The sequence below is a fragment of the Terrapene carolina genome, unplaced genomic scaffold (genome assembly GCF_002925995.2).
Source record: "Terrapene carolina triunguis isolate 2854851 unplaced genomic scaffold, T_m_triunguis-2.0 Scaffold238, whole genome shotgun sequence".
Classification (NCBI taxonomy): Eukaryota; Metazoa; Chordata; order Testudines; family Emydidae; genus Terrapene; species Terrapene triunguis.
The window spans coordinates 16,623,892-16,695,980 of NW_020664589.1; the positions used below are offsets into that span (position 1 = coordinate 16,623,892).

A 72,089-nucleotide genomic window follows, 5' to 3' on the forward strand; every position below is an offset into this window, starting at 1 on the left:
TCCCCTGCAGTTTGCAACCATCTTGGACATTTTCTCCTGTCAACACATCAGTATTCTCTCACCAGTTTGCCCTGACAGACTGACAACGCTAATGATTATAATCCATGCAGTCACAGCATCTGACCTGATGTAACTCAGGGTGTCTTCATACAGATTTGCAATAGCTCAGAACAGGCAACGTGGATCTGAAGGAAATTGTTACTTGTTGTTACTGACTGTACACAAGCCACTGATGTAAAAACTCCCCACAAACAAAACCAGATTTTTCTTCCTAAAATCCAGATGTGGAGATGCTTACTCAGATCATAATGGGCTTCCAAACAGGCCATGAAAGAAGCTACTGTTGCAACATCAAGATTAGGGTTTCAGTGGGTCACATTTAAATACATATCCCTGAGCTTCTGTGCACGTCGCAAGCAACGCACTGAGAACCCAAAGAAACGCCACAGCTTGACGCTGACATCTTATGTATTGTCATCTTTGATTTACACATCATCTAAAACTTACAAATTAGCTTCATACTTAAACTACTTCCCCAAGTTCCCCCCTTCTCCTGCCTTTTATGTGGCAGGGATGATTGCCGCTTCTTATCCTGAGAAATATAGAAATAACATCATCACAGACACCGAGCTTCATAGCTTCAAACCAAAACCAAGGAAGAAGAACCAATGGTGATAGCACATTCACAGGAGGGATTTTTGTTGTTGTTTTCCTTTTAAAAAGTATTAAAGATAAAAGAAATTCAAGTTTTTAAAAAAAAGATTGGTTTGAAGGACTGGACTTTTAAAACCAATAAGCAGAAATGACTTCATCACTGCTTTGTGCTGAAGTCTGAAGAGTTTGTTCATACCAGCACACAGATCCTGTAATGCAGCAACATAACGGAGTATGGGACATACAGGGCAGACAACAAGCAAGACTTGAGCAGTCTCCAATCTTCCTACTCAGGAGAAGGAAAAATCCCCTTTGTTGTGAACCTTCTCATTTATGTTAGCAGGTTCTCTGGGTCAGCCCAGTGCTCAGGCACACATATTCAGTAGGGACACAGGAACAGATCAGGCAGAGTTAGCCCCCGCAGCCCTTTGCCCACTTCTTGACCTGAGCCTCTCTGAGGGGTTACCTCCAACCTCCTATACCTCAATTTTGCAGTCGTGTTTGCACTTTTGGCCTCCAACAAGAAGCAAAAGCACCACAACATTGGGAAGAGGCTCCCCTGGGGCACTGAGCTGGCTGGAAGCAGGAAGTGAATCTTGCTGGAGTCCAGCCCAATTTTGCAGATTCAAGAGTGGCCAATAAATATCTGAACTGACAAACCTGACACAGTAGGGCCATTTTCATGTCAGTGATGAGGGTATTCAGTACTCAGCTTGTAAACTGTCATATACACACAGCAACACTGAGCATTTAACCCACAAGAGCTGCATCTGGAAAAGACCTTTTAATTGATAAGTTTTCAAAATGTGTGGTCTGCTCTTTGGTCTTTATGCCTATGCAACTGTGGATAAGAAAGTTCAGTAACTGAAGACATGGAAAAGTGGACAGCTACACTAGCCATTGAAAAGCACGCGTTATTGTCTAAAGGCTTTAGGAGTGAGATGGAAAGGGTTAAAGCAGCCCAGATATTAACATTCAAAGAGTGGTAACTGTGCATGTGAAATTAATATTTGTAATAAAGACTTCAGCTTCTTCCTAACACATGGTACCTACTCGGTGTTCACAGTTCATCCATTCAGGCGGTTGGGCACAGCTTAGGAAGAGACATTTCATTTCTTCACACAGTGTGTGCACTGTTGGGGCTGCACAGGTAGCTTCCCTGAATGTACTGTGGTTTGTAATGGCCCATGGAAGGTTCTTGTCTTCCCCACAGACAATTCAATACACGAACCTGACAAGCAGCAGGAAACGAGAGCAGAAAATGCTGTGCTTTGTGGCCTATGCCCCAACCTGAGAAACGAGACTTTTTGATGCACAGACAGTTCTAGGTGTCAGTGGTGCTAAAGGAATGTTTAGTGTCACACGGACAGACAACAAAGAACTGAATGTGTTATACATGGTTGTAAGCAGAGGTGAGACAGGGGGAGGGTCATGCAGGGTCACGTGCACCCCCCCCCCCGATTTGCTGCTTGGCTTGTACTGAGCATGCTCACACGGACTGAGCATGCTCAGTAACACTGCTGAAGCTGCTGCCCTCACTCTGGCCCCCCATTATCGGCAGCCATAGGGTCATCTCTGGTTGTAAGTTTCCCTCCTTGTATTGGTGCTGCTGAGTGTAAACCTGATTGGGTTCTCACCAAGGGAGAGGGGCCTAAGTCCACGGTGTTTATGAAACTAACAATTTATAGAGACAACTGGCTTTGAGCTTCTTGCTGGCATGACACACTTGGCTTGTGAGTTATGTCCCCTTCTAGTTGCTGGTCCCCACAGAGGATAAAAGCCTACTACTGCTAAAGCTAATAGAGTAAAAATTTACTCTTTCAGCTCAAGTTGTGCTTCTATGGCCTTATTCACAGCCCTGAGGGCCAATGGAAAGATTCCAACTGACTTCAGCGGGCTTTTAATCATGGCCTGTGGTGCCAGGTCATTGGCATTTAAGTCCAGTACCTTCAGCACTGAAAGCAGTGGCTTTGCCACTTGAGCTAACGGAGTAACGCCATTCGCTGGTAGTAGCAGTTTCTTGGCAATGCAGTAATTAGCAAGAGATGATACTCAAAACCTAGAGATTACAAGTTTAAATGTGTTCATTTGTGAACTGAGTCCCCTCTGAATATGTGAGCATATGCACTTCAAATTTATATCCAAAAATCTCTGTTTGGATTAAAAAAAAAAAAACTCTTCAGATTTACATCTGCACAAATACTATGACGGAAAGGATGGGGTCAATTGAGTTATCTTTCAAACCGGAGATAAATATTGACTTGTCTTGGCAGAAAATTCCACCAAAAATGATTATTGTTGATTGAGTCTTCTATGACAGAAGGCCAGATAAGCAACAGCAGATACCAAAGATAATCCCCACCCAACTAGCATTAAGCACAAATAAAATATGGTTCCCTGTAAACCGAATGTTATGTGAAGATTGGGACAAAATTCCAACTTTTGTAGGATGTCCTTCAAACCAAATTCACAAATACATCTAGTGACTGACCTAATGTCGCTACATTTCTAGCTACATTCCTATCTTCTCATCATAATACCTGAGTTTGCAATGCAACACATTCACTTTACCCTGTTTAAAAAACACAAGTCATTAGAGGACTTGGTGCAGAAGACATTAATGACTGTCCAGCGAGTTAGGTCCTGGTTCGGTATGTTAGTCTCGTTCTTGCTTGTGAATTTAACACAGCTTTTATGCTCACTGCGATACAAGGGGGTTTGTTAACAGATACTGCTGCCAATCAACATTTATCAAAATGGTTTACACAGTTGCAAGTAGTAGCACATCCTCTCCCTCCACCCCCATCAAGTTTATTAAATATTTGCTTGCGCAGCATTTTCCTGGGGAGTCAATTAATTTTGGACAGAGTACAAAATAGATGTTTTTGTCAGGTGTTTGGCAAAAACAAGTTTTCTAATTTTAGCATAGAGATCTTCTAATTAAAACAAACCCTTATTCATCAATAATTAATCATCTAATAACTGTGGAATAAGATTAATTCTGTGCAGTTAAACTATTCCTGAAATGTGTAAGCAAGCCAGAAAATAACCCGTAATACAAGTATCATGTGGAATTATTTGAAAATGAAAGTTAAAGCTGGCAATACTTCCTAACTTAGAAATAAACAGATACACTAAAATCTTCCCATGTATACTTGAGGTATATACTGTATGCAGAAGGCTTTCCTGAGAAATATGTGCTTGTCTCATTTTATAAACAGAAAGCAAATGAGATTCATGAAACTAATTTTGGATTCGTCAAGCGATATAAAAGTGGAATTCTGCTGATCCCAGCAGCTGTTACCCGTAACATCTTATTTTAGGAAAGTGTATATCAGCAGCTAGTGGACTACCTAAAGCAAGGAAAAAAATCAAGTGGGAAGATTCACAAAGCAGAATTAAAGAGAGCAACACTGCCTTTGGTCTACATGGTTAGTCAACAGTTTGTCTCTGCTGAGATGGTTTTGGATGGAGTAGTCTTCATCTCTTGCAGGCAGGACCCATTTGCACTTATTGTACAGAGTAACTGTTGACTAACCTAGAGATGTGCCAAGCTAGCAAGTTCCAATGGCTGTTGGGCTGCTATTACACTAGTCTGTAGGTAGCATTTGGGGTTGGACTGAATGATATGCTTCTGCTGTTCACTCAATTCATTTCTACCCACTAGCAGGTACAGTACTTCAGTGGCGAGCAGGTGCTTGTTCAGAAGAAAAGACTGCTTCTCCTGACCACATATTTAATTTGTGCCATACACTATGATGGGTCATGACTGGACAGAGGATGGCAAGGATGTAAGGATGGTTTCTCCCACCCCAGAAGAGCAGAAGTTGTTTCCTGAAGACCTCAAGGTAGTTTAAAAATAGCAGGTTCTTTAACATTCAAAAATGTCTCAATCAGCCTAATGTAACCACTCAAAACAGATTCACAACTAAGGGTCCCAGCAGAAAATTCAGCAAAGGAAACATGGCTGCCTGTTAGAATGAGTGAGATTTCATAAATATATGAATGATGGAAACAGGGAAAGAAACTCGTCCCCAGCTAGCAATCATGTGGATACAGGAAGCCATGGAGGACACTGAGGCTTAATGGACAGTAATACATGTTGTTAATCAAACAGCTGAACAGCAGCAATTAAAGTATTTTTGATGTAATGCAAGTGACTGAAGTTACTGGGTGGAACATCTAAATTCTGGGAGATTTAGAACTAAGTAATATACATGAATTGTACTAAGAGCCAAGTTTTCCTACTACACTCCCCTCCAAGCAGTAAAATGGTACATGCAGGACTTGGTTAATACCCATATGTTCTCCAAGGTTCAACAGACACCCAATAGCAGAGGATACTGAAATCTCTTCTCAGAAGTCATATTTATTTTATCCACAGGAGGGATAGAAGCTGCTAGGTTTGAAGTGTTCGCTGATGTGAATTGCTTGTAACTACTGTAGTAGGAAATCCTCTTCACTGGAGTAATTTAAAAACTAGGCCAGATCTAGCCATGGAGAACATATATTGCCCTGGCTTCTCAGAATGCTTTTCCAGTTTGTGATTCTAAGAGATAGCATTTAGCCAATAATTAAATGATTTGCAGTCTGCCTGGTTTATTTCTGCCACCCCATTCAAAGCCTGTTATTAATTACAATGACAATTCCAGTTTGGTAGGAGAGTCGTGAGGGAATAATCATGCATCAGTTGGAGAGAGAGAGAGAGAGAGAGAACAATTCTGCATTGCCCAGGGAAGGGGAATATGGGCTAGGGGCCTGTCTCAGCCTTGGAATGCTGCAATTCTCTTGTGACAGAATTTCAGGGGGACCCAATTTACACCATGAGAGCTTCATTTGAAAACTGATGAAGACTTTTTTTTTGGTCAACTAGTAAACTTCATTTCTCCCTCTGATTCCAGAGAAACTCCATTTTGAAATCTCTAGATTCCTGGCTTCCATTTTGAATAAGCAAGAGTCACTCCACCACTGGCTGACAGCTGCAGGTCACGTAGCACTAGGAATTGGCAGGAAAAAGAAGGTGGTAAACAACAAATGACAGATCATAACACTGAGGTAAATAACGGTCAAATGGAATGACTGACATGTGACCGTTAGCAAAGTAGGGTATAAAAGTCAGCAGCAGCTGACAGTTGAGAGGTTGAGAAGGCAGCTGAGCAGAGAAGGCAGAGGAAGGCGCAAAAGACGTGAGGGTGAGACGAAGGAGAAGCAGCAGTAAGCAGTGGGAGAAGAGAAGGATGCAGCAGAGGAGTGGGAGAAAGAAAACAGGAAAAGATACTGTGCCGTCAGCTGAGTAAGTTTGTCAGACAGAGTAACAGGTATAGTTATAGCATAGCATAGTATAGTGTTTGCATATATGTGTGTGTGTGTGTGTGTGGGGGGGTTAATACAGATGTATGCATGTGTGTTGACTGTGAAAGGGATTTATACGTGTAAAAACTAATGGACATCTAAAAATGGCTGTTAGCTATCTGTGACAGACTGACCATCTGAAGCAGGGAGCATCCACTCAGTATCGTTTCAAGCTATAAGGCAATGTGGTTTGAGGTGCTCTTTAACTTGTTATAAGGGATTTGTGTTTAGATTGTTACTGTGTCAAGAAATTGTTCAATAAAAGGTGCCTTGTTTTGGAACACTGCTTGTGTCAATAATTTATCCACGGCTGTATCTGTGTCCTCCAAGTATTCCCTTAGCCACCCTGGAGACCCACACTTAATGAGAACAGATTGGTTATAACAATAAACAGGCTGGCTATTCTGGGGGTACCCAAATTCTGGTTTTGGTGTAACACCTTCTCCCCCACTTATCTTTTTTGAAGCTTGGCACTTCTCTAATGCCCACACTCCTCCAATGCGCTCCAGCATTTGGGATGCTAACAGCTCTCCCAGTGGAGTGAGGCAGTTTGCTCTCTAGGCAAACACTTTGGATATGAATCATGGAATGATCAGTACATGAACAGCTTCTTCTCATTGAGGTAGTCTTAGTCATATCGGCCCCCAGCCCCCCAAATACAAAAGAACTAACCCTAACAAACACTGTAACATTAAACATCTTCACATTCTGTAAACTGCAAGAGAATGCATCTGCTGCATTCATACAGAACCATGTGCACTGTGTTGAAGATCATACATTCAACTCTGTCGTGAAATAAATATATAGGAAAAGAGTTTAAAAAACAAAAAACAAACAAAAAAAGATTCTTGCTACAATGACAGGGCTACCTGACGCCCTGTCTCAGCAGCTCCCTACTGCCTTGATCATGGTTTTCCCTCCCCTCTCTCTTCACACGTGAGCCAGTTCCCCACCAGAAGCACCAGAGTAAGGCATGGGTTCGGGGCAATGAAGGCTCACTCTTTGCTCACGCTTGTCTTGCAGGAATGCAGAACGGCTTTAAAAAGGAGGGGCAGCTGCTCCAGAGGAACATTCACCATTTTTCCTGTTAAGAAAGAATCAGAATTAGCTGCCATTCCTGAGCCAGATTTCAGAAATGCTCATCTCCAACAAGCTGGTGACACTGGAGATGGTTTCACCTTGAACCTTTAGAGAAACAGTAAATCACCCAATTCCTACATTAGACATTTGATATTCTTTTGGAAACAACAGGATGTGTTATATAGTGGAACAGAAGCTAAGTGCGTTGGCGAAGTCAGATGAAAATGATTTCCCCATAATGGGGGCATATTTATAGAAGATGGGAAAGACTACATCCCACCTCTGTCAACCTCCCCTGTCAATCACAGTGACTAGATTGTGTGGGATGTGTCCACTGGTCCCAGTGGACAATTCTGCTTGGTATGACAGAGGAAGGTGAAACACACAAATCCAAATCAACATGCCCTAGGGAAGAACATTTCTTCCCCATCCCAAATAACCTGTGTCCATTATCTTAACATTTAGGTACAAAATGTCTGATGTTCTCATGAAGATCCTGGAAGAATTCCTCTAGAGCCAATTAATGATGCATTGAGATGGAAAATTCACGTGCAGATTTCAGTAACCCAAATTCCAGGGAAGTTCAGATCTGGGGACTTCGTTCAAGCCTGTCTAGGCTTTTATATTGTGATCTTCACCATGGTATGCAAGTGCCATCTCTAGACTCAGTGCAAGCTCCTCCCTGGGAGGCCTTTACCATCTACAGATCAGGGTTATTTCTGCAGCAGAGAAGACACTTCAGAGTTGGGTCTGAAATTAAGACCCTAAGGAGGTTTCGATCAAGATACTAAGTAGAGCTCACTATTTGTGAAAAAAGAATACGCCTTCTTACCAGATGCCAGGCTTCCAAGGCTCAAATAGAACAGGTCCCACACAGACCCAGCTTTATTACACTGGGTAAGATGGGGGGGGGGGGTTTATCCTGTAGAGAAAGGCTCAAATAGAACAGGTCCCACACTGGCACTGCTATCCAGCCAAGTAGATAGGAGTTTAATTATAAAAAGAAAAAAGTCTCCTTTAAAGGAGATTTAATGATTCACACAGGGGCCAGCTGGGAGAAGAGATCAAAAAGTTACCTGCAATGTATCGTATCTCTGGCAAACACATCATTAGATCCGGAAACCGGTTTGGCTGATGTGGGTACTTGTATTCTGTAAAATCCTGGCACACGTACCAATACCGTTTATTCAATTGCTCCAGTTGGGATGTATTAGCCAGGCCCCTAATGTCTGAGTGAAAAGACAAAAACGAAGTGACTGGGAACAGCTGTAATACTAGAACAAAACCAGAGTCATATTTTTCCTCATCACTATTCGAGTCAGCAACTGTAAAATGGAAGGACAAATCCATTTATAAAACTCAGTCTAACAACATCTACCTAAATTATACAATGCTATTGAGCAGAGACTTCAAGTTTATAGTCACCACAGGATTAAAATTTCACCCTCCTCCTCCAGAACATACTGTAATGAATATCTCCTACATATACACACTTCAGATTAGATGTGAGGGTACAAGATCTTCCTTTCATAAGGGACACAGATGAGAACATATAATGTCCTAAGTTGCTCATGCTCAGAGATCATGAACCTTTCAGAAGATAACAGCTCTAGCAACCTTAAATCTCTACTTTCTTTTTATAAAGTAGCTATATGTCAAGGCTTTCAGGCCTAACACGGGGAGCAACATAATATTTTCCATAGAAAGAAGCATGTTGATTCTAGTTACATCATCTCAGCTCTATGGGAAGTGTTCAGATCAGTAATTCAGGGTGTCGTCTGTTTAGGAATTACGCCATGTGAGCTTTATAAACTTGCCAAGTTTTTATTTTAAAATTTAGCTTTTCCAAATGTTTAGCAATGTACACAAAGAAAAAAGTAGATATTTCGATGCTAGCAAAATGATTTGAGAAAGTCCCTTTGAATGTATTTCAGCATGATCAATGACATTTAGATACTACTTGATGTCATGGGAGGGGATCCAATAAATTAAGAACAGGCAAAATATGCAACTCTTCTGAGGCTCAGTATTGTTCTTCAGAAATACTATACAAGGGAAGGAGCATTTATTTGCTGTCCAAAAGCTGACCTTTAAAAATAATTTTCAGGTATTCCACATAAAAAAATTGCAAACTACAACTAAAAATAAAAGAAGACAGGAAGTTAATGAAAATACATTTTGGAAAACAATGGAGACAGCTAAAGAAGTCTATCATCCAGTGTCAGGAAACTGTCCAGGGAAGCAAACCGGAATCTGTGCCGGGGCGCACACTGAAGTGTCAGCACAAAACACTTGGTATAACCAGGGGGAGGAGGGAGATTTCAGCATATCCTTGCAAAGTAGAACATTTCCCTGTGGTACAGAAAACTCCCAGTGGTACTTGTTTATTGAACTGCTTTTGAAACTCACCTATTAGACTAGTGCCATTCAATAGCTTTTTTCATTTATGCACAAGCAATACAGAAAACAGTGGTAACATGCGTCATAGATGTGCAGTAACATCATACACACTAGTACTGACATGAGAATCACACCACGGTGTTAGACTGGAGTGACCCATACACAAGTGTTACTGAAGAAAGTGAACCTTCCAAATCCTTTCAGCATGGTAGAGACTCAGAGAAAAGACGAGTAACTTCCCGCCCTGGACTACCATTGCCGAATCAATTTGCATGTTATTTCTATGCTGACTTCATGAATTTTGAAGTGTTAGGAGTCTCATAACAGAATTGACTGACAGCTCTAAAATGCTGTGCTTGACCACAAACGGAGTCAGTCCCGTATTAGGCAGCATTCATTACCTGAAAATATTACTGCATTAGGCACCATATTAAAGGACAAAATGCATGTTCTCACTTTCTTAAAAAATGTCAGATAAAGGTATTAGGTGAAGGGAAACACCCTGATGAAGAATCCAGGAAACAATGCCAGTGAGGTTAGCCAACATTTAGCGCACAAAGGTTTACAAAGCTAACAGGGGGAGGGATAGCTCAGTGGTTTGAGCATTGGCCTGCTAAACCCAGTGTTGTGAGTTCAATCCTTGAGGGGGCCACTTAAAGATCTGGGGCAAAATTAGTACTTGGTCCTGCTAGTGAAGGCAGAGGGCTGGACTCGATAACCTTTCAAGGTCCCTTCCAGTTCTAGGAGATAGGATATCTCCATTTATTTATTTAACAGCTTAAATTGGAAAAAAGTGATGCAAATTGGTTGTCTTGATTGCTGCCTGTCAGAAAACGCCTAGAGCAGTGATACCCAGACTGAGGCTGGCAAGCGGCTCTTTAATGCATCTCCTGCGGCTCTTTGCAGCACATGATATTAAAACACTGTGTGATTTAATTATTACCCCATCTAAGTTATTAACCAATCCGGATGCTTTTACTATGTTATTAGCCAATTGTAATTGATAAAATGATACTTGGTCAGTCATTTTGCTGGGAGAATAAAATTAAATTACACACACAGAGTGAATTCACACGACTGTGGCTCTTTCGGGTAATGTTGATCGTTAATTTGGCTCCTGAACCACTGAGGTCTGAGTGTCACTGGCCTAGACCCTTCCACCATGAGCAGCAGTATTTTCAGATGACATGCACTTGTGCATGGTGAGAAGTTTGCCACAACAGCTGGTAGGTAATCAGTCATTCAGGCCTTATCTAGAAAGATTTCATCAGTCACTCTGCTCTGTTCTTATTCTGCTGCTGGTAAAGTAGGTACGTATTTAAAGTGACGCACATACTGTCCTTGGTGTCTACGATTAAAGGCATTAAAAATTGATTTAGCAAAGTGAATCCTTTCACTTCCTCTACAATTGCTTCATTTAGGTGTCTGAAATAGCACACACTGCATATGGCTGTAACTGCACAATGGCAAAAACAAAACCTTTTAATACTCAGGCGTCTATTTCAGTTTGGATTTAGGACCCCTTCTCTCTCTCCCCATCATCCAAAGGAAGCAAAGATTGACAAGCTTATTGACTAGCCATTTACTCCAGTGGGACTAATCCCCTTCTTCCGCCACTCACCTTGATTGAGGAAGTTAATGGCTTTCATACATGCATACTCCTCATTGCTGACCTTCAATTGGTTAAATTTGCGGTAGAGGTAGATCAGCCGTTCCATCACCTCCATTCCCTCTTCACTGAATCTGAAGGAAAGGGAGACAGATGCACACAACAGGGTACTCAAAGAGGAGAGGCCCTTTGCAATTAAACAGTAGGGAGCTTAGTGACTTACTAAAACTCCATGGTGTTTAAATGGGGAAAGGGATAGCTCAGTGGTTTGAGCATTGCCTGCTAACCCCAGGGTTGTGAGTTCAATCCTTGAGGGGGCCATTTAGGGAACTGGGGTAAAAATCTGTCTGGGGATGGGTCCTGCTTTGAGCAGCGCGTTGGACTAGATGACCTCCTGAGGTCCCTTCCAACCCTGATATTCTATGAAAAGACCTTAATGCCTTGCATTATAATTCAGAGACCCAGATGCTTCAGGTCTGTTGGCACCATTCACGAGAAGCAAAACTGGTAACAAGGTGATTCAGAACATCATATTTGCCAGTTACATCAGACCTTTAAGGAAAATGGGGATTTCACGGGTGCACATGGGTGTATATTGGCATAGCTGCTTGTGTGCACGTGATGCATGGTCATGGTATTAGGCTGCTATGACTGGGAGAAACAAGTATTAGAAGTTCCTGGCTCTGCCAATGATTTCTTGTATGGTCCTGGACAAGTTACTAATCCTCTCTCTCTCTCTCTCTCTCTCTCTCTCTCAATTTCCCCATATTTAAATGAAGATGTTATTTCCCCACCTCACAGGCTTGTTGTGAGGCTTAATTCACTGGTTTGTGAAATGGGATGATCCTTACACAGAAAGCTCTAGGGTTGTGCAAAGTATTATTATACACTCAGTAATAGTTACACTATATTTTATGACCCATCAGCTGTGCAGGTCCATCTAGGAAGTTTGGCGAAATCTATACAACTTCCAGCTACATTATAGTTATTCACTATTACAGGGTGTCCATCATAAAATGCAGGCTACAGGGCAAAGGAAGGGTTGAAAACAGGAACAGGAAAACCTCTAAAGATTTAGTGGTTCTTTTCAGCTGATCTTTCTCAGAAGCTCTTCTTTAGAAATCAGTCTAGAAATTTGGAATGAAGAGACTGTCCCTCCTGTCCTGCTGCTCATCTTGGAACAGACTCAGCAAAATCAGGCTTGCCCTGCCAGGTTCAGTATGTGCTAAGTACCTGATGGTTGGTCCTGGACACCCTAGGCCTTCACGCTGGATCCAGGGCACTCATTTCTCACATTACACAGCACTCTGCCTGCTTCAACACAGCCACTCGTTCTTAAGGCTTTATACTGAAGGGAAAAAAATCACACCATCCTCCTCCACTCACCGTCCCAGCACTTCCCCAGTTCTCTCTCTCAGCTCCAGCCCTCTTTTAGCTGCCATGAGCCCTCCCCAGCTTGAACTTTTCTCCTAGCCAGGCAGTGCTATAGGAACAGGGGGTTAGAACATCTCACCTGAGATTTTCACCAGTCACACAATGTGGTCATGTCACGACTACAGGTGATAGAAAAGTGATCTGTTTGTCCCATTTGGACATAGGTTTCCTCCCCCACTTCCATCAGCATGGCTATACCCCACCATGTCAGAATGAAACTGCACATGGAAGGCACATGGATATGTGCTGATGAGCAAAGCTTCAGATGTGAGCTCTAAACTAGCAGGTGAGCAGGAGATTACATGCAAACGTGGGAGTCTGATGCATGAGAGACAGAACGTCCAAGCAACTTTAGAGTCAGGAGGAGGAGCTGAACTCTTTCCAAGAAAACGAACACAGACAGTACGGGTAGCTTGCTTACAACAAGCTGCAGCTCTCTCTCTGAGCTCGGACACTTGCCCAAAGAACTCGCTAATGGGGAGGGACATGTAATAGTAGGTTGGGAAGGGCTCACAACAGTCCAGTGACTGCAGTCTCTTAAGAGCTATGGGAATGAGCTCAATGGAAACTCTGTAGTGAAGAGTCCTAGTCCTGTAGGGAATCCTAGATTTCTGCCGGAGGAGTCTGAGAGGACCCCTGCTTGCATGTCATTGGATCACAGGACAGTAGACAAAAAGATGGCATAAGTGACATTTGTGAGACTCTGAAGGTACAAAGTGCATATTTCAGAGTGTTCTATTTGTGCAAATGGCCAGTAGCCATTCCTGCTACATGTGGTTTAAAGCAATAAAGGCTAGTTTGGAAGAAATAGGACATTGCATAAATCTTCAGCAGTGAGACAGACGTGTTCAGGAAAGCTTCAGCTGTGTGTTCTGGCATTATACAGTACACAATCAGAGCATAGCCAGAAAGCCGTCTCTGAACAAAAACAGAACAAAAATAAAACCCCTTTCACTGAATATCATCTTATTTTGGCACGTGTATTTGTTTACTTCAAAGTTATTTGTAAAATGCATGGTGGAGTTTGGCCTCAGAGAAGAGAAAACAAGCTGTCTGAACTTTAGGTCAGTTCTTCAGGGAAGTAATATTGTAAGTGATGAAAGCCCTGTCGGCTAATCTAAAGTTGTACAATTTTCTTGCTCTCAACTTGACATTAAAAATCCTGCAGGTGCAAGATTGCAAAGCTCAAGAAGTTAATGAGCACAGAGACCACTCACAATCCTCTGCTGGGTCTAATTGTTTTTTGAGAATGCACATTTTTACCAACCACTCGTCACTTCCATAAATCCAGGAGAGCTCTTCTCTCATGCTTGCAGTAGAAATGGCTTGGTTTTCTGTGCATACATTCCTCCCTTTTTCAAACAAAGCTGTTCTGTTTTGCACAGCCCTATTCCTTCTGGAGCACTGACTCCTCCACACACAGTCTGCCTCTCAGCTTTTACACCAGTCTAATTCCTGGCTATGTATTATCAGGAGTAACAGTAAAAAGTTCAAGCTGCCATGCATTTTATTTGCATTTTTACTAGACTCCAGAGATTTAAACATTAGATCTAGAAAACAGACCATTTTGCCAGCAGTTTAAACCAGAATTAAAACATGAAAAAGTTGATCATATTTATTCATTTTTCATCTACTTAGATACTGGCAGTCAGGGTTATGACCAGGAACAGAAATAAACTACAACCTTCTAAGTGCCAGGGTATCTTAGGTCAGCACATTGTTTTAAGTTGACTAACAGACAACCTGAATCCCAGACTGCAACAGCCATTCCTGAATATTGGAGAATCATTACGGTGAGCTGCTCTACCATGAAAAGAGCCAAACAAAACCCTCTGTTACACCCAGATCATCCCAGTGAACTCACTGGGGTTACATCATGCTTTTATATGAGGGGATCATGCAGATCTATGTTTCAACAAAGAGTGGTCTTAAAAGCAAAGACATCGGTGACTGCTTCAGAAGAGATGGCCTCTGGTGTTACTTGCTGGAGATGCAATAAACTCTGTGTTTGTACCACAGAAAGAAAGCTGGTTGACAAATGACCATTACAAAGCCAACATTAACTTGGAGCAGTACATGCTCATTACGGCAGCGCTGAGCTGGCCAGTGGCTGGTGCAGCAATCCAGCTTACTATCAAACTTGTGAAATCCCAGAGTCCAGGCAGAGGTTGATTAGAGGAAGAAACACCATACATTTGATTTAATATTAAACAAAAAATGAAAAGGCAAGTCGTGGTTTTGGGGGAGAGAAAACATCTTTAGTAAACCTAGAGCTTCTTTTTTGCTCACCAGTTGTTAATGAGCCATGGAGGTGCCAGCCAGGGACACTTGGCTCCCACAGAAGATAGGACGACAGGAGTGCACTCGCAGGAGCACATGGGAGAGTGCTGCTAAGACTTTCACTCTAATACAACAGCTTCGTATTATTACTACTGCCCTGCTATACACGGATATTTAAGCTATAAATAAAATGCTCTGAAATAAGAGGACTGCATGACTGAATGGGCCCCCAGCTGTGCACCACACACAACATTCTTCCTTCCTCCCAAATGGCCTGGTAAAGCTACATTTCCACTTTTTTGCTAACATCAATTAGTGATACTTTAAATGCTGAATCAGTAACTGAGGTTAAAGGAACCATTCCACTGTCAAAACACATCTATTATTTTAACCCCTTGGATAAATACACAGATCTTCTCTAAAGCATCCCTGAGGCTGGCAGGCTAGAAATTGCCAGTGTCGGAAGGGTTAAGAAGACTCCTTTATTATCTCTCTTTCATTTCGGGTCTGCCTCATATTTTACACACATGTCAACTTTTGGGGCCTTGAGAGGGAGAGCTTGAGCATAAGCAAACCTGCGCACAGGAGTAAGTGCTTGGCTCTCGCAGAGAGACTCCTCATTGAAGCTGTACTCATTGCACTGTGAATGTCTCTATTAGATCACGGATTATTTATAAAATGACACTCGAGATTTACCATCCTATAATTACCATGGCACAACGACCAGCTCCAGCAAGGGCAGAGCCAGAGGAGGTCAAATATTAACAGGGAGGCTGGGCAGCCAGTTAAGTAAATCCTGCAAATGTTCTGTCACAAGGCTGTCAGTCTCTCTGCTATCCAAACAAGAATCCGTCTGGGACTTGGACTACAGAAGAAAGAAAACTGACCATGATGATGAATTAAGGCAGGTCATCACTTGGAGCATCAGATAGTGCTGTTTCCTCCGCAGTGTCAGCTAAGTTGCAACATCATTAAATTTATGTAATCAAAAACAATGAAATAGCAATTAATAACGTAATATTGTGGAAACAAGGTCACTAGCTGTGTGATCAAGTTCTTCATTCTGCTTCTAACTGGGAAGCTTTGCGAACAAGCTTTTGTCATTTTGTATCTTGTGGTTATTTACAATATTTATATAGTATTTCTTTGAGCCTGAGTAATTGCTCACATAAAGGGGCTCTCCTCTCAATCCTAGGGTGAAGAAAGGAAGAATTTCTATGGGAAAACTGGCCTTGACACTAGGTTATCACACTCGGCTTTTCTTCAGAATGCTGGGAAAACTCTGTCTTGTGCGAGGGAGATCTTCAGTCGTTAAAAGGAACGACACTGGTGAAGCTAGAACTAGAGGGTACAGCTGCTCAGTCTTGGGCCATGTATTCTTTTTTGGGCTACGTGCAGGGATTACTCCTAATTTGTGCCCCTTTTCCTCACCCGCACAGCACAGGTTCTGCACGTGCTACAGTGCGTCTGGCAAGGCCACAGGAGCAAGCTTTTGTTGGCTGATTGGGTTAAAACATCTAAAAATGGATCATTTTACCCCAAATTTTTGTTTGAAGTTCACTGCTCTTTAATTTCATCGGGTCTTAATATCAACCCTGAGGAAACAATTAATAAAAAGCAATCTATTTGAAATAATGCACTGAAGCATTTTAGAGAGTTTCAGAAGAATGCTTAAGAAATCTGCCATATTCCATCAGAACAGTCAGGGGCAAACTTCTGTGAACTATATATGCTCAGACGGATGTGAAGAAAATGAAACCAACCATTTCAATGACAAAAGTAAACTGAAGTCATGGGATCTCTCACTCTGATAAATCTCACAGGACCTGCCCTTTCTCCTATCTTGGGTTTCAAAAGGATATTTCAAATTGAGAATTATTTAAGGCCTCGTCTACACAGTTTGAGCACTGATGTAAGTAAATTAGCACAGAAGTTCTGTGTAGACTAACTCTAGATGAGTCGTCTTACAGGGAGAGACAAGTTTAAACCCGACCCTTATGTTTTATACAAATAAAAATAGGAGGCTTGCGAGAGGTATAAATCCTCATTTAAATAGAATTGTATTTTTTTAAATGAAGAGATTTTTGAACATATCCCTGCATACCGGGAAATCCAAACATAACAACCATGTGGCAAGAGCATGGGCCATGATTTTCAAAAGTGATGGCAAAGCTGATTGAAATTTTGAGTTTTGAGGAAAAACTATGAAAAACGTCTAGTCTAGTGACTTGGGCTTTCGGGTGCCTAATGTGAGATACTTTGGGCACTCAAAACTGAAAGTGAAATGGACTAGTTTAATTTCACAGTCCCAAAGTGAAATGAAGTGTAAACAAACAGCATAAGTGGTGCTGGTAGGTTGTAAGCTCCAAAGAGCATCGTGTGTGCTAGGAATGCAGATAAGGCATATTTCACAGATCTGGGGGCTGCTTTTCAGAAGTGCCGAGACTCCATATCTCCAGTTGAAATCAATGAGAACTGTGGGGGCTCAGCACCTCTGAAACCCAAGCCTATGCTATGAATCTCAAACGGGCCCTTTAACACAAGATCTATCTCCCCATTCATAATTCTTCACACCAACTAAGGCTTTGTGGGATTTAACTGTTGCAATGTAACTGACTTTCGATTTCAAGCTCCCATTTATGCCGGTCACCCTTGAGATCAGAGCTGAAATGACATCCCTCAGCAAGCCAGTCTGAATGGAGCACACCGAGAGGCCAACCTATGCACAAGGTTTTCCAGAGGGAGTCTATTTCTATTACAGTTTTGAGTAATCTCCCACCTCCCCAAACAGACTTTAGAAGGTTTCAAATATCTAAATAGCTTTCACGGGATGGAGGGGGCTAAGGACAGCATAGGGGCTAGCGCTGCAGGCAGAACAAAGGGATGCACCCTACTCCTTGGGAGTGGCAGGCATCACTCCCTAGGCAACCCTTTGGCAGCTAATTGACAAGATCCAGAGGGTGTTCCACACAACCAACCCCACACAGGGATTTTGAGATGGGTAGAAAGGGAAGATACCTCCCTTTTGCCCACATGCTCTCCACCAAAAATGTTTTATCTTCTCTTGAGCAATGATCCCTACACGTACATATAAAAGATTTCAGAGTGCTTTACAAGGGTGGAGACTATAATCCCTTCATACCAAGAGGGAAAGTGAGAGACTTGTCCATGGATGAACAGTCAGTGGCAGAGCCAGGAACAGACCCCGTCCCCCCATTACTAGATACTGCTACAGCCCCAGAAGATTTAACCCACCACCTCACCTGTGCAGCTCATCGTCAGAGGGAGAGTACTTGGAGGTTACATCAGCAAGGTCACCAAAGATCTGTTTACTGTAAACGGTTAGTGAGGACAGCAGAATCAGCTCCTGCCATGTGGAACTTAGCAGGCAAGTATAGTCCTTGATTGACAGTTCACAGAAGAATGGCAGCTTCTTTATCCAAGCAATCTGCCTGAAAAGCAACTCATCTGCCAGACGACACAGCAACGCAAACAGCTCTGCCTGAGTCACTTTATACCTGCAGGCACAGTTAACATAAAAACGGATTAAAAACTTTGGAACACAAGGCACCAGAATAACCAGATAAAATTTGTGTGTGTCTTGATTCCTGGTGACCACAGTGTCACCCAGTGGTGAGAACAGAGACGGACTGCTGGCTTTTCTGCTCCTGAGCCCGCAGACAGCAGGCGATGAAAGGTCCCATCCCTGCACCTGTGTTTCTCCCCGGAGACGAATGCCATCCCTGAAGATGCTGACTGAACCTAACTAGCAATCTTCTCATTCTACCAGCAGCTCTGCTCTCAGGAAGCCTCCTGCAGTCCAGGACACCAGACAGCTTAACAAGCTGCTGCTGCTTCCCAGTTACAAGGAAAGCGGATGTTGTACTCCACAGATGTGCAAAATATTATGCAAAAACCAGAAAAGTGATTTCACTTGTGAAATAGATCCTCTCAGCCGTCAGACATTAGCATCACAGTCTCAGCTCTAGCCCTTGGGTGACATTCTTTGGCTACTGGCTTCAGAATCAGGCATAGTTTATTTAATTACCTATACACATGCAAAATTAAGAGATCTGTAAATACAATGTTGTTATGAATTTAAATACTCAAAAGGTATTCCCCCAATAACCCGAATTTACACAGGTTCCACATGCTGTGCATGTGCAGAGACAGTACACACAGTATCGGCATTACAATGGAGTGGCTCAGGGCAGCCTCACTCCACCAGATCACGTGCACTTACCCATCTTCAATAAGCATTGGAGTGCCGAGTGGTTCCAGGGCCTCAGCTGACACTAGCTGATTGATAAGACTATGTGACTGGGGATCTAAGCTTCGGGTCTGTGGGGGCATCAGAGCCGAGTGAGCAGAGTAGTTAAAAAGGTGCGGTAGGTACTGATAGTGCGTGGACACTGGAGTCCCAATATATTGATCCCTGAGTGCAGTGAATCCATTCAGCTCCACAGACCTACTGAAAAGGAAAGATCTATTTAATAGACTGGACAAACTCCATCTAATTCATTACAATCTTTCATCCAGCTCAGGGACAGATGGAAATAAGAATGCTTCATAGAAAAGAAAAGGGATGAAAAATCCCTTCTGGTTAAATTCTGTGGTGAAAGCAATCAAGAGCATGCAGACCAGCTGCTCCATACTTGCATCAGGTCCAGCCTGACCTCCATGCTAGTTCCATTTAATGTGACTTTCTAGAAACGCTGCTGCTTCGAAAGCATTCTTAGACTAAATCACATAGCCAAGGTTTACGCTAAGCATTTCCATCTCTACTTACTGAGAGGCCCAGAATTTAGGTTTGTGAATAAAAAGGTTTACAAAACTTATGAATAAAAATATTTTCATTTACATTTTTAAAACAACTGATAATGGAAGTGTGTGTGCGCATGGGGGGGGGCATTGGTTTGATATTTAAACATTCTTTCCAGTGTTTGCAACCCAAATACTCAAACACTGTGCTAGGGGACACAAACCTAAGAGTAACACAAACTATAAAGTAATTAGAAAATCAAATATGTTGACTAGCTCATTTTCAATATACAAACAAAATAAAATGGAAGAAAGTGAGCAGACACCATTACTAGGGAAAAGGTAAATTATGTGTATAAAATGTTCAGATTTTCATAATCTGAAGTGGTATTAAAACAGATTAAGATATCTGCTTTAAAAGGTAAGACCTTTAACCCAACATTCCTTTGCCATTCTTTCATGAGAATTTTACTCTCCGATCACACTGGATTGATCTAACACAGTGTATATGTCTCTAGCTAAAATATGTTCACGAAGAGGTCAGCATTTGCAAGATGTGTTTGAGTTACACAAGCAAAATGCTTATTTTCACTTTTGGCCCAAAATGTAGCCCTCAGGGAAATACAGGCAGAGTTACATTCATCTGAAACTCTTTCAATGGAAACTCCCACCTTGAAGACGGAGTAGAAACAGGTGATGGCTGGTTGCTCTCAGAAACTCCATTCCCAGGAGAACTATGGTCACTGTCTCCATTGTTACTCCAAGAGATGTTTGCCTCCCCCTCAAATTCTTGTCCAGACATAATTCTTTCAATCTCCTCCTCTGATATCTTTTGGGTAAAAATTATTACATTTAGTGATAAACTTATTCCAGCCAAGTACATAACTAAGCAAGACTGAGTTGCACATACCACTGGAGCGACATATACTGCTACTTTAGCATGGAAAAATTACTAAAACCTAGAATTTTTTGAGAGGGGTCTTTTATATGGGAGGAACATTCAAATATACTTCCATGCTTTTCTTATTGTTTTTCCTACTTTTTACTAATGAGAGATTTGTTTTTAAATAAGGATTACAGAATTATCTGACTGCCCAGAGTCATAACAGTACAAGCCAAGTGAAGTCAATGTGGTTCTACTTAGAGGAGGAAGATGGTATAAATGAGGCCAGAATGAGAGCTTAAGGCAGAAAGAGAAAGTTACTGACCTTATAGTAACTGGAGTTCTTTGAGATGTGTGGTCCCTATCTGTATTCCATGGAGTATGCATGTGCTCCACGTGCCAGGAACTGGAGAATTTAGAAAGCAGCGTCCATTGGTTCACACATGTGCCCCAGCTCACCTCATGCCTCTGACAGAGGAGATAAAGTGCAGGGCAGACCAACCACCTCTCCAGACCAACCACCTTTTTCTTCTCCACTGCAAATCAGAGAAGATCCGAAGCAGAGGGGAAGGAGGGCAGGTAGTGGAATAGAGATAGGGACCACACATCTCGAAGAAGCTCCAGTTACTATAAGGTAAGTAACTCTCTTTTCTTCAAGTGCTGGTCCCTATGTGCATTCCATTGTGGGCGATTGACCAGCAGTACTCAAATAGGAGAAGAGTGCTAGGTCATAGATGGCAGAGCCAAATGAAGGACTGCTGTTCCAAAAGATTCAATCAGCAAAGGAGTTCTGCACCAAGAGACAGTGTCAAGCAAATGTGTGGACTGAGCTCCATGTAGCTGCTTTCCAAATATTAAATAGAGGCACCTCTTGAAGTGACACCATAGATGTTGCTTGTGCTCTTACCCCATGAGGGGAAGATTAAACAGCTGCTAGAGCAAAATACAGCCAGAGATCCATTTTGAGATTCTTTGAGAGGATATAGCCTGACCCCTGACCCTTTCTGCTATGGGATTTCTTGATTGTTTCCCTGCTCTGCAGGTAAAAAGCTAAGGCTCGCTGAATGTGAAGGGAATGCTGTCTTTCTTCTGAGGATGCGCGAGATTTTGAGAACACCACACGTAAGTAGATACACTGGTTCAGGTGAAATGCAGAGACTACTCTGAGAATGAATTTAGGGTGTAGACATAATGAAACTCTGTTCTTATGAAATACAGAATAAGGAGGACCTGCCATCAATACCCCAAGCTCATCAATCCTCCCGGCTGAGGTGATAGCTACGAGGAATGCAACCTTCATGAATAGGACAGACACGGAGCAAGAAGCTAATAGTTCAAAAGGAGGCTTAGTTTAGAGAACAAGGTTCAAGCCCATTGAGCAGTAGGCCTTTTTTTCTTAAATAGGCAGAAAGGTTCTGATTGACTAGCAGATTCTGGAAAGGCCTAGATGGTGTGCAAAGATCAAGTAGCCCCGTGAAGGCAGATGGTATACACTGACTGCTGACAAGCAGACCCATAACGAATTGACAGGCAAACCTGCTGTCTTCAAGGAAAACATATAGTCCAGAATGAACGGAATATCTGTGGCTTCTGGAGAAATAGGCCTGATGCGCCCAGATAAACGCTTCCCCTTGACTAGGTAACATTTTCTAGTGGAATCCTTCCTATGAGAAAAGACATTCTGCACAGCTTCAGAACATGATTGCTCTAAGGACGATGCCCAAACAAAAACGAGGCTCTGAGATGAAGCAGCCATTGGCTGGAATGCCTGATATCGCCATGCCCCTGAGTCAGGAGACTAGGACGTGTAGGAATGTGATCGGTGCCCAAAATGACATGGGTAGGAACCAAAACCATCTGAGCCAGTTGAGGGCAATGAGATTAACTCATGCCCTTTCATGCCAAACCTTGTGCAAAACTTGAGGCAAAGGAGTGGTGGTGGAGGGAAGGCATAGTTCAGATCATCTGACTAGGGAAGGAGTAGAGTGTTGCCCTATGAGTAGCAACCCAGGGCTCCGCTAGAACAGTATATGTTGCACTTTCTAGTTTGTTGGGGAGGAACAGGTCCCTGGTGGGATCCCCTTTAGAGCAAAAATATTGTTTACCACAGAGTCACGAAGCTCCCACTTGTGATCAACTGCAAATTGTCGCTGAGAGAGTCCACTAGCACATTCTGGTTTCCTGGGAGGTAGACACTGACAGGGTAATCTGATTGCCAATGCACCAGTTCCACAGACTGACCACTTCTGCACATGGCAGGGGGGAGGGAGCAGGTGAAGCTTGCTCCTTGTTTGTTGATGTAAAAGCCGGTTGTGATGTTGTCTGACACTGTGAGCGCATGGTGACCTTGAACAAATGGGGGAAAGGTTTCGCAAGCCCTTCGAACTGCTTGTAGCTCTAGAACATTGATGTGCATCCGGACTCTCGAGATGTCCAGATGCCTTGTTCTGTACGGTTGTCCACGTGGACTCTCCAACCCAACAGGGATGTATTGATAATGACTGTCCTGTCTGGTGCAGAGGCTACTGCTGATTGAAGAGCGGTCCTGGCAGCCATTTTGCTTTCCTCTGTGAGAGCCTGGAGACAAGCTCTGTCAATGGAGTCGGAGTTTTGAATAGTCCAGGAAGTCATACTTGGCCAACAGTGCTTGGTAGCTGGCTATTCTGAACTGGAGGCTAGGAGAAGAAAATACTTTCCCCTTCCCAATAAGCGGAGATGCTTGCCCTGTTTATCAATCAGGGTAGATTGAGGGTGTTACTGCCTAGAACTCTCTACAGCCATTTGGACCCCCAAAAATTAGGAGTAGAATGAAAGAACAGAAATTCCATCACCTTGGCTGGGACACAGTACCATTTCTCTGCCCTCTTGGGCATGGAGGTGCAGGTCGCTGGGGTTTGCCAGACCCCGCCTAGCTGGCTCCAGGATAGTTTTATTAACGAGGAGCACTATTCTACTGGAGCCAGAGGACTGAAGGATGCTTGTGTTGGAGCTTGTGGAGGAGCTTGTGTTAAGGCTCCTGAACCTCCTCAAGAGGAATCTGCAGCTCCCCTGCAATTTTACAAAGGAGTTTCTGGAAATGCTTATAGCCATTGGAGGAGGCTGGAGACATTGAAGTCACTACCTCATTTGGCCATGAAGACGGCAATCTCATCTGATTTTGTAGAACTGCTGGATCCAGTGTGTACTTCTATTCCTCAGTAGAATCTGGGGGCAGCTCCAGATGTCCCCTCGAAGGGGAGGGAAGGGGTGACTCTCCAGGAAACCAGACTGACTCTGTGAGATGGTACTGGTCCCATGGCCCCCAGCATGGCCAAAAGGATGGGTCAAATGGGGTTGTGGTTGTCCCTAATGCATCAATGGCATGATGAGGCAGAGGTTGGTCCCAAGCTGTTCCAGGAAGGTGTTTTGGAGGAGGACGACATAACGATTCATCTCCCCATGAGGAAAAAATGACTTTAGTTCCAATACGTTTGCCATTGGAAGGAAATCACAGCCCAAAGATGGACAGGGAGACAAACTCCTTCAAAAGGCCGGCTCCCCTGGTGGAGTCATAACCTCTCTCTCAAGAGAGGGAACCAAAGGAATGGGAGATTCAGGGTCTGAGAGAGCGAAGATGTCGTCAGAAGCAGCATAGGTCTCGTCTCTTACCAAAGAGAGAAGAGTCCTGTTTGCCTGAACCACCAGAGCCACAGTAGAGACAGCGAGCCAAAGCCATTAAAGTCAGATGGAACCGTGTATGACCAATGCTCTCGGTCTTCATTGGTGCCGGGGGAAACTCAGGGCTTGTGCTCAGGAGATACTGGTACACCTGATCATGATGTGGTGTCAATGAAGCCCTAGACTTGTGGGCTGCCTTATCATGCCTCAGATTTAGTATGTACTACGTTCTCTTGGGCTGAGTTAGTGCTCAGTTTAGGGAGGGCCACATACGACTTCTTTGAAGTGGATTTGGAGGAAGACTTAGCCTCCTGCTTATGAGAATGCGCCCTGCTCTCCCAACAAGACCCCACTGAGGGATCTGTGGGGGTAGACTCCTTTGCTCCTGATTTAGACCTCATGGAAGTAGGCATGCTGCTTGCTGAGTCAGGCCAATATACGGGGAGAGGAAGGGGTCCCCCAGCTACAGTCTGATAGTGGCCTCATGGGCCTTTCCATTAGGTGCTTCCTAAGGGGAAGTTCCACCCTTTCAGGGTATGGCTGGAGAACAAACAGCAGATACTGCACCTTGCTGCAATGTGGGCTTCCACGAGGCAGTACAAGCAGCATTGGTGGTCGTCACTGATGGAGGAGGATCACAGGCAGGAAGCAGAAATTTTGAAGCCCATAGTCCTGGGCACAGTCCAGTACCCAAAGAAAATCTGGGGAAAGGGTGGTGCTCCCCAGGTCAGAGAGACTGGCTAACTATAAAACATTAAAATGGAGAGATAAAAACTTCAAAACCCTCGAATACTAAAACTATTTAGAGATATCTAAATATACTTTCACAGCTAAAGAAAAAACCTGAAGCATCAGAAACAGGAGATTCCAACCCGGATCAGGCAGTGGTGAGAAGGAACCGGAGAGGCTGTCAATCTTCCCTACCTTTATCTCCTCAGTTGGAGGCGCAAGGTAATCCAGGGTGCATGTGCGGAACAATGGACACTGCTTTCAAAATTCTCCAGCTTCAGGCATACCCACTGCATACCCACAGTGAAATGCACATCGGACTAGCACTTGAAGAGCAATTACTAGATCTGGAGCATTTTGCTCCCTTACAGCCCACAGCATTTCCCTACAGACACATGCAGTTAAATCAGAGAGGTGATTGTCTCAGGCAGTGAAATTTGGAATTAATGTTCCAGATGCAGCAGAAGCAGCAGCTGGGCTGGGATCAGTATTATTCAGATATTTCTCTCTCCTTTTTTTCGTATGCAGCCCATATTTCCTTTCCTTCACGTCCACTCCAGCTTTGTGCTGGAGTGAGTAGAGATTTTCATAGATGCACAGCCATGGACAATGTCACGTAAGGCTCTTTCTATATTATATCTGTTTTATTAAAATAAATAGTATCTTTAAGATTGCCATTTTCCAGCCTGCAGCAAGAAAAGCTATCATTTCTCACTTGTTCAGCAGAAGCTATTGTGCCAAATTACCTAGCATTTTATAAGACATCTCCAGACATGCTGCCCCATCAATCAGGAAGACATTTATTGGGTGCCCCACTTGCAACAACTTAAGAAATTGTGGTATGGACACTGCAAGATTTACTGGGAGCTTTGCAGGGATTGAAGTGTTTGTCCTGACTTACGAAGGACAGAAGGTTTCCTATAGTCTGATGAAGTAGTTTAGAGATTACATGAATAAAATGACAGCTAGCTGATAACCTATAACCCACTGGGGCCGTGTCTTGTCTCTCTACGGCCAGGCAAGATCAGGGCTTTATTGACAAATCTGCTGCCTAAATGGAATGCATCCTTAATGACACGGGGCTGGCTGGAAGATTGTCACCAAATTAATTCAGGCCTAAATCTTGGGCCTTGTTGCTTCCATGGCATAGAGCCTCAAGATGCTAAGTAACCTCCCTGGGTTCTGCAGTGCAGAAGCCAACACAGATCCAAAAGAGAAATATCCAGCACATTCAAGGCAGTTCTAAACACCTACATAGCCTTCCTGGGGTGCGTTGTTCATGACTCTGCCTCATGCGGCAGTTAGGAGCAGCAGAAATGATGTCAAGGGAAGCTCTGAGCACATGCAGCCTCCCTGCAGGATAGCGACATTTTCCCCCCTTCGAAGACAATGACTGGTTCACCTTCCCCATTTACAGAAGTAGCATGATGGTGTCTATGTACAAATGTGCTCTGGTGTCACATGATTAAAGGCTAATAAACAGTACAGAAGCTGAAGAGCACTGCATTAGGGAAAGTGAAAGTACGCTTACCTGAACAGGTCCAATACTTTTGTTCCTGCCTCCTGGCATGCCATCTTCTCTGATTGCTGAAAGGAAAGAGCAAAACGCTGGTTAGGAACACCACTATTCTTTCACATTCTGGAGTACTATTACACAGAGAACACCTGGGCTGTGGGAAATTGCCTGCTGTCTACAGAGACACTGAATTGGAGTTTTATTTTGTTAAATAAGGCAGCTTATGTATATTTCCCCTAGGGGGAAGGGAGAGGCCGTGTAACATGCACTGAGATTCCCACTTGCAATGGGAATCATAAAAATACTTACTTGGCTGACAGGGGCAATCAGAGATTTAAGTAATATTTATATAGCCATTGCAGAGCCTCGAGTGAAAGGTGACGTAGAAATGCAAAGTACCATATCATCACCAACTGCCTGAAAACTCAAGAGATGATAAAGGGAAAGCACAAACATCCCACTGTACCACTAATGAGAACTGTGCACAAAACCAATAGCAAACACCTCTCTGGATTAAACCAGGAGCCTGTCAGAGTGTTAACTGATTCCCTCTAGTGTTGAGGCTGCAGACAGCACAAAAGAAAAGACGCTATTGCACAGGGTAAGGTCTCCTCGAGACACCACAGAGCATGGAAAGGATACACTTTACATACAAGTTACCTGTATGTGAAGCAGTGACTTGAAATCCTGGCTGTTTGACTAGTTAAGCAGTTTTGTTCCAAAAGGAGGAAGCCCTTTGGAAGGCTTCTAAATAGTGAGGCGGCATTTCTTAAAGGCTCAAACCATTTATAGAAAGTCTCAACTGTATTCAATTTAGAGCTAGTTCCACCTTTATTTGGCGTTTTCTCTATTCTCCCACAACCCCACTTTCTTCTATTACCAGGGAAATCCTGCACGGGAAAAAGACCATTGTGCCCAAGGATTTCAACTGCTCCTGCTGCTTATTCTTCCAGATGAAACCCCTCTTAAGTTTGTGAAATTGTGATCCAATAACCCCTTAATGCTGGCAAGGAGGTTCCAGGAATACCCTGATTCTGGTAGGTACATTCTGGTTTACCACAGAATGTCATGTGGGGTCTTTAGTGCAAGCCTGGGACATGCTGGTCATTAGTATCACACTGAAATGTACGTACTGACATAGTCTGGAGTTACGTATATAGACAGAAAAGAGGTTCCTAGAGCGCATACAAAGGTCTGAGTCTCCAGCAGAGGCGAAAAACAGACGAGGTGTTTATTCACCTGTCGCTCTGTTAGCTTGCAGTGCTTAATTCGCATGCTAACACTCATTTACATACAAAGTCAATGGAGAGATGTGAAATCAACAGGGAAGCAGCGCACAGGGAAAAAGCCAGGGGTGGTTATCCTGTCTCTGAGGACAGACAGTGAACATTGGGGAATACAAGCAGAAGACAAAAAGGGGCATCCCCATATCCTGCATGTAGGAAACAAATGGACAGTGTGTTTACATTCTTGAAAATGAAATCTCAGCCAGTCTTGATTGAAACACTGCGAGGCACTTTGGGGGTGAGATAAACATTTTTAGCTAGGAGGTTAGACTGTTAGTTAACTTTAGTCTCTACAAAGCATGCTATGATTTTGTTTTATATGTAACCACCATTTTTTGCACTATTCATACTTACTATCACTTGAATCTTGACTTTTTGATAATAAACATTCTTGTTTTCACTATAAACATATCTCAGTGCTGAGATCAAGGTGCTTATCCTGAGTCAACTCATACAAGCTGGTGCGTACACCATGGGCATAGTTTGGGGAGGTGGGAGGGGCATTCTCCCCCAAACTGCAAGCTTCAGGCAGGTGTGAAATTTACCCACACATGAGCAGCCCTGTTGGCCTGACTGGTGCTGCCCCCCCAAATACAGAAGTCAAACTACACCTATGGTGCACTGTACACTGTTTTGGGGCAGCAGATCTGGAATTTCTGAGAGTGTTCAGTGGATAAGTCGCTGACCATTACAGGGAAATGCTTCAAAGGGACTCAAGGACTGGGGTGCACATATTGTAAGGAAAAGTAAGAGCGGGCATAGCCCAGAGGAGTGTGCTTGAGTGACTAACAGGTGGCTCTGTAAAGGAGCGGACAGCCAGTTAAGCATAAGCAAGACTCCCTCAGGCTGGAGGGAGGGGGGTAAACAAGATGACTCTTAGTCCTGAGTATCCTGAGAATCATCACATAGGTCACAATCCCTTTCCTGGCCACCCACCGTAGACACAGGTGGATGTGGAAGAAGACTCATCCCAGCTACAAAGCAGCCTCTTGCTGCTGTGGGGTGCCCTCACTCTCCCTCTGCAGGGGCTGATAAAAGACTCATGCAGCAGTGCACACTAAGGGGGCAGGAGTAAAAAAATAAATAAATAAATAAAAAACAAAAACAAAAAAAAGAAAAAGGACAAACTTCAGCCCCAGTACGAATAATCCCAGTGAAGCCTAGTGACGAGACACTGTTTCAACAGAGGTTCTCCAACATTTTCATTCTTCAGAGCACTTTGTAGGTGCGATGCCTTCAAGGTACGTTTACCCTGCAGCTCAGAGCGCGCCTCGCAGCCAGGGCCGAGAGACTCTCACTTGTGGGGCTTGAGCAAGCGAGCTAAGAACAAAAGAGTGGAAGTTGAGGCTCGGGATCCAGCTTGAGCTGTCAAGCCTACCTGACTCCCAAAGCTGGAGAGGCCAACCTGCAGCCTGAACCACAAGGCAAGGGAGAAGCCACCACAGCCAAAGCTGTACAGAGAAAATGGCATCACCTCTGGTCTGGCAGTCTGCGGACTGGCATGCAGGTAAGGAGGCAGCAGCAGCATTCTTCATTAGCCTCAGGAGAGAGAAGATTGCATCCACAGCCCCATAAAACCAGGCGGAGTTGATGAAATACAGAATGCCTGAAGGATGCCTGGGAGCTAGCATCACACACATGGGGTCTGTGTTTTGCAGCATGCTGTGTCACTTCAGCACTGCCCACCACCCTGCTGAACTGGTCTGACAAGCTGCCAGCCACCCTTCAAAATAGGTATGTGGAACCAGAAGAGCAACTACCTCCTACAACCTCCTCTACTCTTGAGCCTACTGTCTATCTGCAGTTGAATTGTAATGCTTACCCTGAACACTCGGTCACTAAACTGGATTTTCTCTTCCTTTTGTTTGCTTATCTGGTTTTCATAGCAAAGGTGTAATCCAGATGAGGGCTCTAGCTGATGCAAGCACCACACTACTTGGTATTCCTTTAGGACACTGGTGATTTTTTTCCCAGCACTTGGAGGTTGGGTAAAACACCATTATATATATTTTTTTTTCTGCCAGGCCAGCACTGTGCAGTCACCGTGTTCAGAGAAGATGCACAGGAGTCTGTTGTACTTTAATCAGAGAAAATCTTAAACTGAGTTCTTCATTCAAATTTTGTCTGCTTCATCTGGAACGCACTCTGTGGTCTTGTTCAGCCTTCTTTTACAGTTTTTGAGAAGCACTAAACTTCAAACATTAAGTCATCTCTACGACTACAGGACTACTCCCAGGCTGCAGATCTGGAAATGGTTATCCATGCTTGTATCAGCCCACAGCAAGAGAATTATGGAGCTGTGGTGGCTGCTCTGTCTGACAGAGTGCTGCATACATTGCAGCTGGTGCAGAACCAGACTGCCAGATTTACACGATCTGAACATGTTTCATTCATTTTCAAACCTTTGCATTTGTTCTTGGTTTAAACAAGAGACATTTTAACTTAGAAGAGCTGCTAAATCAAGCCCTTGTGATACGTTGTACTTACCAATACTACTTTATTCAGAGATCTGCAGAGATGCTGCACATCTGGCAGCAGCAGTCCTTTCTGCTGTTCGGCACCCCGATTTTGGACTCCCCCTTTCCTTACACAATAGTAATTACAAGGTGCTTTGCCTGCCTCAAGGTGTTGTTTTTTTATCATGGTTGGAAACGTCATTTATTTAGTATGTTTTTGAGTGGGATTTTTAATAGAGATTGTTGTGACTCCGTGTGAAGTGCTCCCAGTTCTGTAACTAGCCTATGCCTGTAGAAGTGATGTTTGGTGATGGTTCACATGTTGGGAACAGTTCTGTTAACCTGTGTAACATTTCTTTCATGACTTACATGCTAGAAAATACACGGTGCTAAAACAGGCTGCTCTCCAAGCATTCCTGCACTCCCTGTCTTGGTTACAAGGCACTGTCAAAGGCTCTTCGAGAGAGAAATGGCAAGTTGTAAGCTGAACACATAAGAACATAAGAATGGCCGTACCGGGTCAGACCAAAGGACCATCCAGCCCAGTATCCTGTCTGCCGACAGTGCCAGGTGCCCCAGAGGGAGCAAACTTAACAGGTAATGATCAAGTGAATGCCGAGGGGCCTGCCGACCCTACAAAAATATACATTTAAACATGGTTGTGAAATATATTTGCGGTCCAATCAGACTATAACTTCTTTTCTGGCCAGTGAGGACAGAAAACCCCCCAATATGGAATTATGCTTTAACCTTGGTTTCTACAGGGGTAAAAAGATGAGCAACTTTCCTGTCCACCCAACAGCCATATTATAACACAGCTGAACCACAGTTCGCTTTGAACATGGTGATTTGATAAGTTACACAGGTCTGGTTTGAAATACCCTCCCCCCAAGTTTAATTAATTAATTTTTTTAAACACACACCTGAAAAGCCATCCAGCCTGGAGTGTCGTAAACAGCTATAAATAATGTTGTTACCAGTCACCCTCTTTTTACCATTCTAAGAGAACATCTGGTTTTTATCTGCAGAAAAAGCCCTGACTATTTGACTTTGCTCTTCAATGAGATTAATTAATGGAGTTTCCCAGAAGGAAGGAAGGAAAGAAAGGAAAACTAGTCTGTATTTCAATGTGGTATGCCTGAGCAGTGGCCAGGAGATGTCGCTGTTTCCTTCTGAATGAACAGCAGCTAAAGCCTTCAAATATTGAGACTTACCATTTAGAATAAAACCCTGAAGGACATCGATCAGTACCTTTGTGCAGATCACAAATGAAAGCAACTACGCCCACATAATGCCACAACAGGAAAACCTTCTGTCTGTGTAAACAACAACTCTAATGAGTGCAAAAAGTATCCTTGTAATAGATGACAGTTATAAGGCCGGGCGGGGGGGGGAAATGAGAAAATCCAATAATTAAACTGGAGAAAGGGGGAAAAAATCATCAAGGGAATGGAATAAGTACATGCAACAACACAGAAAGCCACATGGGCCATGATCAAAGTACTTCGAATTCTAACTCTCTCTGAAGACCTTTACTACAGGTCATACTTTGTAAAGATTGTTTTTAGATGCTTTCTGAACCAGAAAAAACACACATGAATTCTTGTAATAAAAATATTTTCAAATATAGAATCCTTGGAACATAAATGATAAGTTTACATTAGATAATTTATAACATAGGCAAACACTCCCAGTATTTGTAACCTCCAGTGCATAACATGGGACACAACAGCCCAGTCACACCTTGGGTGTCTCCCTATGTACAAAGGCAGATTAAAGGATTCCCGGAATTTACCGGAGTCCACTGAAAACTGGGACTCCATCGCCTATTGCAGGGCCGAGACTTGGAATGAAGTGAGTCCAGGGAAAAGGGAGCTAAGAGGAATGAGGCCTGCATCACTTCACAGTAATCCCCCATCGGCCGCTCAAGGAGCAATGGAGGTTTAAAGTTTTGAGGGTCGATATTTAAAGAACAGATTACTGTATAGTTTTGATGATGTCTGACAACTGCTAGGGGAAGGTGGTGCATTTCTGGTGTGGCAAGGGCCTCTCACTGATAGACTCAGCATTATAACATCTACGAGAAGGTAGGAGGCAAAGCACACCAACCAGGAGAGTAAACTGACCATTTCTCCAACCCTGGGGAGTTTTGATCATTCAGAACATAAAATTCTCCAAGTTTAAATTTAGCCAGGACTAACCCTTGTTCCTACTGAGCAAAATGCCCTGGGATCTTTTATGAGCACAAATGGTCAGGGCATCATTTTTTTCATCTCATCTCAAACACTATTTACTGTAATAGGGGTTCCACTATAAAACAGTATTTGTGGAGCTCTGGGTTTAGTGACTATATAACATTCTGTATGAACATCTAAGAATGAATTTGGTGAGTGGCTTTCACATTAGTGATAACAAAGTCTTAGGAGAATTAATAGCTGGGTTTAAAAGAAACGACATTTCTGCTTCTGAATCCAGGAAGCAGCCTTTCCCACAATGACTACTCACTTGCCTTCTGAGGCCTAATACCCTCTATGCATATCAAAGGAGCGAGCCTGAACAATCACTATATTACAGCTTCACCCAGTTCTACTCAATTTCCTGTTTGTTGTTGCGAAGTTAAAAAAAATCTGCTTTTAAAATTTAGGAGGCCACATTCCCAAGATTTAAATGGTCAAAATGTTGATGTGTCAGTGAACACCAATGCATACCAAAATCAAACTAGGAAGGTTAGTTTTTAAAAATCAGTTCTTTATTCCAGGGAAGAGTAAAAACAATCCTTTTCAAGTTAAAACAGGGATTTGATGGGCTAATTAACCACATCAAAACTTCTTTACTGGAGCACTTTTCTATTTAAATTAAAAGCCAGCATATGTGCCCTAGATTACAAAAACCCTGCATGGCCCAGTTAACCACACACCAGTCACCCCCTGATCAAAATGACAACCATATTATCTGATGCTGCATGGCATTTTAGAACAGTTGCTTCTATCAGTGTTCAGCTGAAAGGAAATACAGTATAACAAAGATTTACTTTAGGTCTTTTCATAGACAATGTCTAAAGTGAATATTCCATTATAAAACTGTTGCCCATAACTCCTCTCCCTCCACTGACTCTGTTAGTTTTTGGACAGTAATTTCTGTGACCACGATTATTTTAATAGCTATGATACAAATGCAGTAAAAGCTACCACACGAGCTAAAACAAATGGATTTTCTCCCCAGTAGTAGAGGGGCAATCACATCAGACTAAATAAGAAGCTAATGCGACAGGTTTTCAAACTGATCAGTGTGGTTCCACACTTTATCTACACGAGGAGATTATAGACAGAGCTCCCCAAATTGAAAGTGCAGAGCTCCTACTCTGCATCACCCTTCTTGGTGAAACTGTACCTGGCAGAAAAGAGGCAGACGATTCATGAACTATTACGATACAAGAGCCACCTCATGAAGAAAGTTTTAAGTGTAAAAGGGCAAATTCTTAGGGGGATGATTAAGGAAAGGTCTAACTGTGGCGTGTGATTACAACGTCAGGCACTCCTGATGTCCGTGAAATCTTTTACTGTCCCTAACTTTCAAGGCCTTTCTGTTGTCTCTAGGGATTTTTTAACTGGCTATTTAAAGCTGTTTCAAGGAGGAGTAATCCAGCAAATGGTAAGTATAGTAAAAGTCCCTTCCCCTGCCCTTTCCAAAAACATTTGTCCTTGCTAGAACGCCATGTTTGGTTACGTTTTAAAATCAATCTTAGCAAAAGTCACTTTTCTAATTCTAGTAACGGAGGCACAACCACTGGTTTCCTTAGCACGGCATAAACGAGCTGGCCCGTATTTCAAAAGTGAAAGACAACATGCAAGGAGGGTGCCGCACTGTTACCCTCATTGAGTAGCTGATCACGGTGAACAATTTTAATTCCCATTTTTAAAATGGTGTCAGCTCTCAATTCCCCCCCCCATTGTAATTCAACAGTGTTTTGACAGAACTGTTTTGGAGCAAGCACACACAGGCCTTGTCTACACTAGCCTCTCTTCCCTAAAGTTTAAGGCAGGAGATGAGTACTGTATTCCCACAGAAAGCAAAAGAGACATTTAAGCAGAGCCCTGCAAATCCGCAGACCATTTTTGTGGATAGTAGATCGGATGCAGATACAACTGCAAAGGACTCTACTCACCGGCGGCGCCTGGCCTGCAGTGTCCGGCTCGGGCAGCCGAGGGGGCATAGCGCGCTCAGGGCCAGCAGCCAGTGGCACCCGCTCGCTGCGCCGCTTCCTGTCCAGCAGCTCGGGCCCCGCCAGCGTCCCCACCATAACACGGCCCAGCAGCACTGGCTGCGCTCCCAGTCCTGGGTCCGGCCTGCCGGCTCCTGGGCAGCAGGGCCCGCCCCTGGCCATGGGGACTGGAGTGGGCAGGGCTCCGGCTCCCCACCCCTCCGCCCCACTGTGATGCAACACACAGCGCTGCTGACGTGTGCCATCCCTCGTGAACCCCCGGGAGCAGCATGCGATGCAACGCCCCTTCCCTCTGCCCCCACCACGGCTTCTCCTCGAGATTCTGCCCCTTACCCCCAGTCCCCATCCTTGCGCTGCCTCTTCCCCCAGCCCCCCACTCGCTTCCTCTCCCCACCCCCAGCCCTTGTGAGATGGCTTGCTGCTGTGGATGCGGATACAGGTAAAAGACAGCTAGCAGATTGCGTGTCGGATCGCAGGCTGACCCTGGAGGATGCGGATCCTGCGCAGGGCTCTACATTTAAGTAGGGAGGAAATTCACTGCCTGAGCTGGATTAACCCTCTCTACCTGTAGAACACAAAAGCATGCCTATATTTGCCTTTTCTGTTAATAGGCAATCACACGTTTCTCACCCTCTGAGTGGTCAAATAAGATAATATTGTCTCAAAAATTTACCTCTAAAATGAGAAGAAGGTTTGAAAACTTTCACCCCAGAAAATTTGGGGAACATTATAAACCCCTGAAAACTGGGAGTTAAAATGAAAGTGCCCCCTCAATCAGATACCAGTGTGTAGTGTCACTAGCAATGACAAAATGATACATCAGTGTCAAAGCAGGTCTGTTGAGTAGTTTGACAGGTACTGTTCACATCCAGCACAGATTCCCAGAGCACAGCAAACACTGTTAGTAAACTGAACCAATACTGACTTTTGCACCAAACCAAAATAATGAGTGAAGGGGACATCCAGTCCCCTATGGGAGCACAGAGAGATATTCTTGTTAGGTTTTAACTGACTGTTTAAATAAAACCAAAATGTTATGTTTTGAAGGTATCGAAAACTCAAACAAAAGAAGAAATCTTTCTACCCTCTCACAGAAAGAGGTGGCTTCTGTCACACAGAGAAACTGGCTGCAACGTTCTGCCCTTTGTGTGCACACTAAACAATTAAAGAAGCTTAATTCTCTTTACCTTTCCTATTCATCCCCATCTGGAGGCACTTGAGCAGCCTGCAATACTGGCATCTGTTTCGCTGTTTGCGTGACATGACACAGTTCTTGTCTCGACTGCATCTGTAAACCCGCTTGTTGCAAATGCTCCTTTTGAAAAACCCTTTGCAGCCTTCACAGGAGATGATACCATAGTGTAGACCTGTAGCTCTGTCTCCACAGATAAGGCAGGTTCGCTGATCAACCCGGTCATCTGGAAGAAAAACAACACTTTGTAGTCAGAAAATGGCATGCCTGAAAAAATAAATGATCTGAAACCTTCCTTATTCAGTGAGATATGTGTGCCTCCACCCTCACCCCCCATGCCTACAACAATGACAATTAGATCACCATACACCCACAGAGCAGAGACTTGTGACACTCCTGGCCTACAGACACACCGCATACTCCTGACGGCACTAAGGCAGCCCTTAGCACCAGTGAGATGCTACAGACTATGGCTGAAGTGTGCATGGGAAAGACATCCCAGCTCAATCTCAGAAATGGCCTAATTTCAAATTAAATATTCAAGAAGATTTTAGCAGAAGTGTGTTGATACTGAAGACCTTTAACAAGAAAGGATGAGCATCTAATGGTTTGAAATCCAAGCAACATATTGTCCTTGGGTAGCCACAGCATTATTCTGTAACATTATCGCCCCTAAGGAAGGTGTGGCTAGATTAGATCTATAAAACATGGTGTCTCCTGTAAGGAATTGACAGTCTTCCACTGCAGACTTAAGCATCACACAAGGATCCGAGAGGGGAATGCCAAACCTGCTTCTTGAAAAAAAATCAAATCAAACAAAAAACAAACAAAACCACACTACAAGAAAGAAATAGGGCAAAGAGACACACTACCTGCTCTTTTGCACTCCCCCTTCCATGTACCACTTACAGACACTTGGTTATTTCCCCTAACCCTGCCATCTGCTACCCACTAATAAATAAATTACCTAAAAAGTGGCCAAGAGAGATTGCATCACATTTACATCATCAGAATCCAGCACCATGATAATACCATAGCAGAGAGAGATGCTGGCCTCCTTCTCAAGTAACGCAAAGGAAGGAGTTGAAATGAGTAGTGAAGGTTTCTTAACTGCACTAATATTATCTCCACCCAGAGCACAATAATCCAAGAGCTAGGCTTCTCATCAGTTTCAGTTTCCAAGGGGCAACAGAATAACAGATTACGAGAAGTGATTCATTACCAGCTAATACTGGGGTTTCTCCTTCCGCTCCCAGGCCTGAAATCTTCAGTAACATGTTAAATCTTGACTTTCCAGGAATCCCATTTGCAACCATAATAAACAAATAAAGCATTTCATTTCAATTTAAATTTTAGATTATTTCAGAGGAGATCAAGACCAAGAATTCGAATATGATCTGGTGGTGAGAAGGAGGAAGTAATACAGAGCAAAGTCTAAGATTCCTTAAAAAGAAACCCCACAGAAGTGCCCCATTCGCCCAGTAAGTTAATTTAACAAAAAAATTATACAAATGTAAGGGGACTGTTGGCACCTTACTGAAACTTAGTGTGTTTTTTGGTTGGCCCTCTCCCAGTACCAAAAGAAAGGGGAAGGGCCAATGAGATATCAAGACCCTGAGTCTGACAGTCCCCAGGGCCAATGGGGAAAGGCCAACCCTCAGGCCAGCAGCCTGACTGACAAGGCAGGCAGGCCAATGAGGGAGTCTGGAGCTGCCTGGCCAGAAGGGCTGAGCTAAGGAGAGAGCAGAGCCAGCGAGAACCAGAGGAACAGTCCAGGGAGCTGAGCTGGAGGCTGAGTAGCAGCAGCGCTGAAGCACAGTGGAGCTGGAGCCGTCCAGAGCCAGATGCAGTGAGCAGCTGGGAGACCCTGGCAGAGGGCCGGCCCAGTGCCGGGAGAAGCTGCCAGCCAAGAAGTCTTCAGGCCGGACCTGGAGAGGGATCATAAGTAGGGCCCTACCAAATTCACGGTCCATTTTGGTCAATTTCATGGTCATAGGATTTTTAAAATTCTAAATTTCATGATTTCAGCTATTTCAATCTGAAATGTCAGTGTTATAATTGTAGGGGTCCTGACCCAAAAAGGAGTTGGGGGGGTCGCAAGGTTATTGTAGGGGGGTTGTGGTACTGCTACCCTTACTTCTGTGCTGCTGCTGGCAGTGGCGCTGCCTTCAGAGCTGGGCAGCTGGAGAGCAGCGGCTGCTGGTCGGGAGTCCAGCTCTGAGCAGAGACGCCACCAGCAGCAGCAGCACAGAAGTAAGGATGGCCTGGTCTGGTATTGCCACCGCCACCGCCACCCTTACTTCTGCGCTACTGCCTGCGGAGCTGGGCCCGTCACTCTCCGGCTGCCCAGCACTGAAGGCTGGAGCACAGAAGTAAGAGTGGCATGGTATGATATTGCCACCTTTACTTCTGCGCTGCTGCTGGTGGGTGCTACCTTCAGAGCTGGGCACCCGGCCAACAGCCACTGCTCTTCAGCTACCTAGCTCTGAAGTCAGTGCAGAAGTAAGGGTGGCAATACCGCAACACTCCTAAAATAACCTTTTGACCCCCCTGCAACTCCCTTTTGGGTCAGGACCCCCAAATTGAGAAATGCTGGTCTCCCCCCATGAAATCTGTATTGTATAGGGAAAAGCACACAAAAGACCAGGTTTCACGGGGGGAGACCAGATTTCAGTCTGTGATGCGGTTTTCATGGCCATGAATTTGGTAGGGCCTTAATCATAACCCCAACGGAGGAGCTGATGCTGGGGGGAAGGGCCCTGCCACTTAGAGCCTGAGGGTGTTTGACCTGCAGGGTCCCTGCAGCCAGAGCCGTCCCTTGGGTACGGTGAATTGGGGCGACCGCCCCGGGCCCCACGCGTTGGGGGGGGGGCCCTGCGGGCGGGGAGGGGAGGCGAGGCGGGAGGGCGAGTGGGGTAAGGAGACAAACGGCATGCAAGGTGGGCGGGGGGGGGCAAGAAGGAGCCCACCTACCAGAACCTCCCACTCCCCTAGCGGATCCCACTGATCAGCGCCTCCCCCTCCCTCCCAGCCCCTACCGCCTGCTGTGGATCAGCTGTTACGTGGCATCAGGAAGTGCTGGGGGCGAGGAGCCAGGGCCAAGCTCGTTTGGGGGAGGAGGTGGAACTGGGCAAGGAAGAGGCGAGGTGGTGTGGGGCTTTGGGGGGAGGAGGGGAGTGAGGGCGGGGCCTGGGCAGAGCCAAGGGGAGCACCCCCTGGCAGTTAGGTCCCAAGTTTCTAATGTCTCAGGCCCCACACCACCCTAGGGACGGTCCTGCCTGCAGCACATGTGAGGAACAGACACTGAACTTCCCCTATGCTCCAGACAGGTCTGGTTTTGGTTTCCCCATGCCCACAAAGTGGGATTACTGGTTTCCTTTAACCTTACCCTTTTTTCCCTTATTTTTTCAATTGATTGCTGTTTAATAAATTGTATTGCCTTTGAACTACACCTCTACCCCGATATAACGCTGTCCTCGGGAGCCAAAAAAGTCTTACCGCGTTATAGGTGAAACCGCGTTATATCGAACTTGCTTTGATCCACTGGAGTGCGCAGCCCTGCCCCCCCAGAGCACTGCTTTACTGCGTTATATCTGAATTTGTGTTATATCAGGTCGCGTTATATCAGGGTAGAGGTGTATATGCAATGATCAGTGGGTCAGAGAAGCGTCTAGAGTGGAGAGAGTACCCTGGAGTGGGGACATCCGAGTCCCTGTTCTAAGTGACCACAACAAGATTAGGTGTCGAGTCCCCCAGGAATCCTGGGCCCAGCCTTGTCGGGATTACAAGGACACTGCCACACAGGAGAGTGGAAGGTCTCCTGTGAGAGTGGAAGGTCTCCTCAAGGTCAGGCAGACCTCTGGGTAAAGAGAGTGGGAACAGGGACTCAGATCCTTCCGCTAGCCAATTCCACCAGGGTAATGTATAAGCCAGGAAAGTTCCCCACAATAGTGGGACAATTCCCCCGCTTACACGAGGGCTTGTCAAATAAATTGCAGTTTGGATTCTGGAAAGTGATTATTTTACATTGCAATAACTGTCCTTCTTTATAATACCCTAATCATGTCACAAAAATGTAATTTTTCTTTATTCCACACTCAACATTACTGCAGAATTTAAACCACCATACTTCAGTGTCAAAATGAGAGACTTCATGGCTTCCCGTGATCCCATTTCATGTGTTTCTTTTAACTGTAGTTAATAAAGAACAGAGTTGAGATCAAAGGCTTGAGTGACACATTTCCTTACTAATGTGGTCCATGGATATTGTATTACCGCCAAGATCCATATTTTATTTCCAATTTTATCTTAGTTTTCATTTAAACATTCTGCTCAATATCGGATATTAACAGTAAATGTGTGCCACATATTAGGAAAATGCCAATACCTGTCCAAAGCTTGGAGGAAAACACCAGTTTATAACAGATTAATTCTAACAATGATGGATTTCAGATTCTCATGCAGACTCAAGGCACGACACTGGGGAGCATTAGCACATCAATTGAAATACTATGCTGTGTCTTTTACTTCTCCTACAGATTGCTCCTCCTCTCTGAGGTACTGTGCTAGTAGCACTACGAGGGCAGCAGCACTACCCCTTAGTTCAACAGTAGTGTAAGAGGAGAGGACAGCGCTCGGAAAAGCGATACAGCACAGACTGAGTGCAAACAGAGCACTACTGTGCACAGGGCAACCAGTGTATGCAGAACCATGCCTGGGGTGGAGTGGGTAGCTTGGTAAGCATGACAGGCTTGCTTCAGTGCTCAGGTTTCCATATGGCAGAAATAAATCAGTGTGAATGAGTTGGAGGTGGCTGGCAGAAGCCAAATTGGACTTCCACATGGAAAGCTTTGCTCTAAGTCAACTGACATGATCAGAGAGCGAAAGCAGAGAAAATTTGGCCAACAGATACACATTGATCTCTCTGCTATATAAACACGTATGGTTATAGCTTGTGTTTTGTTCAGGCAGGTATGAGACACCAGAAAGATGGGGTTGTTTCTCTGTTTTACCCCAGGAGTATCAGCAAAAGCTTTGCTGTGCAACTGACACACAAGAATCCAAATGAACATTATACAAATGATGATAAGGTTAAGACACAAAGAAAAAAATCCAGTCAATTCCCTTTACAAATCTTAATGAGAGCCTTTTGGATGAAAAAAATGTAAATTGTACTACTCCCAGCAATAGGAGCTGTCATATTAAATTTGGTATCTTAAGACGGTAATATTCCCACTGAGACAGAATAGGGCTGATGCATGGCTCAGGAAGGATCGCAGTGGGCATGTAGTAATTTTCATAGACAGAGATGTCAAACTGAAAGGAAAATAAAGTAAATGATGGCTAAAGCAACTGACTTTGTTAACCTAGATGTATTCTCATTATCTCGTATCTACACAGTTAGACCTAAATCTTGCTTCACATTACAAGTCGGTTGTACTTAAAATAATTCCATCAACTTGTATGTAAAGCCTTTTTCTGCAGAACGTCCCAACCAGGGCCAAATATGCTTTAACTCTTGTCATCCCATGCAAATCATGTACACAACAGATTTTTAACCATACAATTTTTTCTTGTTATACACAAACTGACTTTAAAAAATAGATGTTATTCAAGTATGTTCAGAGAGGAAGTACAGAGTTGAACTGTTACCGTTTTCAAATTATAATTTAATCACACCAACCTTCAGTTTGAGCAAGTGTAAAATATCCAGAGCAAATCTTTTTTTTCCACTGAATTAGAGAAATATAGTCTCCTGTAAGTAGGAGCCTTTTCACATAAAAAGTCCCCATCTCTTCAACTGTGTTGCTAAGACCCTGAAATTAAAGACTCAAATGGGGGGGGGCTCAACTGGAATTGAAAACAGGTGCAAGTGAAATTTGTTTTCTAAATAGTGTTTACAGTGAATAAAGAAATAGGATTTGCCATTTCATTGTACATAACAGCAAACAAGTATGTTTCGTGACCACACTTCCAGTTCAGGAAGAGCAGCTCCAAGAATGAAAGGTAACAGGACACACACACACACACACACACACACTTTCTGAATCAGGAATGTCCTATCATGAGTAGGTGCATTTTAAAATGTTTCCCACCAGGAACATACTGTAACTCAGCCTGGGTTTAGTTCCTTCAATTTCTTCTTGATAATCAGCTTAACACTGTGCACAGGAGACCAGGCATCTAAACTCACTTATACACAGATTCTATCAGCATCCAAAGCAATTGCCCATTATATTTTTGATCCTCCTAAGGTGGATACTGCCAGTACTTCCTGAGCCAAATGTTGATCACTAAGGATCAGAGGCCATACATACATTTAATTTTGTTTTTGTTTTTACAAAAAGTCCCAGCAGTGTCTATTCATTCTCTTGCTGCTGCTTCGTTCAAATAAATTATCTCAGTCCCAAAGTCTTTCTGCTTTCCTTTAAGTGTTTACATATTACAAGAGGATCTTTGCCTGTAAACCCCCTCACTTAATTTTAATAAGTGAATGGAAAAACAAATGTAAGATGGATGTTTGTCCTGCTTTTTGAACTACTTACATTTCTGAGTGTCCAACTGAGACTGTTTGATGGCCCCTTTGCTGAAATCATGGGAGAAAAGTGTGGTAAATGAGTATTAAACATTGCTGAACTCTAACCACTGCTCCCACAGTCTAACCCCATAACTGCTGAAGCCGTATTTGTCACAGCCAGTCCTGAGTATGCTACCAGGGGAGGGGGGGAATCATTTGCAATCTATCCCAGTTTGGGTCCTGTAAATCCCTCATTAATCCAGCTTCCAGCTGTTGTAATTCAGCATCTCCAGTAGGCACTGAATTCAGCAGCTGGGCTTTTCAGCACACACTTGTGAGTGCAACTGGCTCAGGTTAGTTTATGAGTTTGATCTTTGCAAGATTCCATCCTTTCTCATTTCATTGGCATTAGCTCACTCCTCTCCTTCCATCTTCAAATGGCCTTTGTGTGTTCCACATGTACTGACTATATCCCATGCTCCTCAGCTGTGGAATTGGATTCTTTTTATTCAGAATATACAGCGCTACAATATCAGGGTCAGATTTGAAGGATCAAGTTAAAAGCTGCTTGTTTGATATGGCTTCTATTCCACCATAGATCCCAAGGCCAGAAGGGACCACTGTGATCATCTAGTCTGACCTCCAGTATAACACAGGCCGGAGACCTGCCCCAAATCATTCCCATGGGAGATCTTTTAGAAAAACATCCCATCTTGATTTTAAAATCGTCAGTGACGGAGAATCCACCATTACCCTGGGTAAATTGTTACAATGGTTAATTACGTTCACTGTTAAAGATTTATGACTTATTTCCGGTCTGAATTTGTCTAGCTTCAGATTCCAGACATTGGATTGAGTTAGACCTTGCTCTGCTAGATTGAAGATCCCATTACTATATATTTGTTCCCCCGGTAGGCACTTACAGACTGTAATCAAGTCACCCCTTGACACCTTTTGAAGTGTTACTAATAGAATAACTAATAGTTAATGTGTACAGTGGGACTGAGATCCAGCACATGGTATTCAGAGTAATTTCCACCTGGAGAATACCTGGAAATTGGGAGTGTTTCGGGAGGGACTGGGGCCCTCAACTCCAACTGGTGAGACAGCGGAGAGAGGGCTGGTGGCTTGGGCATTTGTGGACAAATAGGAGTCTGCCACACTGAAAAGGTTAGACCAATGGCCATAAACTATTAGCAGAGATAGTAGTGATGCCTACAGTTAAGATTGCCTAAAACTCTATTATAAGCCAGTTCTCAGTTGCTTATTCATTTAACCAAACTAACTGTTCGGACTGAAATTTTCCATGCTTGACCTCTGCCTTAAGCGGATTTTCTTTTTATTTCAACCAAAATGGCTCAGCTGTTTCCGAGTACAATGCTAGTGAAAAATAGGTTGTTTTGCCAGAGCTATAGTTTTTCCAACAGTTTCTTTGAAGAGCTCTATCTCCCCCAGGGTTTGAAAAAGGAACTTAAATTTGTTGGGAGGATAGTCCTTGAGTCAGAGAAATGTCTTTTGTTCTCCCCATGAAAATCCACCCAATTTTGACCAAGATATAAGCCTCTGAAAGCTGCTATTTGCAGATGCTCAGTAGATTTTGTTAGACACTCTGCCAACGCCTGTGAACATTCCATTAACTAGGATGACCAGATTTTCCCAACGGGAAAATGGGACACCAAATGGGTCAGCCCAAGACCCCCTGCGCTCCTGTGCGGGGCCAGCCCAAGTCCTCGCTGCCTCCCGCTTGTGCCGGCCTGAGGTCTCCCCACCCCTGCCAGTGCGGGGCCAGCCAGAGCCCCCCCTCTGCCCACCTGTACGTGGGGCCACCTGAGGCCCCACTCTCTCACCTGCGCACAGGGTCAGCCCTAGCCCTCCTGCCCAGGGCTGGCCCTCTCCCTCCAGCACGCAGGGCCAGTCCGAGACCCCCTGCCATCCTCCCGGAGTCCCCCTCCCCTCAGTGGCCTCCCCCACCACATGCAGGGCTGGTTCTAGCCCCCCTGCCACACTCTCGTACCTGGGGCTGGCCGGCCTGAGTTACTCTCCCTAGCCTTCCCTCCAGTGCAGCGGCTTGCCCCCGCCCTTCCCCACTAGGGATCACATCCAACTCATAGGCGTGCGCAGCCCATTTCATTAGGGTGTGCACCCAGGGAGCCCCGCCCCCATCCACTCCCTCCTACTTCCCGCCCCCTGACTTCCCCCCTCAGAATCCCCAACCCCTCCTGCTCCTTGTCCCCTGACTACCCCCCTAGGACCTTACCTGTCCCCTGACTGCCCCGACCCTTATCCATATCCCCACCCCCAGACAGACCCCCGGGACTCCCACGCCTATCCACCCCCTGACAGGACCCCCAGAACTCCTGACCCATACAACCCCCTCGCTCCCTACCTGCCTGCCCCAACCCCTCTCCACACCCCTGCCTCCTGACAGCCCCCCACAGAACTCCCAACTCATCCAACCCCCCCTGCTCCCTGACTGCTCCCTCCAGAGACCCCCCACCCCTAACCACCCCCCCGGGATCCCACCCCCTATCCAACCCACCCTGCTCCCTATCCCCTGACTGCCCCCACCCCTTAGCCAACCCCCCTGGCCCCGGATCCCTTACCATGAGATGAGGCTCCTAGCCTCCCCGCGGAGCCAAACACTGCTCCGCGGGAGCACGCAGCCCCGGCCCCCAGAGCGCTGCACACACGGCGGCATGGCTCCAGGGGAGGGGAAAGGCGGGGGAGGAGCCGGCGGCTTGCCGCGCCGGGAGAGGGGGGGCCATTTGCCCACCCCTGCATTAGGGTGTGCCTGGGCATACTCGGCACACCCCATGCGCACGCCTATGATCCAAAACTGTGCATTTGTCCAGTTTGCTCTTGCCAACTGATGATCAGCTGTCAAGAGCAAACGGCACAAATGCACAGTTTTGCCAAAGAAGTCAGAATGGCCAGGACAGGGCCTAAAAAAGGGACTGTCCTGGCCAAAATGGGACGTATGGTCGCCCTAACTAAGCAGGTTTCAGAGGGGTAGCCGTGTTAGTCTCTATCAGCAAAAACAACGAGGAGTCCTTGTGGCACCTCAGAGACTAACACATTTATATGGGCATAAACTTTCGTGGGTTTTAGCCCTAACTAAGCAGGCTCCTGTCCCGTTCTGTGGAGTTCTTGAACACGACAAAGGCACTGAGCCTGCTCTGAGGCATGGAGCTAGAACTCTAGATCAGTGGTTCTCAACCAGGGGTCCTGGGCCCCCTGGGGGGCCTTGAGCAGGTTTCTAGGGGGCCGCCAAGGAGGGCCAGCATTAGACTCACTGGAGCCCAAAGCAGAAAGCCAAAGCCCCGCCATATGGGTCTGAAGCTCGGGGCCCTGTGGCATGGGGCCCCAAGCAATTGCCCTGCTTACTGCCCCCTAACACCGGCCCTGGCTTTTATATGCAGAAAACCAGGTCTTGTGGCACAGGGGGGCTGTGGAGTTTTTATGGCATGTTGGGGGGGCTCAGAAAGAAAACTGTTGAGAACCTGCTCTTGATAGAGAAGACAAGCTACAAGCATTAGCAGCAGCAGGGGAAGTGGCTGGGCTGAGTGCCAATCAAGCATTCAGGTTAGGAAGTGGTACAACAAAGGTTGTTCATACAGCCTTAATTTAGCCCCCTTTAGGGATGTAAATATCATTTAAAAAGTTAACCATTTAAACTATTAAATTATATCGTTTAATCGGTTAACTGATTAAAGCGAGAGGAGCTGGGGTCATGCCAGCCGGCGCAGGGATGGGGCCGCCTACTCTGGCCGTCCCCAGAGCTGGGAGTTAATAGTTAAGGTGGGTTAACCAGTAAGACTAACGCTTACCGGTTAACCGGTTACCTTTACATCCTTAGCCCCATTGTGCGAACACACTATAGCCTGGCTTGGAAGGTAAACGTCGATTTCACTATACACAGACAAACCAAGGGAAAATATTTCCATTGACAATAACTGAAATTTACACGTGGGCAAGGTAAGAAAAATACTGCTTCCGAATGTAAGAGTTTGATTTAAGGATATTTACTTTGTCAACATCACATGTCAAAATATCCAATTTCTGCTTTAACTGTTTGAATCTCAACATCTACTGTTATTAAATAGTTATTGTTTGACGCCCTCCCTTAATTCTTCACAAGTATGAAAATTGAAATAAATAAAAATCAATATTATCCATTGAAATTATAAAAAAAATAAAGCCCAATTCTGCCAAGCCTATTTATGATATAGTCTTCATTAAGGTGATCAAATTACTTGTTCTACGAGACAGACCATGAGTGAGGCAGAGGAACTCAGGTGCAGAAGGACTTTCTCTTCTCTTTAAAAACACTGGACTTGGACCTAGGTCCAGAGTTCCATTCCTGGCTCTGCCACATATTTCCTAGGTCACGGTGGGGAAGATCATATCGCATATGCACAAAAGGTGCTAATCAAGGTTGCAGGAGCAACTTTATTTCTGGCATTTCCCAACTCCAATGCATGACTTTGCAACTTCAACATTCTTTCAATGTATTTTTTTTAAAATGTCATATATACATATTGATTTAAAATCAGGTTAAGGTATTGAGCAGTATTTATTTATATTGTGGTAGCACCTAAGAGCCTAGTCATGAACTAGGAGCCCACTGGGCTAGGTGCCATACAAAAACAGAACAAAGAGGCAGGGCCTGCCCCAAAGAGCTTCAGTTTAAGTAGAGATAGTTAACAGTAGTGGGAACCAGGATCTTAGGGCAGCCAAGGTGTTACTGTTTTTCTCAGGAGGGGAAGGGGAAACAGAATGGCCTCCGTGCCACCTTCCCCTCTCCCCCGTCAAGTTGGAAGGTGAAGCCAGGGAGCAGAGCTGCTGAAGCTACTGCCCCCTTCCTCTGAGAGAAGACAGCAAGCCGGGAAATGGAGTCACTTTAGGGCTGTTGCTCCTTTAAGTTGTGTCGGGGGAGGGGGATCAGAGCAGCTGGAGCCGTAAGGTAGGGGGAGCCAGCATGACCCGGCAAGTGGGTGAATATGAGTGCATGTGCTGGTGGGCTCATGCAGTGGTTGGCTAAGACAGTGGATGAGGATGGATGGCAGAAAGTGAGTGGGGGATAAACTAAAAGTGGGGGAAGGGTGAGAAGTGGAGCAGAGAAGGGAGAATAAAGGAGAGAGAAAATATAGGGAAAGAGGCAGAACAAAAGGGCGGGGAAGAAAGGCTGTAAAGGGATGGAGAGAACAGGAGAAGGAAAGGAGGGAATGGCATGCACTCAAAACAATGCAGCACGATGCATGCTAAGAAAGAAAGCATAGCCAAGGCAAGAAGGGCAGAGAAGACGCAACAAATGGGAGAGGACTTTGTAAATGCGGAACTGTACTTTATTTATCTGTCAATGAGCCACACAGAAACTTTAATTCCTTTAAATTACAAAGATGTGGTTTTGGGGCCATGGTAATCACAGAGATTTTTCTTCTGTGCTAATGGTTTTGGTCCTTGGACGAGTTGTTACTGAACAAGTTTTTCAAGCCCTGCCTAAGGGCTGGTCTACACTGGGGGGGGATCGATCCAAGATACGCAACTTCAGCTACGCGAATAGCGTAGCTGAAGTCGAAGTATCTTGGATCGAATTACCTGGGGTCCACACGGCACGGGATCGACGGCCGCGGCTCCCCCGTCGACTGCGCTACCGCCGCTCGCTCTGGTGGAGTTCCGAAGTCGACGGTGAGCGCGTTCGGGGATCGATATATCGCGTCTTAACGAGACGCGATATATAGATCCAGGATAAATCGATTGTTACCCGCCGATACGGCGGGTAGTGAAGACGTACCCTAAGGCAGACAGAGGAAGTGCACCAACCACCCTTCTCCATGGGATCCTGACTCCACATCCCCATCTTCTTCTGGCCCCAGGCACAAGGCGATGGATCAGGACTGAACCCTGGTCACCAAGACCACAGTATTATACTGTAAGGCAGTATCTCAACAGACCACCTACCTACCTTTATTTTACACCACTCTGGACTCTTAGAATACAGAGGATTTTGAAAGTTTTTAGCACAGATTACAAACAGGAAACACTGTCCAAGTCAGTCAGAGAACACATTGAAAGAGGTGAATATGCTAATTCAGTTGCTTGACCATTCCTAAACCAACAGCTTTTCATCAGATGCAACAGAATTGTGAGAAAGTGCTTCATACGGCTGGAAGCTAAGGACAGGGAGAGTATGGCAATGCTCTAAGAGCTCAATAGTAAGAGAGGGGAGGCACAAAACAGAACTGTGGAATGCTATCCAACTATAGAGAAGAATGAAATAGTCTAAGACATTGCTTTAAAAAGAGGCTCTGTTTCTTTAGCAGATTTTTTTTTTTATTTTGAGTAGTTCCATTTTTATAAAGAACACAACTAAACCCGCCCCAAAAACAGAGGCAGGCATTAGAGCTAGGACAGCCATTATTCAGGGGTCTCAAACCAGTTTTTTGCTGGCCTCAGAGTGCGGCCACCAACTCTTGCTGGTGGCCGCTCTGACAATTTCGCCTAAAATACTTAATTTTAGAAAAAACAGATAAATATGCACATATACATGTCCAAATCATTGTAATTTATTAATGTAGAGGGTTTTTTTGCAAACTCAATGATACAAATAATGTACAGTTGTTTCTATTCTTTACTGGACCTAAACAGAATAGAAACACAAATAAGATCCTTTGCACATTCGTGTCTTTTGTTGTTTCTTTTGCTTTTTGGTTGCTTTTTAAAAAAACAAAAACAAAAAACTTGCTAGGTAGTACGTCTGCTGTTGCAAAAAGTAATATTTGTATGTTGTTAATATCACTTTTCACAGCAGACTTATTAGCTGGGAGGCTGTGAAAAGTGATATTAAACATATAAATAATTTTCACAGCAGACCTACTCAGCCCTAGCAATCCAGGAGACAAATTAAGCCCTGAATGGGGAGGCAGGTAGGGAGACAGATGGGGGGGTTGGGGAGGCAGCGGGGGCCAGGGATGATACAGGGGTGGGGGGTGAGCCAAGGGCCGGCATCCATAGCCAGGGTCCAGGGCCAGAGCCCGAAGCCCCACAACTGGAGCCTGCTGCCTGCCACTCCAGGGCTGAAGCCCAAAGCCAGAGCCACACTGCACCCAGGAAGGTGGGGAACTCACTGGCTCCCTGCTTCTGACGTGTGTGGCTCCAGAGGAGGGCAGGGCCCAATCCCTGCTGGTGGCCCTGGGGGAGGAGCCACTGCTTTCCCCCCTTCTTCTCCCATTCACTGCCCCGGAGGCTGTGGCCACAAGAAAAGCCCCTGGTGGCCGCATTTGAGAATCACTGCATTACTTCATCATGAAGTAAGTAAAAATATATTGCACAGCTATAATAAAAAAAGGAACAAATCCCACTCCTGGAAAACTAAGAAATCTATATTTTCCATCAAGGAAACAGGCAGCTACCATAAGAAATTTAAAAGGGAGTTGTTGGTTTTTATTTGCAGTAAACAGCAAAATTGACCACATCTACTAGGATATGATTTGTAACATAGGGACTTGGGAATCTTTGGCTATATTAGAACAAGGCCCACCTGAACTGCTTGTATTAAGTGTCTGACAACATCATGTTCTGCTTTGGTGGCTTTTTGTAATTTACCCAGTTTTTCCATTAAAACCCCATTTTCAGGGTTTCTCTCGGTCAGTAAAATTTACTCACAGATTAAACCAGACCATACCAGCTCACTCTTGTCTTTTGGTATCCAAATGGCTTTTATCTGTTCCACATGTGCAGACTACATCTTGTCAAGGAGATTTGCAAATCATGCCCCTCAGCCTTGGAATTTGATTCTTTTTATTCTGAATAAACAGGGCTTTGGTATCACTGTCATAACTTAAGGTTCAACTTAAAAGTTGCTTGTTTGATTAGCTTTTTTAAAATGCTACCTGGACAGTAATCAGAATACGTCACCCTGATTGCCAGGTCTGATATGCTTGGAACCAGGGAGCGTATAGGCAGAAGGCTTTTTTGTTTTTACCATACTTTCAAAAGGTTCATATCATTTGTAAGCTACACAAGAACAGCAATTATGATGATGGGTTACTGGATATGGACAGTCCAGTGTTTTCTGAAACACTAGGGGCCAGATGCTGGGGTGCAGGTTAACTGCACAGAGCATAGGTCAGGGTTAGTGTGCACAGCTGCTTAAAAAAACACCTTTGCAGTCCTCTGATCCTGCTGCTACTCTGTGCAGGGCCATTCCCCCTGCACCATGTCAAGACATTTTGAGGACTGCTCTAGTTTGCACTAGGCTGCTTTTCAGCCACTTTTATGGCTCAAAACTCACACCCAAATCAGTGTGGTGCAGAGGTATTCTTTCCTGGTCCCCCTTCCTCTCACCAGAAGGAATGACCAAGACCTTGCAGGATCTGGCCCTCAGGTGGTATGGATTGCTGAAGATGAAGTGTATCAAACAAGCAGCAGCAAGACATCCGGAGTCCTGTTCTCATTTGGATGCCGGTAGGTGTCTTCTGGTGGCATGATGGTGTTCGAACTGGCAGATTTTTGGAGCAGCTGGAGGCAAGTGTCACAATGGACTCCTGTTCAATCCTGATAACTACCTAAATACATAGGTAAAACAATACTTCGCTTGTTACTACCACCGAACAGATGGGATCAATGGAAATAATTGTATCCCAGATGGAAAGAGGTGACGCGATGTACACAATTCCAGTGGCAACCACATGAATGTGATCCAGCAAAACACTAGGGATACCATGACATGAGATTCTCACCAAATTTCATAACATCCCACATGAGACGCAGTCCCAGACGCTAATGCCGTGGGACAAGGATGGAGCTTCAGCCCTTCTTGATTTAAGGTACTTATGTTTGGTCAGTCTCTTAATGCTGCTTATGGGCACACTGAAGTCAAATAATGTATATGCACACACTGATTTGGGGGAGGGGGGTTGTGGTGAATGTGACCAACTTAGGCCTCAGGAGTTGTCAGAGGACCTTAAAGGCTAAGAGATCAATCCTGGAGTTCAGTACATAGGCTCATACTTTTTGATTTGACACAAAGCAAACTCTAGATCTTCCCAAGAGTTGCTGAAGTAGATTCTGTGAGTCCATGTAAAACAGAGCAGTGTCTTGTATCCCATCCCATAATATGCACCACAGAATCCTTGTGAACGTTATTTGCTGTGCCTGCAAACAGAAACATTCGGAGGTGGAGAGGGGACATGAGCTTAACAGGACTAGCTAACACAGACTGAAATCACAGCAACTTTTGTCAATACCAAGAGAAACTAGATCACATCATGAAAAATATTAGGATCAGAAGTAAAATCAGTTTTCAGTTACACCGGAAGAGTAAAAAACCTAAGCGAACTGAACTGATTTCCGGGTTCTCTGTTCACAGTCCTAGATCTTACGGTAAGTGACCTTTGATTTCTTTCACACTATTTAAAAAAAAAAAAAAAGTCACTGCTGCACTCTGTGTGTGTCTCCATTGCTGTGATTTTACTGCAATTGTTACAAATCTCGACAAATAAAGGGGGGGCTAATGGAACCACTGGCACCTTTAACTGCAGCAGTGTACAGGGGTCTCATTATCACCCCAACAAGACATTCCCATTTTTACAAGACAGACAACTTTCGACATGTTCTTAAAGATGACAGCAGAAGGAATGCTGCTGCAGATCACAGCCCACACTCCTAATCTAGTTGAGCATCTTGCTAAAGAGAAGCTACTAAACATGACTTTGTCGTCATGAATTGCATAATCTCTACTTTAGTTATCTGATAAACAGGGAAGGGGATTAACATTGGATAGAAAAGGGTCCTCTATCTGTGGGGGTTAGCTCAACCTTTGCCTAACTCCACCCCACCCCCATCACCACCCCCATAAATCCTTAGCTGATGGAGAGATCCCATGGTTACAATGAATAGCTACATTCTGCAGACCTTTCCATAGTGAGAATGCCACTAGGCATGCAGTGCTGCTACTGAGGCAGGCTGAGGACACAATCAAGGATCTATAAAACTATTGGTTAGTGCACATTGTGAGAAGCAGGAGCCACAAATTAACACCACTCTGGCAAACCAGAACACCAATATATGGTGCCACAATTTGTAGCATTTTCATAAAAGATTACAGTCGACTCTCATTAGGCTCTCTCATCACACAGTAAAGATTTAAATGAGGGCTCATTTCCAGTCTCATCTTTTTTGTTGCTGCCATTGAAAGAATGGGGCTGTCACCTAGTGAGTGAAGGAAGTGTGGATGATTAAAGCAACCAAGAATCAGGATCCTTCCCTAAGAACAACCCTTCTAGGGTGGAAATGGATAGCAGTGAGGTAGTGTGAATGACCCCGTTGCCACAATAACCTCAGTATGCACATGCCTGATTGCATTAAATGTTAAGTAATTGGTTACAGTTCCAGAATAAAATCCACTATGTGCACAGTGCATGCAGTGGCTCCCCACGTAATCCAGTCTGCAGGAATTTAGGAAGGCCCAAGCGACACCAACTGTTTACACTAAACTATTACTCTGAAACCAAATTGATAGTTTACAAGCCAATTAAAAACCTCCAAAAACCAGCAATATTTTGATGGTTTTAAAAATCCTGCCAGAATTCTGACTGGCCTCTAGACAATCCACTGAGGCCCATGGGTTTGCTGATTCCTGACCTTTGCTATTTTTCACCCTAATTAATGCAAGATTCTTGTATAAGTGAACATCAGAATGACCATGGCAGAATTAGCAATGACCTTTCAATTTACCCATGCTTTTCAATTGTGTAAAACACTGGGACTGCTTCATATTGTCCCTTAACCTTGAAATTTGAACAGAATTTCAGATCACATAAAAGGTTATCATAACTTTTAGAGGAAATACAAGGCTCTTGTCTTGATTTTGTTACTGCTTACGCCCATTAAGAGTCTTTCAGTTTTATAGAGCTGTGAGAGATATAGTGTTGATTAAAAAACAAGTGTCAATCATAGTTTTACATTTTTATCTGGGGGGAGGGGAGAAATTAAGAAGCATTTTTCTGTTCAATTTTCTTGAAGTGTCTTATGCTTAAAGAACTCATAGGGGATGCTCTAGCTTTGTTCTCCCAGGCTATTGTAGCAGCCGCTAAGTCAAACACTTGCTGCTACAACAAAAGCACTCACAAAAATCTCAACCTCATCTTGAACCCTGAAGATTTTTATGGCTACTCCCTCACTAAACCCTCCCCCTAAACCACATTAAAGGACTCATTGTTTGCAAAGGTCATGGTAGGTTTCATACCAAATTTTAATACAATAAAAATTCTACAAGAATATTATAGTGTTTTACATAGATGTCATAAGACAGTGTGAGAAAGCAGAAGGAATCTCAACTTGCTTAGCTTTTTATAATGCAAACTGTAGAACCAACAGAATCAGTATCTTTTAAGATAATTCTTATCACATTTCTTAATAGCTGTTTTTCCTTGTAAGATCAAACAGCACTGTGGATGATTTTTAAATGAAGTTGATCTAAGAATGGCCAAAAGAAAATGCTGATACATGTACATAAGCATAAAGAGTAACTCAGATGTATGTGTATATAAGGAAATCATAAATGTGAACAAGATTATAAAGATACAAAATGTGATTTTTTTAGTAAGTCACATGTTCATCTATAAGCAAGCGTATCTTGTTTTATTATTACCTGTGACCTGTAGTATTCACAACATGAATAAAAGTTGCATATGGGCTACAAAGAATATGTATGGCTTGTTGGTTTTCCCAGCATGTCAGTACCATAGCATTCCAGGAGCAAAATCTGGATGCTATTATTGTCCAAGCATAGTTTTCTTATTTACTGTTCAAAAGTATCATCTAATTTTTTATTTTTATCTAAAGAGTATTCTTTTAGACATTTACTTTTGTTTTTGTAGTTTGGTTACAACAACCTCTCTCAACTCACTACAAAGGATTTAGCTTGGAAATAAAAACTAGAGTCTACACAATTACCTTATATTATCAGTGACAATTAGTGCTTCACAGTATGGCAGGCACAAAAACCTGATCTCTGAGAGCAAGGGAAAGAATTGACCCTCCTCCCTAAATCCCCAAACCAGAAAGTGATAGAATGAAGCATTTTACTGGAACGAAAGAGGGAAAATATACAAAGTAACCAGTTTCAAGACATCTTGTTTATACAGTACAATTTACTGTGAATGCAACTTTCTAATTATGGAGGCTTGTATCTATAAAGATTACAGACATGACGCACCTTAAAAATCACAATTTATAAATAGATTTAGCACATTTTTAACTACATATTATTTTCTTTACTTCTGGTTTAAACTAATCTCAAAATAGCGCACCCTCAAGTATTTGTTTAGCCATGTTTAAATTTCAAGAGCCAATAACAGCTGTTTGGGGGAGAGATCTCACACATGTGTTACTTAAATCTTAACAAAATCTTGCTCCCTTCACACCATCAGCGATGTCTCAAACACCAACAAGAAGGCATCAAGGAAAGATTTTTTTTTCTTCTTCTTTTGCTTGTCTTCACAAATACCTTATTTGGGCTCAAAGCAATTACATTTTATAGTCAAACATTAGTATCAAGAAAAAGGAATTCTTGGTAAACTCAAAATTTCTAGGATTAGAATAATTCCCTTCCCATAACTCTGAATTGTTGCATTGTTCAAATAAGATTACAAAGCTTTAATTAAACCCCAAAATAAATAAATTTGCTTAAGGGGGCTTTATTTAAATTGAAAATCAATGAACACATAGCTTTTTTCTTAAATAATTTTTTTTGCTCTTCCAGAGAAAGGCTCAGTATGTGAAGAATGCATCTATCTTAAAAGGGTGCACAATGGACCAAGGTCTGTCTCTCATACCCTGTTATTGATCTTTACAGATGCTGGAGATTCCCAACCCCCCATTCTGAAGGATAGCTTAAGAAATAAGACTTCCTGCCTAGCGACTGACAGGGCTGAAAGACCAGATTGTGCTGCTCTATGGATCAGGCCTGCCATAGTGAAAGCCTGAATAGAATTAACCCTCTGTGAACTAAAACAAAAACATTTGTATGCCCAGCTGTGATAGAGGTTAATTTAAATGGACAGGGCCCCTAAAGTCTTAAAAAAGACCGCTTACAATCTAATGCTCTTTACTGTAAAAAGTGTTCATCTTACAAAAATACAGAATTTAGTCTTAATTTCAGAGGTATCGGTTAGAATATTTAAAGAAAAACATAAAAGGAAAATACCATTTCTTTGCCACTGTAAATACATAATAGTTTTGTTAATTTTCTCCAGTTATTAGAAACCACTCAAACCAAAAATGATGCCATAGCATATTGCTTTTGTTTCTTCAGAGGAAAAATTATATCCTCTGATCATTTGGTATAAAAAAATAAAGAGGACAAAGGAATCTCTGCTGACTTTTTTTTTTTTATAAAGTGCAGATAGTGTATTTGATATAAAAACACAACTTTCTCTTGCAAAGCTCAAGGATTGTTCACCATCAGCAGATCAAAAAGTAATCTATAAAATGCAATTTCTTGAGTGCTGGCTCTCATTAGCTGCCTTACCCTCTCACACAGCTGTTGCACTCACAAGTGAGGAAACCATTTATCCTGCAGTTTCATTTGATCAGACCACTCATATATGTCAAGTAAATATATGCACCAAACATTATTGGCAAACAGTGCAAGTTCTAAACAAACTGTACACAATTCACCTGCAAAGCAAAAAGAACATTCAGAGCAGGAAAGAGTACACTGCTCCAAAACGTAATCCATAAGAATTCTACAGGATCTTCAGTGACTCATAGCACATTTAATCTTAAATTAAAAGACATGTTTAACATTTAATTTTATATAAATAAAATTAGAACACTGATCAGAGCCAAATGTTTTACAAAGAGCTTTGAACAAATGCTAGCCCCTAGAATCCTTGTGAAATTTGCCAAAATGACACAGACATGTGCTTCACCTTTTGACGGTGAAGCTGTATTTTGCAGATGTTATAATACCCACAAGATTCAAAGTAACATTTTCCATGAGTAAATGTTTTACACTGTTTACTCCTTTCATCAGATTTACTAACTAAACAATTTCTCTGTCCTGATAAAGTCTTTAAACTTTTTTCATGAGCACTCAGTGGCAATTCAGTAGAAGGTTATGTTTTGGACTAAAATTTGACAGACAACGTTTCTTTAGGTTTAGAAATTCTGAAACAGTGAAACAAAAAACTGGCAAAGGCCCATGGGAAACATTTCTCATGGATGCAGTCTATTACCTAAAGGTGTAATTTGCAAGAGTGATAAAGAATTAAAAGGTGAAAAGATTAAAAACCCAGAGGAACTTCAGCCACAATGATTTTAAAAAACAAATACACTATTCTAATACAAAGTACTTTTTTTTTTTAAAGTAAGACTAAATCTATTTAAAGAGACTAATCAGTGGAAATATTGCCAGTGGTTTTAAGCATAGAAAAAGCTGTAAAATAAATATCTGTGAACTAGTATTAGTCCCAGGAGAGATGAAACTGTTGTTATCAAGAGTCCACATAACCCTGATACTATCAATAATTAACAATACTAAATAAAGCATTTCCAGATGGTCAAATGGATTAGGGAATTTAAAATATAAACAAATTAAGTCGCAGAACAAATAGAATACAATTTAAAAAAAATTAAATAATCTGCAGTTCAATTAGGCATTTAAGATTTGTGTGTAAAACATAAAAGCATTCAATCTACACTTTTTAAAAGTGTGGGTTTTTTTAAATAATGAAAACTCTCTGCAACAAACCTTAGTGGCAGTCTTCAAACTGCACACAAAAAGCAGTTGCTGCTCTTGCTAACTCTCCTCCCCTTGAGGCTACTGTTTACTATAAACCTTCATAATATTTCCTTAACACTGAGATCGTGCTCCCAAAGTTATGAACCAACTCCTTTACCTTCCCATGTATCCATTTCATGCTTCTCCAAGTTTGCTGGGAAGTTCTGTAGCAGCCATGAAGAAATATATTACAAAACAGTCACCAGCCTGATGGTGAAACCTCACGATCCTTATTGCCAATTTCTCTGTAAGCTTTGGATACAACAGTCATCCTCACAGGTCAGTTTACAAGCTGGTCATGTGATTAGAAAGTTCAAGCCCTAAGGTCACAACTTGCATGGACTCCGTTTATTACCAAAGGTTATCTAAGTGGAACTGATAGCCTTATTTTCTTCAGTTAACAATGCTGCCTCACACATCTCTCTGAAAACTAGTAGGGGAACATTAGCTCAAAACATCCCTTTGCCCTGACATCTTGGAGATGTAATATGTGAACTGATGATATCTAATTAAAAAGCCATCATTAAGTGATGTGATAATTCCAAAGCATTTCTCATCTTTACAGAAGCATTCTATTTTATTACATAAAACCTGACTGATCCAGGCCTAAAAGCCTCACAGGAGTTGCAGTTATCAAGAAAACAAACTCTCCTGAAATCATTATATCTGTATTTGTGATCATGACAATAGCAAGCCTTTCCAAGAGAAAAATGAAAAAAAAATATGTTGTTGCTGGCCTGAAGGCTATTTAATTATTACCTAAAAAGACCCTCTGAACTGATAAGTCCTTAAAAGCGCCACAGAACCAAGATAAAACAGTCAGGCCTCCACAAAACTACTCCAAACAAAAGACAATATGCAAAAGTCAGTTATTAAAATATATTCGTTAGAAACGTCAATCCACTGAAAAGCACAATCTTAGTGTCATACATTACCTTCCATAAAGTATGAATCTTGCTTCCTTCGCTCCCCCACCCCACCCCAAAGCCCGGCAGCTTTTAGAAAAGCATCATGCCACTGCTCTCCAGATTAGAGAGCCATGTCAACAATGCAACAGAGAGCAGCCCATCTCCCTGACATTGCACTGGAGAAAGCCAGGCAGGATCTTTATGCTAATGAGCTGTGATGTCACAGATAAGAGCCTTTCAACATTCAGTTAACAAGAACTTGAAATAAAAATGCATTCAAGATGAAATAGCTTCTGAAAGCCCAACAACACGTCAGGAGCTGGAGGGTCCAATTCAGATCATCTTCAGGTTCGAGAGCCCCTTCTCCCTCCCAAGAGCCTAGCCTTTTTTCTGGATAAGCCAAAACATGGCACCTCCTGAAACATTCCACACCAGCAGGACCCTCATTAAAGGGTGGGATAGTGATTTATCACAAGGTGGCCATGTGATTGGATGGCAAATATTTGCTAAGCCCCATCACTGGTGACTTTCCCTGACCAATGGGGCCAGGAGCTCCAGCTCCAGATCATTTTACAGGATGGGGCTCTGCAGCTCAGACAGAAAACCGCAAACAGAGCATGGAAGGAAAGGCTGCAATACAGCCACAAGTACCTTCTTCCCAAAACACCCAATCAGCGCACAGTGAATTCATTGATAAACCGGAATCTGAATTAAGGTTTTGTAAATGTTATTACAATGATCACAGGCTGAATGGGGGAAAATATTAGAAGTACAAAAATATAAAAGCAAAAGAACTTGAAAAGTTATCTATCCGCTCCTTTCATTCGGAGCCAGGCAAGTTATCAGAACTTAATATCCATTCACAAAAGCGGTTTTCCTCATGTATTATTCTTTGTGAAGTCTCTATGAAATGTGGATTATTTTGTGAGCTGTCAGGATGCACCTTTGAGACAGCAATGAAAGAACCTTCAGGGTTTCAAAGCTTAAGGACAGCTCTAAACGACCTTTTCCTGCACTGAGAATTATTGGTATGCTTAGGAAATTCTCTTTTTTATGTATTCATTACCAGCAGGAAAAACAGACTAGTAACTCTTGTGAAAACTTTCCTTAACTTGAAATAAGAGATTATATAATTATGATCTTGCTTTTTTACTTTTTATTTAATCATTTTTAACATACTTGCCATACTAGTATTAACAAATGTTATTCCTAATCTGTACCTGCTACCTTTAAAAGACTCAATACTGTAAACACAAAGGTAATGCAGCTACCTCTGTGGTGGAGCAAAGTAGTTAACCAGCGAACAGCATGCTGTACAAAATTGGGAGGGGAAAGTTTTGGTTAAGGACCCTAGGGTGAATACGGACGTGCCCAAGGAACACACCCCTCTGGTGGTTTAAGGTCTTTTCTGAAGGAACCACAACACAGGAAACTTCGTGGAATGCTCGTTACCCACCTCAGAAGTTTAAGAGGCCTGAATAGATCATGCCAGGATTTAAGCCTGTGATTCCAGAGTCTGGCTATTCCAAACTTAATGCTTAACCCACCAAACCATCTCCTCCAAAACTCAGGAGCACATATGATTTGGTGGTAGAGTACAGAGACTTCCCAAAGTTGTATAGAACACGGGGGGGGGGGGGGGGGGGGCACACACAACACAGTGCACTTTATATTCTTATAAAAAACAACAACAACAGGAATTCCCAGACTGGAACAGATATGTGGTGTCCATCTAGTTCAGCCTTCTGTCTCCCACTGTAGAGGTACCAGATGTTTGAAAGGAAGGTGCAAAAAACCCTGCAATAGGCAGATATAGGATCACCTGCCCCTCATGAGAGTTGCATCCTAATTCCTCATAGATAGAAATAGGTTTAAATCCTACAGCATGATGTTTTAGATCCTTTCCAAACTATTCTAGCATAAACTATTGTGACTCTAGGTATTTTAATTCATAGAAAAGTCCAACTCCTCTTTAAATCTTGCTGAGCTCTTGGCTTTGTCACAAGATATTATTGAGGCTATGAGTTCCACGGTCTAATTGTGCATTGTGTGGAAATGCATTTCCTTTTATCACTTTTGAATGTTCTGCTTTCCTTCTCTGCACCATTCATTATTTTATATACATTTTATCATGTCACCCTCTTATTTGTCTCTTTTCCAAGGTAAAAAATCCCAGTATTTTCAATCTCTTTTCACATACGTTTTTCCAGGTGCCTAATCATTCTCATTGTCTGTCTCTGAACTTCTCTAATTCTGCCATGGCCTTTTTGAGGAGGTGTGGCCAGGACTGAGCACAGTATTCCAGATAGTGCAAGCTATGATTTATACAATGACAGTTCTCTGTATTTTTCACCGTCCCATTCCATATGCATACTAATCTTTTGTTTGGTTCTTTTGACCATAGTTGCCCACTAATCTTTCCACAGTGATGTCCCTCTGTTATTTGCAGCCCCAAGCCTATGTAAGAAACTGAGTCATATGGACAAAGGCTCTATCTACAGTCTGTAGAAATGATCAGTTCTACACAGCACTCTGTGCTAAAACACATGGACTCAGCCCCTCTTCTAGTCTGCTGGCTAACATTAAGATTGAAGAGCAACCAAGAGAGGCAGGAAATACCCCAATTTCATATTTAATAGGAAGTTGTTAGTAACTAGAGCTCACAAGACTTCCAGTTCCTGCCTTGCCAGGGACATTCACCACTGATACTGTGCGAAGGAAAGTAGCCTGAAGGTGACTGATCTCATTCCCTTGTCATTATTTCAGAACTCACACTTTGAATCAAAATAACCTCTCTCTTTGATGTAGCCGTATTGATTAAATCGATCACAATCAAGTCAAAGTTTTTTAATTGATGTACGCAACTGAATTAAAATGGTATTTTCAGCTGAAGTGCCTTAGAAGAGCCATTGTCCGAGCTGCACAAAACCTGCCCAGAGTTACCGCTTCTCCATTTCATAAACACTGAAACCATCCAGGGCCAATAAGAATATTCTATATTTATAGCGGTTAATCATTTTCAAGAGTACGTTATAAAACAGTTTCTCTACTGTCACAATTAGATCTTGTATTACTGAAATTTAAATTCACCAATTTTCTGTTTTCAGGCTATTTAACAAGTTGGGATTTGGATTTAACATAAGGACTTCGGCATTTTAGCATAAGTCTATTTGTTTACCAGTGACCACACAATAGCTGATTCGATGCTTTGTACCTAGAGTAACATGAAAAAATAAATACGTTTTGGAACTCTGCAGAAAGGAAAAGAACAGCAGGTAATGGCATATGGAAACTGAACCCCAAGAAAAAAAGTGTGTGCTTTTCTTTCTTCTGTTTAGAAGCACATTCTGAGTGGGAACTTTGAATACGTCACAGCAGCATTTCAGTAGGAATATGAAAAGAAAAAAGACATTATGTAAAAAGCAGCAATAGACCAGGTTGTGTAAGAAGTTTATACATGTGTCTCCAGTATTAGGGAAGCTGTTGCAATCACACCTGGGGGAAGTGGGATTATACTGGCCCTTAATTATTTTGCTAATGAGTAATGCTGGACAGAATTTTTTCCTTGAAAGAGACCAAAAATGCCAAATCAAAACATTTTTTAAAATGAGTATTTCAATAAGAAATCCACCATGAAAATGATTTTTAAATGAACACTGGGAAAAATCCAAAAATTTGTTTTGAAGAATTCTAAATCTTCATTTCACAATTCAGAAATGTAGTTTCAGAAATCATTTTTTTCATTTTTATATTATTTTTACTATTTTCTATTTTTACATTATTTCTTAACATTGCAGTAGAAGTCATGTATATTATGCATGACTTCTACTGACATAATTGAAATATTTTATTTAAAAAAAAATTTAAACTAAAATTTTGGAATTTCAAAAACAAATTTCAAAATAATCAAAATTTTGGAAATTTTGGAAATTCTGTTTTATGAGAAATGTAGAAAATGTTTGTTTCTGTTCTGAATCAGAATGAAAAAATTTGAAATGTAAAAAATTCCTACAAAACATATTTCTGAGTTTGGCCAGACTTCAAAGCCATATAGGTGAGGCCCCTACTATAAACCTCTGAATTCATGCTATCCAAATCAGGCAGCAGCCAAAAAACAAGCAGTTTGTATGATGAGTAAGCAACAAACAATACATGAAGGGTAGTATGGTTAGGTGGTGATAGAAACATGCAAGACAAGAGGTCAATGACAGACAGGAAAGCAATCACAGGACTTTAAAAAAAACATTCCCCACACCGCGAAGCACAGCAATGAACCTAACTAATGGAATACAGTCTCCCAAAGGAAGTCATGGAAACACCATAGCTGGAATGGATTTAGAACTACACCGGACATAGCCCTGGAGTGAACAGTCCTGCAACAGAGAAATGGGGGACCATGGGCTCTTTCCCTTCTCTCAAATTTCTATATTTCTTTGATCAGGAAAAGTGGAACTCTGCACTTACTTATCTATCCCTCCCAAGGTAGTTTAGCAAGTTTAACTACCTCCCTAACTGCTAAGCAGGGCCGGCTCCAGGCACCAGCGTAGCAAGCAGGTGCCTGGGGCGGCCAACGGAAAGGGGCAGCACGTCTGGCTCTTCGGCGACAGGTCCCTCTCGGAGGGAAGGACCTGCCGCCGAAGAATGAAGCGGCGGCGGTAGAGCTGCCACCGAAGTGCCGTCAATTGCGGCTTTTCTTCCCCCCCGCCGCTTGAGGCAGCAAAAACGCTGGAGCCGGCCCTGCTGCTAAGCTAAGACTAGGGAAGGGTAACTAGCCCAAGAAGCAGACAAAGACTTCCAAAGTACTCACAACCCACTTCCTCTGTGCATGCACAGATCTCAGTTTGCTAACAGCAGGTCTCTCACACTGGGCAACATCGAACCCTCAGAACATGTAAAAATTGCAGGACTCTAATTGTTCTGTAAAATGTGAAGCTGGAATGTAGATGGACAGTGGGCAGGAGAAGAAGACAGGAAGGGGAGGTTTGTTCCATTAGAACAGGGCTAGTGAACGGGCAAAGGTTCTGGCTGGTTCCTAAACTGTCACACAAAGCCAATGCAAATCAAAAATCCCAATACTATAACTGATGGCTTACATTTTAAAGCAACACCAGCTCATAACAGCAAAAGCCAGATGTGCTGGTTAAAAACTGGCCCGGGTACAATCCTATCTTCAAGCAACTGATTTATTGTCCTGACAGCACAGCTATAACCTGCAGGCAAGAGGAAGGGCAGGAGAAAACAGAGTTCTATGAGTATTTAGGGAAGGCTGGCAAGGCCTCCAACAGACAGTGGGTAGAAAAAGCCACCCAAGATTTCTTCAGGCAGCCACCCCACCCCACTTTCACCATGCTTCTCCCTCACCTTACCAACAGGACATACTGCAAATGCAGGCTGACTTTGGCATGAGCGTAGCAATCGACTAGTCTGAGTACCAGGAAGGGAAAATGTACCCCCCATCCTCAATATTATAATATTAAAACTTTACACTACCACCAAATGATAAAGGGAAAAGCCAGCTGTGCTGGTTAAGTCAGGCTTTTGGCAATACTGTCTGCAATGATTGTCCTCGTACTGACAGCCCAGCATTTTCCTTCCGGCCTAGTCTGTAGTGGAAGAAGACACCATATGGACAAGTTAGAAGAGATGATTGGGCAGATCACAGGTCATGAGAGTTGTAGGTGGAAACTAAAGTGGAGACAGTTGTGCAGAGCATTAAAAGATAGCCTGCAAAAAATGAGTGCATTTGTACCTTTTTTCATTTCGTTGTACATCATGAAGTAGGCCTGAAAGATGGGGTGATGGTGTGTTTTCAGGGTTTTTTCTTATTTGGTTTTTATAATACAGAGTATAGATGTTTCTTACCTACCCGTTTTTCTTGGAAGAAATCTCTAAGGATGACTGGAGAACTAGCAGGTTTATGACCATTCAAATAAAACTGACTGATTGAGGGGAAGTTATCTTTATTCAGATTGTTTCAAGCTCTTTATATTTTTAACTGGTAAAGATTCAAGGCTCCTGCCTCTTTAATTTGGAGTTGAGAAGAACTCCAAAATAATGAGTAAGCACCTACCCCATGACCATACAAAAAAAAAATTAAAAGATTTGGAGGGCAATCTTAGGAATATTTAAGGATCTCTCTCAGGGGTGGGCACACTATGGCCCGGGGGCCACATCCGGCCCTCCAGACGTTTCAATCTGGCCCTCGAGCTCCCGTCAGTTTGCCCCGCTCCGGTGCTCCAGCTGGGGGCTTGCCCCACTCCTCACGTGCTGTAGCTCCGCGTGGCTCACGGAAGCAGTGGCATGTCCCCCATCCAGCTCCTATGCATAGGGGCAGCCAGGGGGTTCCACTCGCTGCCTCTGCCCCAAGCACCGCCCCTGCAGCTCCCATTGGCCAGGAATAATGACCAATGGGATCTGCAGGAGCAACGCCTGCAGACGGGGCAGTGCACCAAGCCGCCTGGCTGTGCCTCTGCATGGAGCCAGAGGGGGAACATGCCGCTGCTTCCGGGAGCTGCTTGAGGTAAGCACCGCCTGGAGCCTGCACCCCTGACCCCCTCCCCCAGCCCTGATCCTCTTTCCAAATCCCTTGGTCCCAGCCCGGAGCAGCCTCCTGTACCCCCAACCTTTCAACAAATACAAAATGCGCACATGCACCAATGCAGACCTCAGCACCCACTCCCCCTTTCCCAGAGTCTTCTCGGGCTCACACTGTGCCCTAGCAAGGCTCTGGAGCCTCTACTGCCCCAGCCCCACTCCAGCAGCTGCTCTTGTCTCCAGCAGAGCCTTGAAGCTTGAGCTGACCCTGGCAGGACCTGACTACAAGGCGGGGGGAGGTTCAGGTCAAGTATAAAAAGAACTCTACATTCTTGGGCACAGGTTGGAGTGCAAGGGTCTAATTCTGAGGAAGGACAACTTGGCAGCTGGTTTTATGCGGTGGTGTCTTTCCTGAGCCTGCAGGTGCTGCTGTGCGTCGGACGAGGGCTCTTAACAGCCACATTATAATAACCGTAGCCTTTCCCCACTGAGTGGCCAGGAAGCAGCTACCTGGTCTGGAGCTGAGCACGGAGCAAGCTGGGCCCCCATTCCAGGCCTGGGTTGGGCTGGCCGGGGCCATGTGGTTCATATCCCAAGTCATCAGTGGGACCCACCGCCACCCCCCCTTCGACCGCAACTGTTTGCAGGGGATTAGCAAGATGGTCCCATGGCAGGGATAGAGGATGAGGGGACAGCAGACCAGGCCAGGTTTATCCCAGGGTGGGTAGTGGGCAGCAGGCCCAGGGGGTGTCTCAGTAATGACCAGGAAGGTGAACCAAATCCCAGGGCAGGGATCTGGGGCTGGCCTGCTTAGGCTGTCGCAGCTACTTCCTGTCCAGCCGGTGCAGAGAGAGGGCAGTATGGACAATGCAATGATTTGGAGTCCTGGCCCAGCCTTCCCCAGTGACCTTCTGCAGGCCTGGGGGACATACCACAGCATAAAGCTGGTTGCCAAGTTGGCCCCACAACCCACTAGACCTTTGCAATCCAACCAGAATAAATATTGGGGTCAGGTCAGGTATGAAAACCACTGTGTACTCTCAGGCTCAGGTCAGGGTCAGACTTCCTGTGGTGTAGTGGAGTTTGGGTCGGGCTTTAAAATCAGGCCCAAGCAGACTTCTAGTCTCCAGCCTGCAGGGCACAGAGCTTCCCCTGGATTCCTACCTCCGTTAATTCCCCTTTCCTGTGCTGTAGTGAGGTAATTATTGAGCAGCTCTGGGCATCTGCCCCTGCTGCATCATACCTGTTCCGGGTCTCTACCTCTTAGCACATATGGCCTGGCAGCTGCTATTGGGTCACTGGTGCTGCAGGTGGCTACAACAGTCTAGTGGCCAAAGCAGGAGCTGCAGACAACTCAGGCAAAATTCCGAACCTGCCAGTGTTTTCTACTGAGAGTCCCAATTCCCTCAAAACTGGCCCCAAATCCTGACACTCGTTAATATCACACGTGTTAGCAACATTGAAAACTAGACCACACAGACTATCAGTATAATCCCAGCTCTAACCATCTGCCTGCCTGCTCTGGAAAGGGCTGACAGCAGTTAGTCTGATGGAAGAGAGGCAAGCAGAGCTCCGGAGAACATTTAGATTTTCATATAATAGAATTATAGAAATGTAGGACGCGAAGGGACCTCAATAGGTCATCTAGTCCAGTCCCCTGCGCTGAGGCAGGACTAAGTATTCTCTCCCTCCCAGTGAAGAAGCCTGGAGTGTGCTGCACAAACAGGCATACTGCATATCCAACAGCCCCATCCATTCTTTTCAGAGATGGGGGGAGGGTTATGGGGCATTTCACTACCTCACCGGACTCTGCTCAAGTGAACAACCTGAGCTATCAAAATGGTCAATTTTAATGTTTTGGCTACTGAGGCTTCTCATGTCTACAAGTGTAACCTACTAATTCAGTCTGGCCTCTCGGTCAGCAAGAGCCAGGAAGCTGCCTTGCTATACCCAAGAGTTGGAACCTCATTGGTTTTAGATCAGTGCTTCATTCTGCACCGAATTAGTACAAGGAAACACTGGCAGGGTGCAGCGAGCATGCTCTTATCATCCAGTGGGCTACTTACGAAATATGGAGGGTTTTGAGCTTTCCAAATCCTTTTAAACACGGCTCACATACCAAAATGCACGGTATTATGAAGAACGAAACTTCAGAGACATAGTACTTATGCTAACACACTGAAAAAACTCATTTGACTATTGTTAGTGTCTTTGCCCATTATCGGTCTTTTGGGGCCAGAAGCGTGTTAATTTCAAGGGCTGTTCACATGGCAGTGCAGTTTGACTTTCACCAACACACTCTTCTCAATTCAGAGATAGGATTTAAAGACAGATTAAGATACATTAGGACTAACTTAAGCACACAAAAAATGCACTGGTACATTCAATAAGATACGAAAACTTTTATGTGGAGTTTAATTTCCCTGGTGTTGGTAGGTTTTCAACATCCAGTATTATTTGAATGAAGTTTTTAGTGGCTTGGATTGTGTAAAAAAAATTAGTCAAGATGAAAAAGAAAACATTGAACTGAATGCAAGCTGATTCTATACAGAGAGCTCCAAACACAAAGGCCTATCAATATGTGTATTTCAGAGTTACACACACTTCTTGAGAACTGTCTAACAGCTTTGAGACCTGTCCCTGTCTCTTATGGGAAAGTGTATTTAAAATGGTTAGCTGGTTGTGTCTGATGTTAAATCATCCACATTCAAGCAACTTTGAAATAGTTATACCTATTAAAATGGGTAAGAAAGGCCATGTGCAATATTCAGTTTTTAAACTCTCCGTTGATTTTTTTAAATCACAGTCTCCAGTACACCCTAATAGTCAAAACGTCATTTAAAAATAAAACCGCTCCCCTATTTTAGGATCATGGTAGCTCCACTGAACAGGTCTCTAATTCCTCCAACCCCAATCATTTCATAATCCTTCACAGCGCTAATGAAGCTTTGCTCATTTTCATAACAATGCGACACACTGTTATGCAGCCTCTGTCTGAGGCACAAACACCTTTGTGGAATGAATGGAGTCGAGGTTGTGGATTACAATACTGAGGACATTTGAATGTTTAAAGCAACTTAAAATGTGAATTTGTTCCACACACTTCAACTTGCTTTTTAAAAAACAGGGAGAAAAAGTATGGCCAGGGCCAAACCAAACACTGAAATACTTTTGTTAACAGCTACAAAACTATATATAAAGAAATGTCAGGTTCTTGACTTTGCTTTTATATCTCTTTACCAATGCAGATACGTCCTCTAACAATGGATACATAAAGGCAAGAATCAGAGGTTCGGAAATGTCCACGGCACCTTCCAAACACAAACAGAATGCAACAGCTACTGAATGCTACACAGTCAAAGGAAAAATGTGGCCTAAAAGTCTGATAAATATGTAAAGACGAATGTACAATGGGGCACTCTGTGATGCGGTATGCCGGGATTTATCTACCTGTGTGACTACCCTTGGTGTGTTAGGCCTGGCAAGTGACAATGCAAAATCTAGGCATTGCTTCCTGGTGTTATTTCAACTGAGTCTTACCTGCCAGGGTATTGGGAGTTTGTATGGAAAGGTATGAGTTTGAAAAATGGAGGGTTACAGACTGTCAATTAATTCTCTAAAATGTGTAGTAAAAACCTCAAAAATCAATTAAAACCAATATAAATAGCAACTTCTGTAACCAAAAATTAATGCAACAGATTGGTAAATTGTAGAATGACAGAAAAATATGGAGAAGAGTAGTAAGCCATTAACATGCATTACAAAAAAGCAAGTGTGGGGCATGTACCCTTCAAGGCAAAGGCCATCATTCATTCCAGCCTCCGATCCACAACCCTAGCCATTCTTGTCTGGATATGATCGTACTGACATGCCAGTGGAGCATTACAAACTGTTCCCGTTTGGATCAGACTATAGCAGCTTTTGTTGGCCTGAAGGAGAGCAAGTTGTTTTCAAATCTAAAAAGTATGCTAACCTGGTGAGCACATCATATGCCACTTTCTTGATCTTGTCCAGTATCCATCCATCTGTTATTTCCGGTAGAGTTAGAGTGAGGAGTTATAACCTAATCTACAACTTGCACAAGTGCTTTATTATACTAAAGTATTTGCAATTCTGTCAGACAAGAGTTTGTAAATCCACAGATAACATGTTTCAGCGACAGTGATCCTGACAGGGTCGCATCTACATTACTGGGGAAGTTACAGCTCTCATTTGATGCAATGGAAAACAGTTCAATTCCAATGAAATATACATTGTATCCATTTTCCATATACAACTCCCTTGTCCCCCATTCTTTATGGGCACATTCCTTTGTTTTAATCATTGATAAAGAGGAGATTATTGTTTACATTTGAAAAACTGGTTTACAAAAACTTGGAAAGATCTATAAAGAATGTTAACTAAACACCAGCTTGGTAACTTATCTGCTCTTTTCACTATTTAATGCATTGAGAATTAATTAAGTTAATTAACTTGGCAAAAACACCCATCTGATGTACATGAAGTTAAGACTCTGCCTTCTTAATCAATTTAATGGGGTGTGATAAGTATTTCAGTGCCACTGGTTTGATCAGGGACACGTAGCGGAAGCTATCTCCATAAGAAGAAACGCAGAGGTGAGGTTAAGCGCTGTTTGAAGAGGTTACTTTTAGAGGAAAGGAAGAAAACAAATGGAATTTTAGGAGTGAGATGTATATGGTTTTACTGCCTCAGTGAGTAAGTACAAGAAAAGAGATTTGCAAGGATTACATTGCTATCAACAGACGATCCGGTTCTTTTCCGTATCTTAATAAAAAGGGCTTTATTTGATGTCATGACTTTAGTCTAAACCAAAGCTTTTAGAGACTTATTTCTGAAGTTTAGTATTCTGTCTCTCTAAGCTTGGTAATTGGAGGAAGTAATAGAAAACTGGTAGGGTAGGTTCAGGTCATTCTAAAAGACATTCTGAAGTCTTTGAGCCAGATCCTCATCTCTGATTAAAAAAAGCATATGTTCTGTACTTGCACATGCATGCAGAGTGCTCCATTTTTCCAGCTAAGCTAAGACACCAAGCAGTCAAGATTGAATTTGAATTGTACATTCCTCAGACATGAATTTAAGCATTTAGTTTTCATAAGATGGCCTAACTGGAGTAGCTAAATGAACAAACTCTTATGGAATTAACAATGCGCTAATAATGCTATGCTACAGAATATTCCATCCTGAAGGAGCATATGACAAGTATAAACTGATATAGAAACACACACAGAAATCACTTTATCCACAACTCAAATGCAGCCATTCTTGGTCAAAACATGAGAAATGTGCAGTAGTGCAGAAGAGTTAGCCAGGAAGCAAAAAACATCTTTTGCATTTGATGCTGCTAGGGGAATTTTGTTAATTTCCATTTTTTAAATTGCTAAACAGAAAACTGGAAGAGTTACTTTGGGGTCTATTGTGTAACTAACTTATCTGAGCGCAACCATACTAATTATACTTGGCTTGCTGCTGTTGCTGGTATTTTTACTGTTGATCTGTCTATTATTATTAACGTAACTCTTGAGAATTTCTCCCAAATCGCCAGCTGTGTAAGTAAAACCAGCATTTAGGTTAGCATCTATAGCAGAGCAGCAATTACAGCACCTTCAAGAGCTGCCCCTTTCCTTCAAACTTCAGTCAAAAGTCAAACCGAGAGACAAAGGCTGCTGCACTGAGAGATGAGACCTTCAACAAGTAAAAAGGCAAATCCTGTAATGGCACCAAACAGGGATGTCCAGTCACCCACTCAGCTGCTTGAGGTAAAAAAGGCCTGGGATAGATGCCCACTGAAATGACACTCGTTATGAAAAAGCACATAGCTTGTGGGGGCGGGGAAGGAAACAGCAATTAGAGCCATCTGGAACAACAAGGAAATCTACTTTGGCAGTGGGACAGTAGTTTCATCCCAGGAATAAGTCTCTTGGAAACACCAATAAATGGGACCCAATCCCGGCAAAAGTTAATTGATTTCACTGGTGCAAGCTCATGACCAAAAAATGTACTTGATTGTTTTCCCTCCCAACTATGTTCTGCAGATATTTGCACAAACCACTCAGAGGGAAATCCTGTAGAAGAAAATTGAGGTTTTATACATCTTCCTAGCAACAGATCTGAAACGGATATAAAAGGTTATATGGAGTAACCATTAATCCAGCTGGTTACAGTCAGAGCTTTCACAGACTACAACCCTTATTATAGGAAGGAGAGCAAAATAAAAAACTCATTTCAGAGCTTAAATGACAACCAGAGTAACAGACCAACATAGCAGCCAGTTCTCTGCTCTGGATTAGTTTGCTAGTCCTGGTCTCTCAGCTCCCCAGGGCAGCAGGAATCAAGACTGCTTGTGGAGTGAGAATACCCAGCCAGGGGTTGGACTGAAGGAGGGGAGCAGGCCCCTCGGGCGCATGAAGGAGCAGCACATTTAATAAACACTTTCTGCAGAAACCAACTGTGTAATTAATACACCTCCAAACTACTTAAAAAACAGAGCAGCTAGCTCAGCTTCACGACCAATAAGCAAGGAGGAAGCGGAACTGAGAGAGACAAGTTTCTACTCTGAATCTTTAACCGGCTATTGGGAAGTGGGGGCTGGGCAGAGATATCAGCTTTTTCTGGGACCAAGGAGAAAAAGGAAAAAAACAGCGGGATACAGGACCTAGGAACAAAAAAAAGCAGAGTTTGCCATAGCTCAGTCTAAGGCCCAGGTTTCCTTTAGAGGCAGTTGTCTCCAGTGGAGCAAGACCTAGGAACTTCCAACTCTTCCACTCCCTGTGTGGCTTTAGTCGAATAACCTCTTCCTTGTGCTCAGGATCCTCTTCTCGGGATGTTGTGAGAATTAATTACAATTAAAGTTTCCAAGTATTTTTGGGTGGTTGACAATGTTTAGTCCACTCTGCACCTGTTCTCAGGCTATGGAGCAGACCATGTTTTTCTAGAGAACAGAAGTGTCTTTAGATTGGTCTATTTTTCTGCTGAAATACTGGGGTGTTTACAAACAGAACATGTAGCACAAGTTCGGCTGTATATGCCTCATGATGATTCCACTCCCTAGGGCCACAGTAATCCCATAATCAGTGAGCACACTACCGCTACATGAATGAGAGATGCAAACATGGGTCACGGACACTAAGCGAGCCAGTACAGTGTTTATATTTAGCTGTAACTGAGCAGAGAGTTGCAATACCAAGTATATCATGAGAGTACCGAGAGACTATTCCATTGTAGTATACAATTAGAAAGAGTTTGTGGCTAGTTCATGAATTTTAAATGGAGCACATGGAACCAGGTTGTTTTGTGCATTTAACAGGTAGCCAGTCAATATTGGTAAAGTTCTACCACAGTAAGTTTTGTTCTCTGCAGCTTGACATCATCCCCCAGAGTTTACATTTAAAACAGAGATGCAATTAATTGAGTGAGACAATGATAAGGTGAACAGGCCCCAAATATAAACTGCCTGAAAACAGAGTCTTAAAATCTGCCTATCAGTCCTTCCCTCACCCAAAATCTAGGCAGCAGCAGTGATTAAATCCCAGCTTCTTTGCCGGGCAGCAGTACAGTAACGGATCCAGAGCACTGGGTGTCTGGATGTGGGTACGGGCAGTGCAATGTACATGTCACAACTGCCCATTTGTGAGCTAACTGGGAATTGAGCCTCTCAAAGGGCTTGGCCTGCATGCAAGGGTAGAACAGAAGGGATGAGCGGAAGGAATGTGACCTCAAAGGGAAATTCACTGGAACAGATCAGCAGTCCCTGCCATGCAGCTCATGCATCTATCACTAGGAGGAGATAAATGTGCACGTTTTATTGAAAAAA

At 43.4% G+C, this 72,089-nt stretch overlaps 1 protein-coding gene across 1 annotated transcript; it reads right to left on the reverse strand.

Moving 5' to 3' along the window:
* Positions 1–6,912: 6,912 nt before the first annotated feature.
* On the reverse strand, positions 6,913–36,535 carry NR6A1 (nuclear receptor subfamily 6 group A member 1). The gene is made up of 10 exons (XM_029912759.1): positions 36,515–36,535; positions 36,414–36,462; positions 35,507–35,737; positions 26,371–26,426; positions 20,242–20,399; positions 19,053–19,277; positions 18,073–18,327; positions 11,108–11,229; positions 8,163–8,315; positions 6,913–7,090 (listed from the first exon to the last, which is right to left on the reverse strand). The coding sequence occupies exons 1-10, from the start codon at positions 36,533–36,535 to the stop codon at positions 7,002–7,004; spliced, it is 1,359 nt and encodes a 452-aa protein (XP_029768619.1). The 3' UTR covers positions 6,913–7,001.
* Positions 36,536–72,089: the final 35,554 nt, after the last annotated feature.

What these genes read in the sequence shown, in the direction of transcription:
- NR6A1 (XM_029912759.1), bottom strand. Translation starts at nt 36,535, where the DNA reads ATGGTGCTGGATTCTGATGAT. An exon ending in TGGTGCTGGATTCTGATGAT is followed by an intron (nt 36,463 to 36,514) that starts GTAAATGTGATG and finishes TTTATTTATTAG; the next exon opens with TGGGTAGCAGATGGCAGGGT. An exon ending in GATGGGGATGAATAGGAAAG is followed by an intron (nt 26,427 to 35,506) that starts GTAAAGAGAATT and finishes CTTTCCTTTCAG; the next exon opens with CAATCAGAGAAGATGGCATG.